Raw genomic sequence first — 72089 nt, 5'->3', positions numbered from 1 at the left:
TCTGTCTCTTATGCAACTTTAAATTCCATATAATAGTGATGTATTCGAAATTATAATTTATGGGAAAATAATAGTTTTGCCTTTCATTAATTTAGTGAAGGGATTTTTTAACTAAATAAAATTGTAACTATTTGGATAGTGTTACTGATTTATAGATAATGTCACATTAAACGACAATAGAAATTCACAATTAAAGTATTAAATTTTATATAATAACCAAAAATATATATATTTTTTCATAGTAAATGTTTTATCAGGCATTATAAATACAGAAGTACATGTTTTGTTCAAATTTACCTGTTTTTGCATTTGAAATAAAAATTTTTTATTAAAAACTTTGCAAATAAAATAGAAGGACCTTCAGGTGTTTTACAATAATAATGAAATGTCTAAGATCTTGTTTATAAAGCTATGGATAAAAAATGCAATGATTGATTCATTTCTAAATGTCATTAGAAAAATAAAATACATATCTATAAATTAGTAATTAGCCAACATTTTACAAATGAATGTAGATTTTGTTCTTGCTTAGAACAGTATATTTTTTTAGCTTGAATTTTAATTTTCGGAAGAACAATGGGTTTAATAGGCTTGATTTATATTTTGAATATTTTTTGTTTATTAATAAAATTAGCCATTTATTACATGAAATAAATAAAATTTGAGGAATTGAATCATACTTTAAAAATACTGCTAATATTCAGATGTATAAATTGATTATATGATTTTAAAAATTTTAAGATTTAAAAAACAAATTGAAGTTATTTGAGTTGCATTAGATTGTGAGAGACTGTAAAGTCTGCTTTTTTCAATTAACTGAAAACATGATTTTATAATTTAGTATTTTATTTAAAGTAGAACATTCTAATTGAAGTAATTTTTTATATAATTAGATCTAAACAGCAATTATATCTGATTTTCAAAAAATTATTTACAAATAGAACACACATTCATATATGTTTTATTTTGTGAGGTAAAAAATTTATAATAAAAGTTAGATAATAATTAGTTTCATTCTAAGAGAAATAATAATAATAAAAATTTCTGTCAATAATTTGTCATTATTATAATTTTATATAAAATTTCTAAAAGATGGACAATAAATTAAAAATAAAACTTAATTTTTATTTGTTTAACTTTTATATATCATTTAATATTAGATTTGGAATGACAAGTTATTATATGTAATGATAAAAAAAGATTGAAATCTACCAAATTACAAATATATAAGAAAAAATGTAGACTACATATGAGAAAAGACTTTTTGTAATAATTATAAGATTAAAAAATTTTACAATCAAAATAAAAATGAACTAAATGTTGATAAATTAATAGTTTTTCCATATATTAGATAGGACATCTGCATTAAGCTGTTGTTAGAATGACAGATGCAGACATTCTGCTTAACACAAATGTGTGATAATTAATAACAAATTTATTTACTATATTTGATTCTTGTGTTCTCTTATTTGTTTTTACAATTACTAAGATTTCTTTTTAATTTTAAATTTATAATTCTATTACAGAATATTGTTATATATACAGTATTTGTATGTAAAATGTTAAACCAAAATTTGTATTTATAACCTTGTAATTTATCATTTAACACTAGTTACATTTAAAATAGAAGTATATATTTGATTTTGGTACAAAAGACTTCCATTTGTAATTAAGATATTCTATTGGTATTGGCTATTGCTCATTACCTGATGAATTTAAGGATGAACTCTCATTAATAATAGATTTTCTTTGTGACAGTTAGTAAATCTTTGGATGTTTAGAACAGCTCCTTATTTTTCAATGATTGAAAAATCAAGGTTAAAGTACCTTCCAATCAAAGTAAAAATAGGCTTCTGGTCAAAATAATGGTCAAAGTACCTTAGTGATATATTTTCTCATAGTAACTTAAAATCAGATCTTTAGATCTCAAGACTGGTTGATTTCTTTTGTCTTTATCATGTCCACTCTGATTTTTATTAGATTAAATATTTTCAAAGGAGATTATTATATTTTATTAACTCTAATTCTTAATATTTATCAGCTTTTTTCATTGAGAATTGAATAGCTTTCTTTATTATAAATTTAAATAAAAGCATTTGTTATATTTATATAGATCTTTCGAAATGACATGCATATACTCTATATAAGAATTCTTTTTAAAGCCTGAGATAACAAAATCTGTTAGATTGAATATAAAGAACTGTATAGATGACTACTTAGTTGCTCACCTGATCTATTTCAGTTGTCAAGCCATTTATAAGCAATATACTATTATCTAAATGTAATGCATTCTTTCTTATGGGAAAATTTTAACTCATTCCTAATTCATCCAAATAATCCCTAACCAGTTTTTCCAAATATCACTAAAATGCTGCAAAATACTTATTTACCATTCAGTCCACAATGTTAGTAAATATTAAACATTATAAATTACACTTACTGTACTAATATACACTTCATAAAATCATTAAGGAATATATCCTCATTTGCAAACCTTCTGTCATGGATATTGGCTTTTTTTGCTCTCTTTGTTTTACATGCAACATTCTAATGCCATATGCTGTTTTCCATCATGCAGAATAATTTTATGACATCCTGATTTCTGAATGTTTGTATTGGAAATTTTCAGTATATGGTCACATTAACTGAAATTTTGTTACATATTCTACACCTACTTTTGTGTATTACAAGAGCATGTCACCCTGTACTTATCCTACAAATGTTTCAATAGATTCCTTGCTTTTTGTGATCCCAAGATTGCTGATAGGTCAAATTACTTTATAACCAATTTGAGGTATACATTAATTGGATAAAAATACTCTGGAATAATGCAACTTCATTTTTCTGCCCTGTTGAATCTTAAATAAATCTCAAAGTTAAATAATATGCATAGCTTCTAATTCCACCAAAAATAGTCTTTTGTAGTCTAATACAGCTATGGTTAATTATTGAACACAAGTTTATTTGGTTATTCCATATTTTGTCTCTTCCAAAATCTTTAAATTTCCAGTACGATACGAATATAGATACAGAACTAATGTTTTCGGTCTTGACCACCAGATAGTTTGAGGGCACCAGGGGTGTCCCAATAAGGGATCACAGGTTCCAAAGTGATCTTGTTTACATTGGATCCACCAAAAGATCTCTTCAAAAAAGGATTGCTGAACATAAATATGACATTGATAAAAAAAAAAAAGACACACCACTGCCCTGTCAACATACACCACGGACCCCAATGTAAGAGCCAACTTAAATAACACCAGTCTCATAAAAAAAATCATTCAAAACAGACCACACCAAGGCCTTAGAAACCCTCAAAGTTTACAAGGCAACCAAATCAGGGAAATGTATAAATTTCAAGGATAGTAACGTAATATCTTATGCTTGGCGTTATGCCTGTGAAAAACATCCGCATTGGTAATTATATATTACTAGCAGGTAGGCCCGGCGTTGCTCGGGCAAAAGTAACGATAGCGAAGATTAAGATTATTACATTATAGTCACAAAAAAAAAGAGTAATTTCATCAATGAACTAAGTTTTTCTAAAGAAAGGTCGAATTTGAAAATCGAATGTTCTAATATTGTTAGATTTTCATGACGTGTTCTGATTACATCCTTCGATTTTCATTGAATATCATAAAGAAGAAAGGTTGAGAAAAACTGAACTAATCTGTTTAAATTTGAAAATCGAATATGTTCCAACATATTACTCTTTTTTTTTTTTCTTTTTTTTTCAAGTGCCCATAAATCTTGCACGTCACTTTCTCTCATCCTCAATTGTTACTTAACACTTCCATTGTTACTTAACACTATCATTGTTACTTAACACTTTGGTACTTAAAGCTGGTACCCTAACTGTGTACCAAATTTCAACTTTCAACTCCTAACCGTTTTAGCGAATATTAAGATTATTACGTTATAGTCAACCTTACCCGTTTTCACAGAATGCGAGAATTGGGTCCTCCCTGTTTCCAGACTAATTACAGAATTTTTAGATAGGTCTAAAAATATGTTCGATTTCCTGCAAAAACGAAAAAAAAACTGCATCTGCATCTTGCCCGTCACTTTCACTTAACACTTCCATTGTTACGTAACACTTCCATCGTTGATTGAAGTGTTAAGACTTAATCCTGTCCTTCTCCCCCGTGGGGAGGAATTTCAAAAAATCCCTTCTTAGTGTGCGTTCTTGTGACATACCTTAACTGTGTACCAAATTTCAACTGTCAACTCCTAACCGTTTGGGCTCTGTGCTGATTATTATTATTATTATTATGTTGGGTTAAGTTAGATATACTCGGTTAACACCGGTGGCCAAGCACTATGCCGGACCAAAGTCAAGGCATAGTAACCAAAACAGAAATTAAAGAAGTGTATCAGTGTGTGTGTCTGTATTCAGGAATTTTCTCACAATATGACATGTATTCAATATAGTGGCCTTCTGTAGAGTGATGTATGTGTTTCTATTCAATTCTAATGTGCCCAGGCTTTTGTGTAGTGTGTGTGGTATGACACCTGTAGAGGAGAGAACTACAGGTACAATAAGCACCCTATCCATCCTCCACAGATGCCTTATTTCCTGGGCGAGTTCTGTGTACTTGCTAATTTTTTCAGTGCATGCGTTTTGTATATTGTGAGTGTTTGGAATGGATATGTCTATAATGTATGTGATTTTATTGTGTTTGTCAATGAGTGTGATGTCTGGTCTGTTCTGGTAAATTGTTTTATCTGTGATTATGGCTCTGTCGTAGTACATTTTGTGCGTGTCGTTTTCCAATACTGTCTGTGGAATGTATTTGTAGTATGGTTCGTGGATGTCTGCTAATTTGTGTTTCTTTGCAAGCTCTTGGTGTATTATATTTGCTACTTGGTTATGTCTGTGTAAATAATCTGTCTGTGCCAAGAGCTTGCAACCAGAGGTGATGTGTTGTATAGTTTCTGGCATGATGTGACATTTTCTGCATGTGTCATTTGTGAGTGTTGCATCTTTGAGTATGTGTTTTCTGTAGTTTTTAGTATTTATGACCTGATCCTGTATGGCAATCATGAATCCTTCCGTCTCCCCAAAGAGGCATCCCCGAGCTAACCAGCTGTTTGACGCAGTTTTGTCAACAAAATCCTGGGCCAGATCGTAAGGATGCCTGCCATGGAGTGCCTTTCGAGCCCACGATTGCTTAATGGTGTCTATGCTTTTTATATGTTGTGTTGTGTCCATATGATGTGAGTGTAAGTTTAATGGTGTGTTATTCGAGTCTGCTAGAGTTACTGCTTTATGTAATTGTGATGTTTCTTGTTTTTTGTAGAAAAACTCTCGCAGTGACTGTATTTGTTTGTAGTGAAGGTTAACTATGTCAATCAGGCCACGTCCGCCATCTTTACGTGGAAGGGTTAATCTTTCTGTGGCGGATTTAGGATGATGTTGTTTATGCTTAGTAAGTGTTGTTCTTGTTTTCCTTTGGAGTTGCTCAAGATCTGTGTGAGTCCAATGTATAACTCCAAAAGAATATGTGAGTACTGGGATGACATATGTGTTTATTGCTTTAACTGTGTGTTTTGCATTTAATTGTGTTCTGAGAATAGCATTTAACCTACTTTGGTATTCTTTAATTAATCTTTGCTTTATTTGTGTATGTTCTGTTAGTTTGGCCTGTTGGAATCCTAAATACTTGTAGAACTCGCCCTCTTCCATGGATTCAATAATGTCTCCATTTCCAAGTGCAAAATCTTCTTTCTTCAGGATTCCTTTTTCTATGTGAAGTGTTTTGCATTTATCTAGGCCAAATTCCATTTGTATGTCCTTGGTGTATGAATGTGTGATTTGTAGGAGTTGATGAAGTTGTTTTTGTGTGGATGCATAAAGTTTTATGTCATCCATGTACATGAGATGTGACAGTGTAAACTGTGTTGTTTTTTCGTGTCTGATATTGTAACCATATTGCGTGTTGTTTAACATGTTGGATAATGGGTTCAGGGCTAAGCAGAACCAGAGAGGACTCAAGGAATCTCCTTGAAATATTCCTCGCCTAATAAAAATTTGGTTTGTTTGTATGGAAGTGTTACTAACCCTGAGATGTAGTGTTGTTCTCCAGTGCTGCATAGTGTTTTGAAAGAATGCAATGAGTGATGGATGTATTTTGTACATGTGTAGGATATGTAGCAGCCAACTGTGTGGAACACTGTCGAATGCTTTTCTGTAGTCTATATATGCCATGTGTATGTTTCTGTGTTGTCTGTGTGCTTGCCGTAGAATGACTGAATCTATGAGTAACTGTTCTTTGCATCCCCTGTGGTTTCTACGACAACCTTTTTGTTGTTCTGTTAGAATGTCGTGTTCTTCAACATGTTTGTATATTTTGTTTGCAATACAGGATGTCAATAATTTGTAGAGTGTTGGAAGACATGTAATTGGTCTGTATTGTGTGGGGTCTGTGGTATTGTTGTTTTTAGGTTTCATGTAGGTGATGCCCTGGGTAAGAAAATTTGGCATGTCTTGTGGATTGATGATGATGTGTGTTAGATGTTTAGCTAGTTCCTGGTGCAGTGATGTAAACTTTTTGTACCAGAAATTGTGAATGTTGTCTACACCAGGTGTCTTCCAGTTGTGTGTTCTGTTAACAGTGTATTGGAAATCATGTATGTTTATTTCAACACAGGGCATAGTTGGTATGTTGTGCAAGTTTCTGTTCTCCTCCTCGATCCAGCCTGCATCAGCATTATGCGTGACAGCACTGGACCAAAGAGAAGACCAATATGTTGTGAGTTCTTCTTCTGTTGGTGTGCCACTGTGCTGTGTAACAGTGTTTGCTTTGTTATTGATTTGTCTGTAAAAGAGTTTTTCATTGTTTGTAAATAATTTATTTTGTTGTTTTCGTAGTGTACATGTTTTGTATCGTTTGAGTCTACGTGCTTTGGCAGCAAGTTTTTGTTTTAGTGTATCAATGTATTCTGTAATGCGTGTGTTGTGATGTTCATGTTTTGTGTGTGTTTTTATTTTCTTGAAAATGTTTTTGAGCTGTTTCCTTAATTTGGGTGTTATGTTGTTTTTAGCGTATTGTGTCAGCTTGCCTAATTGCTGTCTAATGTCATTTATTTGTATTTCTATTCTTCTCTGCCAGGCAGGCTTGTGATAGAATTTTGTTTTCTGTGTGTTTGTCTGTGATTGTACTTTCAGCCCATGGTGTGTCACTACTGTGACTGCTCCAGCATAAACTAATGTATGAATGTCTGCGAGTGTAGAAATTGAATGAATGTAGTGTGGTAGTAAGTGAGTGTTTACGTAATTTAGTGTTTTTCCTACTTCCTTTGACGTGTTGATTTTTGGTATTCGTGGTCGTTGTGTGGGATCTGTGCCTGTATATTTAGTGAGTGTTTCCTGAAATATATGTGAGAGTGTATTAACTAAATCCATGTCTATGTTATCAGTGATGGATGAGGAAATGTCTGTAGTATCATTAGTGGTAATTGTTGTATGTGTGTTATTATCAATGCTTGTTGCTGGATTATCCTGACAGGTTACATGATCTTCATTAATGTTAGATGTTTCTGTCTGTTGATGTATTTGATCAGCAACCTGTTGTTTGATAAGTTCAAGTGTTGTTTGTGGAATAAGGTTGTTGTGTATAATTGTTCTTTTTTGATCAACAACCCTTTGTTCGGTGACAGTGAGGTGAGGATACTGTTGTGTGAATCTATGGTGTAGTTGTTGTCTGTATGCTGTCATGTTTGTTTCGAGTTTTGTGATGGTGTAGTAACTACGGATGATAAACTTGTTCATTTCTACTGTCCATTTCATCCGTTGGCGTGGTTTTCCAGTCTTTGTGGTCTGTGGATGCATTGCCACAGAAACACCAAGGCTGGGTTTGTTCCTCACATCTGTTGAGGGCATTGCAGTAGCCATGCTTGGGCCGGTGCTGCTTTCGCCACCGGTAACCAAGGGAGACTGTGGCCTATTTTTCGAACGTGAGCCTCTGCCTAACCCACGAACGCGGACCTTGTTAACCCGGGCGACGTCCGAGCCGGTATCACACTTTGATCTAGTTATTACCATAATAAATATCTCCACAGAATGTGGGTGTGGTCACTCTTAGCTTCATTTCTCCCCATAGACCTTACTGGCATGGGTGTCCCTACCAGGAGCTTATGCTCCAGCCTGCATTGCCCTATGGATCAGTAAAATTACTGGGCTCTCCCACCACGACCAGGTGGTGACCACGGGAGAGTTATTATTATTATTATTATTAACTTGTCTTGATTATATATACAGATTCCCTGGAGGATAGACCACATCATTAATATGGAGGACTTCTGTCTAGTAAACTAATTTCAAAATCTTTGCTATTTATTACATACTGGGAAAATTAATTTTGTATTAAAAAACATTCTATATGCTTAACATTCCATATTTGGAACGACAACGAACCTGATGAAGATCTTGGTTAAAGATCAAAAACGCAAGTTCTGTATCTGTATTCGTGTTGTACCAGAAATTTAAAGGTTTTGGAAGGGACAATTATATGTACTGGTATTTATCATTGAAAGTTGTTCAATATTTTATTTAGTGCAAATCACTGAGGACACAACTCTTGATTATTATGCTTTATAAAACTAGTAATAGCTTCTTATGTTACATATGATGGCTCATTGCATAATGCCAGCAGAGGGAATTAAAATGTGTTCCCCTTGGCCTATAAAGAAGCATGCAGACACATCCCCTCTATAGTTTACCTGTTGCAGAGGGACACAATATCACTAGAGATGCCTTTACATTGCAGTTGAAGACCATATGAGCAACTAACAAGTTTGAGAGGGGAAGGATCACTGGGTTGAAAGAGCTGGATGGTCATCTTTCCAAATAGTTTACCACCTAGGTCATTCTAACAACATTGTGAGGAGGTGTTGGGACCAATAGATGAGAGACAGTTTACACACACAGTGCCCAGCCCCAGGATTTCCTTGGCAGACCACTAATAAACATGACTACCAGGTCTTCCGACAAGCACGCACACAACTGACTATATTGTCTGCCATCTGGACACAGATGGTGCCATCATTACAGGCCCCTATGTCTGTCCGTACCATTTTGAGGCATCTGGATGAGGAACATTTGGTATTGCAGGAGCCATTACATTTCTGCCATTGACATCATTCACTGTCACCTCTGTTTGGCGTGGTGTCACTCCTGACAAGATTGGACCACAATGGAATGAAACTGGATCATCTACAGTTAGGAATCCAGATTCAGTTCGAAAATTGATGTGGCCATGTTTGTTTTGGAAGCCTGTGGTGAATGCTTCAATCCTGTCTACTCTTTGGAGCAGCACACTGCCTCCACATCTGGTGTGATGGTCTGGGGTGCCATCACATATGACAGTCAGTCACCTCTAGTAGTGATCCAAGGGACCATGACAGCCCAGTGGTGTGTTAGTGACATCCTGCAGCCACATGTGTTGCCTCTGATGGCAGAACTCCCAAGAACCATTTTCCAACAGGACAATGCTCAACCACACACAGCAAGGGTTTCACACGATTGACTTTGTCACATGCCACATTTTTCAGCCTGCCTGTCCCCTGATTTGTCTCCAATCGAATATGTCTGGGATCATCTGGGGTGGCAAGTTGGACAGTCTAGGAGTTTGGCCAAACTATAGGACTGCTTGAAGCAACTGTGAACTAGATGCTGCAAGATGCTATATGGCACCTGTGTGAGGACCCAAACGGGGGTCGACTGGGAGGTCCGAATGGAGGTGTTAACAAGATACTAAAATCTCCCTTTACAACACAAAGGGACAAAATTAAAGATCTAAATTACACAATTGAAGTTTTTTTGGAATATTTAAAACAATGGAAAGGAATAAAGTTGAGGAACACTCGACAAGAGAGGAATCATATTCAGTCGCGACGTTGACCTCTCCTGCGCCCTCCATCGGGTTTTGAATTGGCACCAGGTGACAATAAGAGACCAATGGGGAGGCGACTTGGGGGAAAACATTATAAAACTGTTGTTTTCAAAGACATTTTTGGTTCTTGGATGCGTGAGTTTCCTCTCTTGGTTGTGTGTGCTCCCGAAACATTGGAATAAAGGACCCCTTTCGGACCTGGTGGAAGCATCATTAATTGCTGTCTCCTAGCTACCTCCAGATCGTTGGTTTGCCTGGAGAGAAGCAGCCGAAGGACGTGCTATATGCCCTGGGGCCTAAGGACATTTCGCTGTCCACGTTGAACTACAAGTCACGTAGACACGAACATTTGTTGAACTCTTTTTGGACAATTATTCTCATGCCTTGTGTGGTTCTACCTCATCAAACAAGAGCAAATTGTAAGGAAATTTCTATGTTTATTAAACGGTTAATAATGGTAAACCTGTCTCAGTGAGTCTTGCTGCACCCACACGACAGAATTGACCGCTCGGCTGTCGAGACCACTTCTCACTCCAATCGGCAAACCTCACACCTGTATGCCTCCATTCCTGCCTGTATCACATCATGTATTCATGCTAGAAGTGGCCCAAGAGAGTACTAGAACCTCCTTTCATTTGTAGTTTTTCCTGCAATAAATAATCCTTTTGCTTTCATTTTGTGATCACCTATTATATCACTGTTACACTCACACATGTACAGTTTTGTTCAATTCCAACAACTCCTTGGTGAAAAAGAAAAATGAACATGTTTGGAGAATTGAATCAGGCTTCTGAATCTATAGGGGTCATATTGACCATGATTGGTAACTCTAGGTAGCTAGGTTTATTAGTCTGGATCCAGATAAGCTATAGTAGTGAAAACTGGTCTATTGTGCATGTGGACTAAAACATTGAAAGTCACAATATTTCAGAATTTTTTTAAAAAAAAGAGGTATGTACTATGACAGTTGTATTGGAGTTAAAATAACCTTTTCTGTAATTGTAATGTTTAAAGTTCCAATGGAATAAAATAAAAATACTAATAAAAATATAAATATTCATACACATTACGATGATTATTGATCACAATATTATATAAACTTATAAATGAAAAAATAGGGATGTAACTTGGAAACCTTGAATTAAAAATAATATATAAAAAGTAGTGCAGCATGACATTTTATTGATTTTGGGATGTAAATTTATATTTAAATTCAGCATAGCTGAGTGAAAATAAATGAAAATAAGAGATGAAATAAACTATTTATTGTTGGATTTCTTAATATAAATATAAAGAGTACTTGGTTCATTCTCATAATTGCTAATAGGAAAAAAATTAATTAGAATCTTAGTAGAAGGAATAAAACTGTATTTTTATACTTTAGATATCAAAATCTTGTCTTGAAAATTTGTTTTGAGAATGAAAGTCTGTCAGAACAAAGTTGCATAATACAATATACTTCTGGTATTCATTGCCAGGAGGAACAGTTGTGTAAATCTGAAAACTCACAAAATCTGAAATAGTTGTCTAATTTTAAATGTTTAAAAGTTGTTCTGAAGTTAAAATGTTGTTTGCATAAAGGAAATAAAGTGATTTAGAAAATATCTATAGTAAATTGTTATTTATTTGTTTTTTATTATAAGATTGACTATCAAGAGTATATTTTCTAAAGATTTAATAAATCGTAATGTTTCCCAAATTTGGTATATATTTAAAAGATTTGAAACTCACAATGAAAGGAATTACTAAAAATTACGCAATAATCCTATCATTAAATTAATTGAATAAATTACTACATTTGTATTTTTATCTAATGTTAAAGCTATTATAATTCATAATTAAATTAATCAGAACCAGTATAGATTGTTTTTAATATGTTAAGCTGGAATCTCTCATTGAGAATTGGGACATGCCAATCATATATAATGTTAAAATATCAAGAAAATTATATGAATGTTAAAAGTTTGGGAAACATTGCTTAATGTATTGAGAAATCTTCTGTTGGTTTCTATTTATACTGAAAATTATGTGATGAATATACTTAACTCTTTAACATGAAACATTAAAAAATGAATTGAAGTGTGTGGTTGCATTGTATGAAGATGATTCTTCAACTAAAATGCCACTTATTCAAGTTACATTTAAGAATGAAGCCCTTGCGCAGTAAGTAAATAAAGTCTCTTCTAATTCTTCATTTCAATAAGATCCAAATATAATTAAAATGTTAGATTATTTTTCAGAACTCATATCCATTTTTCAATACAGAATGCTTTTTTAGCCCTAAACACTATTGAAAACTAAATATGTAAATACCAAACACTTTATCATCAACAAAAATTTTACTGTGATTAAGTACTTTTGGTCTAATTTGGATCATTATCTCTATCTTTTGAATACAATATAGAAAATGGTCTAGAAAGTATTTCCTTCATAGTAAAATGTTTGCTGGTAATAAAGTGTTTGGAATTTGTACATTTAAAAACTCAAACCAATATATGTAAAATTTTTGAAAACCTCCATGTATCAAGTACAGTAGAACCTCGATTATCCGGACCTCTATTATCCGGATTGTTCAAAATAAACAAAAATTCTACAAATTTGCTGATTTGCACTTGGCGAATTGCGACACTATTTATGTACGTATGTGATGGAATGCATGAAACAAAATTTTGAAAAGACCATTAGTAAATTCCAGTAACAATAGAAAGCGGTATAGAAGACATTGCTGAAGCAATAGCACAAATTTCAATATGTGTTGAATGTGATGAAGAAGATGTAACCGAGTGGTTAAATTGCGATTCGAACGATCCTGGATTCCAAATTTTGAATGATGAGGAAATAAAGAAATATCTGCCTCAGATGAACAAGATTGAGAAGATGAAGAGATTTTTGAAGTAAGAGATATTGGTCCTACATATTCTGAAGCTTTTCAGTGCTTAGATGTTGCCATGAAGTGGTTTGAGAGCTAAGACGAGTGTAACTCAGGACAACTTATATGTCTTAAAAGTATTCACGATTTAGCAGCTTCAAAAAGAACAGCTAGCTTTAAACAAAAATTGTTAATTGAATTTCTTAATAAAAAATAATTTAATATTGAAGCTATATGTAAATCTAGACAAAAAAAATTATTCATACTATATGCACTGTCAATTATTATTTTTTTCGATTATCTGGAGTTTTCCTTATCCAGACTACCTTCATCCCCAATTAGTCTGGATAATAGAGGTTCTACTGTACTTTCAAGTTTGCATATACATATTCTGAAGTTTGATTGTACTCAAGTAAGTATGGGTGTTTAAACCAACAAATGTTTGAATGCATTAGAATTTTATTTAAAATGCTACAAAAATATTTTGTGTTGGAATGTGAATTTGAGAATATTTTTTGACATCGTTATATTTAATAACTTCAAAATTTTTAAGTTAATTATTTTCTAATTTTTAGAGACAAAATTTATACTCAAAACTAATTTTACTAATAACTTAAGCCAAGAGTGAAGTCAACTTCAGATAAATAAAATTCTTTTATTCAGTAAAACTGAATTGGCCTAAGTTTATTTCAAATCAGTTATCTGCAGAAATGTTTTGATCACAAATAATACTATTTTATTTTAAATATTACAATTTTAAATATATTATTTGAAAACTTATCAAAAATGTTTGTTTTGCAAGTTTATTCCCACTATTATTTTAAATTTATAGAAAAAAAAATATAACAACATTTACTAATAATTTCTATCTTTATAATAATCAGAGATAAAAATATTAAACAAAAGCAAAAGTAATAAAATAGCATAGTAATATATTAAATTATGTTTTCGAATTATGAAAAATGAAAACATATTTTAAAATATACATAAAAATATTTTAGTTTGATATATTTCTTTAAAGATGAATTCAGACTTAAGGAACACAAACTGTTTTATTAGTAATCTTGTGTTTCTGAAAATGTTAATGACAAAGTCAGTAGTATGAAAGAAATTAAATGAAAATGAGATATATTTTTGGTTCATGGCAAATATATATCCCACATTTCTTCAATTCTAAGATGTCATTAATTTTCATACACTGAGTTTGAAATTAAATTTTAAGATTTTAATCTCTAAGACATAATGCTAATAATTTTTAAGGAGTCAGTTTGTGACTTGATAAAACAATTTTCAAGACTACCATATCTCATCGTCGGATCCAAACTTAATAATATTAAAATTTGTTTTAATGTAACTTAATTATTAAGTTTGAAGATATTAAAATCTGTTTTAATGTAACTTAATTATTAAGTTTGAAGATTTGTCTAAATGAATGCATTAACTATAAAGACTGATTCCCTTTCCACTGCCTGGTGGTCTTTCTTTAATAATCCTCAAGACAAGGGACAGCTTTATACGTAGAGAAAATGCAAATTATTAGGACACAGATTGTGTTCTAACAATTTGCGTGATGTGATATATAGAAGATACTTCAGTAAAAATGTTTTAATATTTTTAAATGGTTCCAATTGGTATCATTTTTCAAGTGGTTTTGGATACTTTCAAATGATTAAATGATGTAAAATGATATCTGAAGACAGGAAATATTCACTAGTAACTCAAAAAAGATAAAATCTATATCTTAGTACTGAATAAAAATTTATATTTCAAGCAAACATTTTCAGTCTGTTTAATAATTCATTCTCAGGTTACAATGCACACAAAATTCTAAATTGGATTTGAAATGCATTACAAATAAAACAATATCTCAAAAAATTATATTTGTAACACATTTAGAAGACACCAAGAATCCTCTTTAAAAAAATGTATAGAAAATTGAATGATGTAAACTAATTTTGAAATATTAATTTATTGAAGTATAAATTATCTTAAAAAGTCTGGTTTAAGAAATAATTTATCCACATTAATAGCGAGGTTGACGCCAAAGTTTTTAAATGTGAAAACGTGTACATTGGATGTTCAACGCCGCTTTCCTGTAAGCCTAGAAGTTTAACAATGGTGTTTGGAATGTCGAGCATGATTCCGCTGACTTTCCAAACTCCATTGTCAAACTTCGAGGCTTACAGGAAAGCAGCGCTGAACATCCGACGTACACATTTTAGCATTTAAAACTTCGGCCTCAACCTCGCTAATAAAATATTAATCAGTTATCAATAAAGACATTCAAATGTTTTATGAACCTAAATATTATATAATGATAGTGTGTTCTTATGCATTAAAATTAACTGACTTTTTTATTTTAGCTTGCTTAACAATAGTAAAGATATACTAATTCAAAGTAATTAGTATAATTTTGCTATAATTAAAATTGTTGTAATTATTTATTTATTTATTATTAAAATAATTTGACTAATTAGTGTCAATCTCAGGAGCATGGAAAACAAGAAATCTGTTGGACTTTTTGCAGGATAAGTATAGGATAATGACATGTGCTCACAATACATGAAAATTGAGTTAGAACACTTATCACGGTTATGATTAGTTGTAACCATATGTTGAAAATTTTCAATACATACAGTGGGAATTCACAATGCCACAAAATTTTGCATGACAGAAAACAGCATAAGGCATTGAAATGGTATATGAAGAAAGAAAAACAACACACATAATTGGTGTTTGAACAATGGGAAGCAAGGAAGTCACCTTGTGGCAGAAGACCCATACTACCCATAGTTCATGGCTGAGGCAGCAGCACTGTAGCTGAAGCTTACTGTGATGTCAGCTGAGAAGAAATCAAAGTTCACATTTTCCCATTTTCTGCTTTGGTTACATATTTCACAGAAAAGAAGTTCCACTCTACTGTTGCTTCTTTTCCATGAAATGTGCAACTAATTCATTTTGATGTATTTCAAGCACATGTTACCCTGTACTTATCCTGAAAAAGTTTCAATGATTTCTTTGCTTTTCACATATCTGAGATCACTGCTAATTAATCAAGTTACTTTATAACCACCTTTTATTTATGAAAGTAATGAAATTTTCCAATTTTCCAACTGGAAACTGCTGCTAAAATCCAATTTTAATTTTTATGTTTCATAACAAACATAACTATAGATATCCTATTTAACAGAAATTACAAAGCAGAAGTAGAAACATTCCTTCATAAGTTGTTGGCTAAAGAAAATGATGAAAAATGTTCAGCTCAAGATGATGTAAGCAGTTAAAATTTATAAATTTTTTATACAAAGAACTTTTGCAAATATTTTGATTAATAAATAAACCATTATACATAAGTAAATAAATAAATACCACTAATTTCAGAGAGCAAACTTTTTATTAAAAAAATGTTTTTGATCAAAATTTGACAGCTTAAAATCTTACATTTACAGTTTAGAATAGTGTATCATAGAGTATATAAATTAGTATAGACAAATTCAAAATTCATATTCTAAACAATTACAATTTTTAAATTTGAAACACATGCAATAGAACATGTAAAATAATATAATATAATATAAATTAAATAAAGTATTATACAATAAAGCAAAATAAAGTAGAAATTTTGTACAAACATAATTAGTGAATTTTGTTATTAATCTCTTACAGAAAGAAGAGAAATTGATGAAATTCATCAACCATATCCAAGCATTGCCAATTCCATATAAAGCTTGCATATTAATAATTAGTTTGGCAAAACTCAGCTATTTGAAAATACCAAGCTGAGCTGAGTTCTTGTCAGATGGATTGTGAGCTGAGCTTGAATTAGGACAAGAGCTGAGTTGAACTATGAATTTGGATGAGAGCTGAGCTTAACTGGAGTACATTGCAGCAAAGCTCATTTTTAAAATTGTATCTATAATAATAACATATACACAGTATTTTGGATATGTTTTCATGTATCTGTTATTAAAATAAGAGCATTTAAATAAAAACTGCTTGAGCTTTAACAATTTTTAGATTAAGAGACTTATTGAAAGTAATAAAGGGTAATATTTTAAAATGATACAAATAACAACAATCATTTATAGCAAAACAGGTATAGTAGACTCCAAATAATTCAAAGTGTATAGGACTGAGACTATCTTTACAAAAAAACTCAGCATATAGACCAGAACTGAGTTATGTTGAGCTATGAACTGCAATTCTGGACTCCAGCTTAGAGTTGAACTGATTGTCAAATTTCTGAGCTGTAACTCAGCTTAGCTTATTTGCTAGAACTCTGTTAATAATGTTACAATGATATCTCAAAACATATATAAAATTGCTCTGAAATTCATGATCAATAACCACCATCCCATTCCTTAATACATTTATCTGTCTTTGGAGACAGCTCATATAGACAAGGAAATGGTATTAGTTATAATTGTATTAGAAGCATTAAAATAATGTTCATTCATTCTCTTTGAAATCGACTTACCTAAATTGTAGAATCAATATAATATAAATCTTCTTGCTTAATAAGTTTAATTATGTAAAGGCTAACTTGTTTTTTTATTTCATTTATATTATTTTATTTTACATAATCTAATACATTTGTTTCAAATTCAAAAATTTGTAACTGTTTGGAGTACAGTAATACCTCAGTTTTCATTGACTTCAGATATTGTTGGTTTCGGTTTACGTCAGTTTTTTTTCTGTGAAAAATTTGTCTTGGTTTTAGTTGGTTGCTTCAGAATTTGTTTGCATGCTGACATGACCTAACTGCTAGTTTTGCAAAAACAAAGGGCGACCCACACACTTTCCTGCTCAGTGAGGCATTGTTTCTTGTTGTGTGAGCATTATTACCCTGTGCCTCTAGCCAAACAATTCCATTGCTTTCCTTTTGTTTTTGCTCCATCTTAGGACCAAAGAAAGTTTCCAGAGCCAGCAGTTCTTCAAAGAAGAAGGCCAGAAACATTATTGAGTTGAAGAAGAAAATCATTGAAAATACGAGTGACATTAAGATTGCTGAAATCAGCCTCTTTTATATTCATTTCTTATTGTTTTTAGTATTAAACACTATATTTATTCTCTATAAAGTCTGTTTATGGTATGTATTTTGGAGTGTCTAGAACAAATTAATTGGATTTACGTTGATTCATATAGAAATAATTGCTTCAGTTTTCATCAATTTCGAATTTCGCTGATTGTTTTCGGATGGATTATCAATGAAAACCGAGATATCACTGTATTAATTATGAATTTGCTCTAATTTATTTATTCTATGCTACATTACTTTAAACTATTAAATCTAAGATTAAGCTGAGGATGGTAAGATTTAAATGAAAACTTTTTTAGTTTAATAAGAAGTTGGCTTTCTGAAATTAGTAGTAATTTATTTATTTATTCACAAAGATAATACCAAGTTTCATAACCTTTTATTAAAATTATTATACATTATATACATTATATTTGATTATTATATTGTTTATTACAAATCTAAATACTGGAATAAATAAGATGTTCTGTTTAATATTTTTATGCAAATTGTTACAAAAAAATTAAGTTTCAATGAAATACTCTGATTTTTTTTATTTTATACAATTTTAGATAAATTATTCCTCGTATATTAATCTTATATTTTGTATTATGTTCATTTATGAAATTTTTCTGAAGTTAGAAAAAATTATAAATAATAAACTCTATTGTATATTTTTATCTAGAAAACCTTTCAGCTACAAATCTATCAAGACTTTTGCATTGATAGTGTACCAGACCTTAATGACAATGATTCAGAAGTATGGGATATTCCATTGTATCCTTTCAAAGAAAACTACTTGAAGTAAATTAATAATAACAATTTATTGTAAAAATTTTTAAATTCATTTTTTAAAAAATAAAATATTAATAATTTTTATTTTGATGATGATAAAAGTTTTATTGTTTTATTTATTTTTAATTAAAAATTAATTGTAACTACCATATAACGATATTTGTACAATAAGTATAATATAATGACTATATGAGTACTCCAGCTCTCAGTAGGACTTATCACACACTATTAAAACTGATCAGAATCACAGATACCAATGAACACAACATAAAAATATCAAAATTTATTGCAAAAAAGAGCTAAGTTTATGATAGAGCTGAAAATTTAGCACTCATATATTTAGCAATAGAAGGACATCATCAAGTACAATACAGTGGGTAATTGGTTAACAAACACTGTTATCTGTTCCAAACGGTTATCTGTTCCAAGACTTTGTTCATTGTCCGAATTGTTTGTTAACTGATTATTGATTTACCACAGGTTTTTATGGGAATTTGAATAATTTGTTCTGGGAACTCCAAAAAAATAAAAAATATATACTTTCTTACTACATTTATTTATATGTAATAATAAAAATACATATATACACAGTCTTGCATTTTTATTAGTCATGTTTTTTCCATTTGTGAAGGTTAAAGAATCTGTCTAATGTTGATTGCTTTTCTCTCTTCAGGATTTTTCAGAAGTAATTAATAACATTGTAATTGTAGAGATCTTTAAGGCTATTAACCTCAATCTGGTTTGGATGCCATTCTACAACTGTTGTTCTGACATCCTCCCACTTTTTCAAAAGATGTTTAAGAGCAGATATTGACATTGATCCTCTTTTTCAGAAGAAAACATATCTTGCTGAGTTTCTTGGTGTTCTTCATTCAAGTATACATATCAAACGAAACCTGATAATGACAATGAATGTATATTTGTATATATATATACCTTGCCAGGGTTGCAATGGCCAACTGAGTGCCTTGAGTGGATGTTTCTGGCCATGGGCACTGATGTGTCCCCAGTCGGCACTATGATAACTGTCGATGGTTATATCTTAGACTTATATATGCTGGAAGAGGAGATCGGACCAAAGGTCCATGTAGTGTAACTGGCAATGCGTCCGCATGGTAAGCGGGAGTTGTGGGTTTGAGTCCCACTTCGGGCCTATTCTTTTCTTCCAGTTTATTTTAAATTAATTAATTAAATATTATAATTATTAATTTTAATAAGAGATGGCACCTAATGCCTAACTCTAGTGCCAAATTCATTTCTAATCTATAATCATATATCCAAAATTTAGCCCAATCATTTACAGCAGTTGTTGGTGTATTTGTTCCTCATTCAAAAGTTCTTGGCGTACTTCTGTTGTCAGATCAGTTTCAGATTCCATTATGAGCTTTTCAATGTTTTTTATTTTTCAGATGTGATTTTTGTTACTCCTTAAGCTGCTTGAGTCTTCTTGATAATGCAGTATCTTTCTTAGATAAGATTGAACTGCACCCTACTGTAGACCTGTTCAAGCCATACTGCCCAGCAACATCAGACATCTGCCCATTCTCTACCTTTGCTATTATACTCTCACCTTTTGAAAATAAAAACCAATGCAAAACATAATGAGTGCGTGCTCGACAATCTCACAAATACTGTAAAAGAATTATTTCTGTCAGAAAAATAAAAGGCTGGAATTATAAGGGAGAGTTTTAAAATTTGGATGAATACTATCCGATGAGTAATATACCAGGTTGAGCGTCAATGTCGATGTCTCCCATGCACCGAAAAGTTTCGAGTTGTTGCCTGAAGACAAGGGAAGACCAATTGGTATTCATTATTTTACGTCGCTTCTTCTTGTGTTTGTTCTGTCAGGTGTTTGTGATCCAAACAAAAATCTTTCATGAAAGTGTTTGTTATCTGATATTTTTTGTTAACCGATCACCCACTGTATAATATAAATTATATTTGTTAAATATCAAAATAAAGAAAAAGATATTATTTCAGTAAAATTAGTTTGAATTCTTGAATACTTGAATTTTTATTTTATTATAGGTTGAATTGAAAATGTAATAAAATGTAATCTTGGCCATATATATATATATATATATATTCTATAATGGAATATTGAAAGAACAGCTGCAAAATTTGAATTGTAAACATCTGCTCATTAAGTAGTAAATTGAAAACAAAATGTTTAGAGAACCACTAAAAATTGAATGAGCTTTTGTTGAACTGGGATTTAAAATTTAAAGCATTACCAGAAATTATGGACAATAAATAGATGATCACGTTGTTAAAGTGAAGAATCATAGCAGACTTTAAAGCGTGACCTTTCTTCTGTACTGTTGATGCAAGTAGCTCTCATATTTGCCTTAAAAGTTTTAAGGGATTCCAGATTTCTTAGATTTTCTTCCCAGATGATCCTTCTTAAAATAATCATTTGTAGCAAAGGTGCATTTTATCATTCGATGCATAGATGGAAAAGATGGTAGTGATTTTCCTCTGCTCTCTCTCATACTTGTTCTCTTTCTGTCATTTGCATAAGGAACCATTTAGTTGAGCCTATGTAGATCAATTCCCGTATTAAATCTATTGTCATGAAGTGGAATTACATACACCCCTGGAGCCCTTTGTATGTTATGTGGGTCTTTCCCATTTCTTAGGATTTGAAAAAAAATTTTTTTTGACAACCTAAGAAATGTTTGTGTGTTATTTTCTCCTATAAGATATTTCTAAAATTAAAAAAGGTTATAAATATTTTAAATTTGCTTTCTTTGAATGTACTAATAAAAAGTAGTAGTAATTTTGTATGTACTAGTACATTAGCATTAAATTACGAAACAAATATTTATAAAGTAAGAAATTAATAAATTTATAATGAAAAAGATACTGAAAAAGTATTTCTTTTATATCAATAATCAAATTTTTAATTTTTTTGTGAGTCTATTATGGTTTTATTTTTAGTGTAATTAATATTAGTTTAATGTTACAAAAATTGAAAATTTGGCATAAACACCGCACTTGAGATATGTGCATTTGTGTCTTCATTAAGATATTAATGATTAGGTCAAGCAACTTACTTTTGGAAGAGTTTGGTTGAGTTTTTTTGAACATAAGTTTGAAAGAAAAAATTATTAGGCCAATTGTTCATTCATGGCAATCTTAAATTTAAAAAACAAAAACCTTAAATTTCCAGCAATAAAAAACATTTAATAATAACGTTTTCGACTGTTTTAAACAGCCATCATCAGTTAAAAACGAACTTAAACAAAAGAATGCAGAAAAAAGAACTCAAGCAATACAAATATTTAAAAATTCAAAAAAATTCCAAAGCAAAAACGCCGTCGTATATTAGAAACTAACAAACAGCGCATGCGCTAAATATCGTAGTAAGAATAAAAATAAAATAACAAAAAATACTGCCACAAAAATATTTCTATTACAAGAAAAAACGTTATGCATTTCGGTAAAACGACTTCCATGCCGTGGATAAACCGTCTGCGTCTCTATGGTTAATGCATCCCGTGTTAACGTGGGCTTTGTAGATTTCAAGCTTTTCTAGATGTTTCAGCATTTGTTTGTTGGTCGTGGCCCTAATAATAGACGCTTTGTCCCAATGAACGTCGACTTCCTGATGCTTAGCGAAAGCTGCTAGCACAGTAGTATCTAAGCTCTTATTGATGGAGTATCTATGTTCCTTAAGCCTCTGCTTTAAATGTCTCATAGTTGCACCGACGTATACCAGATCTGTATTAAATCGACGATCCTTTAAAGGTATAGAATATATCCCTGTCTTAAAACTCTGGTTCTCTTTTTTCTTGTCGTTTCTCAATAGTCGATATATTGTAGGATTACGCCGATACAACAGGCTTATGTTGTTGTTTCTGGCTACTTTCTTAACCATCGTGTGCAAGAAAGGAAAATAATTGAGAATCACTTTTCTTCCTTGATTCATAGGAGGAAGCTGCCGATTTTTTGTCTTCCGATATTTGTCGATAAGCCTATCAATCTCCTTACTCCGATAACCGTGTTGTAACGCTGCAGTGCGAATGTAACTTAATTCTTTATCGGTGTCAATAACACTGGTGCAATGTGTGTAAGCACGCTTGATCCAAGCATGAAAAGCTGCATATTTAAAATTCATCGGATCGAAAGAATTTTTCGGTATAATTATGGGCTGATAGCTGGGTTTTCTATAAATGTCCGTCCATATCTGACCCTCCTTACATGTGATTGAAAGATCAAGGAAAATTTACATTAGAAGCACTTTCTTGGTCAAGCCCTAAAGTCAAACCATATGGGTTTTTGTTGATTTCTTGAAGGAAATGCGGAGCGCTAGTAACATTCTTCCAAAGGATGAAAACATCATCCACATATCTTGTATATAAAACGATTTGATGTTGAAAGATGGGTGTGATCTTCTTTTCCAACTGACGTAATACCAGTTCACATAAAATAGAAGGCATAGGGCTCCCCATAGGCACCCCTCTTTCTTGCAAATATGTTTCATCTTCAAATTCGAAAAACGATGTGTAACATATTAAATTTGCAAGCTCCAAAATGCTGGTATGGTATTTCGCTGCATTATCTATATTAGCAAAAAGAAAGTCTCTCAGCTCACAAAAACAGGGCGGCAGCTTTATAGATGGAAACAAGGACTTAAAATCCATTACTGTCATATATTCCTTATCCTTGAGTGTAATGTTGTTGAGCTTTTCCACAAGTTGTACTGCGTTTTTTATAGCATAGGGGTATTCTTGAATCTTTGGTTGGATAAACTTGACAAGCTGCTTCTCAATGGCAAACGTAGGGGATCCGCACTTCTCTATTACCGGGCGTATTTGGCAACCAGGCTTGTGGGTTTTACCAAAGGCGAAAATTCTAGGCGTTTTTGGAGCTTGTAAAACTGAGTTATGCATACGTAAAATACGAGCCAACGGGGTTAAAGAGAATTTCTTGACTCTCTGTTGCAGCGATTCCATGTATTTGTCGAGAGCACGTTGACATTCGGTGGTTCTGATGTATTCATGTAATTTACAGTTATATGTGTCACGGTTAGTAAGGACAACACCTTTAGACTTATCCGCTTTAATAAGTACTACATCGTACCTACACTTACTAACCGTGACACATATAACTGTAAATTACATGAATACATCAGAACCACCGAATGTCAACGTGCTCTCGACAAATACATGGAATCGCTGCAACAGAGAGTCAAGAAATTCTCTTTAACCCCGTTGGCTCGTATTTTACGTATGCATAACTCAGTTTTACAAGCTCCAAAAACGCCTAGAATTTTCGCCTTTGGTAAAACCCACAAGCCTGGTTGCCAAATACGCCCGGTAATAGAGAAGTGCGGATCCCCTACGTTTGCCATTGAGAAGCAGCTTGTCAAGTTTATCCAACCAAAGATTCAAGAATACCCCTATGCTATAAAAAACGCAGTACAACTTGTGGAAAAGCTCAACAACATTACACTCAAGGATAAGGAATATATGACAGTAATGGATTTTAAGTCCTTGTTTCCATCTATAAAGCTGCCGCCCTGTTTTTGTGAGCTGAGAGACTTTCTTTTTGCTAATATAGATAATGCAGCGAAATACCATACCAGCATTTTGGAGCTTGCAAATTTAATATGTTACACATCGTTTTTCGAATTTGAAGATGAAACATATTTGCAAGAAAGAGGGGTGCCTATGGGGAGCCCTATGCCTTCTATTTTATGTGAACTGGTATTACGTCGGTTGGAAAAGAAGATCACACCCATCTTTCAACATCAAATCGTTTTATATACAAGATATGTGGATGATGTTTTCATCCTTTGGAAGAATGTTACTAGCGCTCCGCATTTCCTTCAAGAAATCAACAAAAACCCATATGGTTTGACTTTAGGGCTTGACCAAGAAAGTGCTTCTAATGTAAATTTTCCTTGATCTTTCAATCACATGTAAGGAGGGTCAGATATGGACGGACATTTATAGAAAACCCAGCTATCAGCCCATAATTATACCGAAAAATTCTTTCGATCCGATGAATTTTAAATATGCAGCTTTTCATGCTTGGATCAAGCGTGCTTACACACATTGCACCAGTGTTATTGACACCGATAAAGAATTAAGTTACATTCGCACTGCAGCGTTACAACACGGTTATCGGAGTAAGGAGATTGATAGGCTTATCGACAAATATCGGAAGACAAAAAATCGGCAGCTTCCTCCTATGAATCAAGGAAGAAAAGTGATTCTCAATTATTTTCCTTTCTTGCACACGATGGTTAAGAAAGTAGCCAGAAACAACAACATAAGCCTGTTGTATCGGCGTAATCCTACAATATATCGACTATTGAGAAACGACAAGAAAAAAGAGAACCAGAGTTTTAAGACAGGGATATATTCTATACCTTTAAAGGATCGTCGATTTAATACAGATCTGGTATACGTCGGTGCAACTATGAGACATTTAAAGCAGAGGCTTAAGGAACATAGATACTCCATCAATAAGAGCTTAGATACTACTGTGCTAGCAGCTTTCGCTAAGCATCAGGAAGTCGACGTTCATTGGGACAAAGCGTCTATTATTAGGGCCACGACCAACAAACAAATGCTGAAACATCTAGAAAAGCTTGAAATCTACAAAGCCCACGTTAACACGGGATGCATTAACCATAGAGACGCAGACGGTTTATCCACGGCATGGAAGTCGTTTTACCGAAATGCATAACGTTTTTTCTTGTAATAGAAATATTTTTGTGGCAGTATTTTTTGTTATTTTATTTTTATTTTTATTCTTACTACGATATTTAGCGCATGCGCTGTTTGTTAGTTTCTAATATACGACGGCGTTTTTGCTTTGGAATTTTTTTGAATTTTTAAATATTTGTATTGCTTGAGTTCTTTTTTCTGCATTCTTTTGTTTAAGTTCGTTTTAACTGATGATGGCTGTTTAAAACAGTCGAAAACGTTATTATTAAATGTTTTTTATTGCTGGAAATTTAAGGTTTTTGTTTTTTAATAGTTTATTTTCCAGTAGCTAGTTTACGTAATCTTAAATTTATACATCTGCCATTTTTGAAGCTTTTTGTTAAAATGAAGACATATTCATATTTTATTCTTTTATTTAAATTGAAAGGTTTTTAAGAAAAAATAAGTAGATTTATCATAAAACTTTGTTATTTTTATATATTTGAAAGCAATGTTTTTTTTATAAAAATGTGTAATACTTCTTAAGTGTTTATTACATTTTTCATCCTGATCCATTACAGGAGCTTCTCAATATGGTGACCTCCAATGTCTATGCAAACATTGTATCTGCGAAGCATACAATATTTTTGAGCACTTTCTAAAAAATATCTGGTATGTGTTAAATTTCTTGTGTCACAACCATAATTAATGCAAACAGATCTTCCTTCTACTTTATGACATACATTTTCAGTGTTTGTGTATTTTATTGTTTTATACTTATAATAATTTACTTTATTCACTTAAAAAATGTTTTAATGAAAATGAAAAATTGCATATATTTTTTTCATTATATACTTTTTAATCTTTTCATATGCATCAAATTTTGGAAGTGTAATATTGTAACAGGAATTTCAAAACACCCTGTGTGTGTATATATATATACAGGGTGGGCCAGCGAAAACGAAACGGCAGAGTGTTCGTGTTCGTCCAAGCAAAGCGCTCGGACAGGTCGATTTTACTCTCGAGGGGACATCTTTTGCAATAAAGTTTTTGCGATTCTGAATATTAACTAAACAAACATTTATTTCGAAAAAAATGTTTGTTTAGTTAATACAAAATAAATGAGTTTTTAAAATTTTTTGTTGTCTTTTGTATTCAGAATCGCAAAAACTTTATTGCAAAAGATGTCCCCTCGAGCAAAAGATCGACCTGTCCGAGCGCTTTGCTTGGACGAACACGAACACTCTGCCGTTTCGTTTTCGCTGGCCCACCCTGTATATATATATATGTGTGTGTGTGTGTGTGTGTTTGTGTGTTATAATAAGTTTTAATATAATAAAAGGTAAAAATTAACATATATAAAATGGCATGTGTCTTCAAAAATAAATTAAGAAAGTAAATTTTCAAATATTAAAAGCAGCTGTTTTTTTAACAAACTAGTTATATAATTCTTTTACCTACTAATAAATAATAATAGACTATGTTACATTAATGCCATTAGAAAAATATTTATTTAAATAAATAATTTTTTCAATTCTCAATTCAAAATATTTTAAAATTCAAATCCTTAATTTTAAATTGATATAATCATGCATATAAAGATATTCTTGATCAAAATGGAAATTCAGAAAAATTAACTTTTATTCGGTAAGTTGTTTATGAAATTTTCCAAACATTTTTATTTTAAAATTTAAATTATTCACAAGATCTATCATCATATTTTGTTTTTTAATTATTTAAACAAATACTTAATTTATTAATTTTTTAATTATTTGTTTAGTCTTTTGTTAATCTCTTTTGCTAAAGATTAACATAACTTTCTGTTAATGTATCTTCAAGACAGGTCAAATCATAAAATATAATTTTACAAATTTTATAGAAAATTATAGTTTCTTCTGTTTTTTCATTTGCAGAAATAGGTACATGTAATGTATTTGGTGTTTGTTTATTTTTATCATTGAATTGATTTGATATACAGTAGAGTCCTGTACAATGTGCAAATGAAGCAAGCAACAACCCTCGAATTTTGTCGATCAGAGGTATACGTTTTTTTTCAACTTATAGGCCAAGGTTTAAACTTTCATAAATTGTGTGATGATGCAGGTTTCGATAACGCAATTTCCTATAATTCGTAATGAATCCCCCACGTTGTACAGGGCTCTACAGTATTCTTAAAATACTGACATGATTGTTTTATAATTCTGAATATATTCCTATTTACATTTTATATTTATTTTTTTGTGAAAATTTTAAAGTACCAGTATAAAAATATAATGCCAAATGATGTACTGTATTACCAGTCAATAGTAAGGCTATATAATAATTAGTTATAAAGTAATTTGACTAAAGGTAGATGGTTAGGCTGCCATTTTGTGATAATTTTAATAATTATAATAAATTAATTTTTAAATTAGCTTTATTAAAGCTCAATAATATGGCAGATTGTTTTTGCATTACTTAAATATCAAACTGTGGATGAATTGTTTATACATAAAAAGGATATATTTTTTAATCATTGTTTTATATTTAGAGTTGTTTTTTGCTGTTGACTCCCATTTTTTGTATAAATAATTTAATTACATTTTATTACCAAAAGTTCTTAGAGTTGATATTTGAATAAAATATTATAAAATTGTATTACTAATAGTTTGAAAAATTTTAAGCTCAAAAATTCATAATGATTATCAAATTTTTTAAACAAATTAATTATGGGATTTGGTCAATTTTAAAATTCAGTTTATTGAGAATTTGACAGTTTTCAGGATCAGTTTTTAATGACTATCAGATATATAAGAGGATCTTTATATATGTCTATCAAATTTTCAACTGACTTACAGTGAAGGGACCTGATCGTACATTTGAACCTTAGTCCCTCATGGAGGTTGGCAACATAATTAGTTGTCTCAGTTATTTGGCCATCTTGTCATTATTTAATTATTAGCCAATAGTTTTAAATCAAATTTTAAATAAAACTATAAATGAGTTTGAATCTTAAACTCCTCTGTTTTCACAAATAGGTTCTTCCACTTTATGCCATTATGTTCTTTTTTAGTACTTTCTTTGTATAGATGCTTTAAACAAGGAAAGGCAAGGTTTTTCAAATCGTATGAAAGTCACTAATGAATTAAGTGTCAAAAAATTTTTCTATAAGGAAGAAAAATAATTTTTTCAGTGACAAGGAGAGGTCATTATATGATCTTCACAGATTTCAATAGTACTATGTGTAAGGATAAGCCTTAATACAAGCCTTTATTGAGCAAAGAGAAAAAGTGCACTTCTCAAATGTTTTCAAGAAGATTGAGGTTAAAAAATCCTGAATGACTTATGAATAAATTTTGCAGAATCTTTTATTGAAGACTGTTTGTGGACAATGAGTAAGGTGCACTTTTATTGAAGTGTGCCTTACTCATTGTGAGATTGCTGGTTTGAGTCTCAGTGAATGAAAATTTTTTAAAAGTCAATGTAATTTTTACATAAAATAATTGTAAATTATGTGGGTTTATATATTTTGTTTGTTTTCTATTAAAAATGTGCATTTTTTATTTCTTGAAAATTTGTTTTGGGGATTGTTTAAATTTAAAATTTGTTTTTAAAACTTGAATAATTAATTATTTTATGGTTTATGATTTTATTATTATATTATAACTTTAATTTATTTTACTGTCTGTTTGTTTTATTAGCTATAAAAATGGAATAAACTTAGGATAAATGTAGTTGTGAATTCACACCAGACTGTAACTTCAGGTGATGGCTGTGAAAAATAGGGTTTTTTATGGCCAAAATATAACAATTATGAATACCCATTATTCCCACTGACTTATGTGAAAATGTGTCTTGTTGCTTTACAAGATTTTTCATGGGCCATGACACATCCACTTCTGTGCTAACAAGAAAGATCCAATGCAAAAGTCAGTTGGGTTTTCTGTCAGCAGCAAGCAACTGCTGGTTATGATAGCAGCTGCTTGTTGACACCGACTATCTCAGTACCTTCCAATTTGTTTTATAGGATACATCCAGTTGCCGAGACATTGCCCGTGCACTTTCCGAGCCTGTGATATTATTCATTGATTGTTCAGTAACAGCTGTGGTAACATTATTAACAACCTGTGAAATGATAGGTTTACACCCTTGACCCAGCTTTCTTGAATCAACTGATTCTTCTGAGAGCTTGTGAATTCAAAAGTCTTCAGCATAAATTCTTTACAATAAATGAAAGCAATGAAAGAAACAGCTTTACAATAAATGCATGTTTCATCAAGATGGTGGCCATGTAGCTGATAAGAATGACATTTAAAATTGTAGCCTCTTTTAATACCCAGAACTTAACTGCAAAACATGTACTTATGCAAAGGAAACTGCATTTTTGTTGCTTGCAGCAGCAAAAGTACTATAGTAGTGAATTTTTGTACTAATATATTTATAGAAATGTCTTTTGCATGTCCTGAAATGTCACCATATCATACATTTAAACTACTAAATATCTTTCTAGACAGCATTGAAAGACATTTTAATTATGATCATCCAGTACTTTAAAAATTTAGATTTTTAAAGTACTGAATGATCATAATTTTTTACTCTAAAAAAAGATTAATTTTTAGAACATAAAACTTCTACTAATCTGATTCTCAAGTATTATTTTTCATTTTCATTATTTTGTAAACACTATATTTTTTTGTTGTCTTTCATATAATAAACCTATTCCTGATAAAAGTTTTTATACAATACTTGATATATTTACATTATCAAGTATTACATTTCTGTAAAGTTTGTTAAACTTACATATAATCAAATAAGCTAATAATTAATATGTCTATTTTTTAATTGAATTTTTAACATTACTTTTATTAATTCATTTGAATATATTTTCTTTTTATTTTATATCTGTTTATCTTGTTTTGTTTAAAATATTAATAGATTTTGATTTTGTCATAATATTTTTTGACAAGTTTATAATAATAATAAGTTTTTATAAAAATCTTTATAATTATAAATATTTCAGTTGTTTTAATTGCCTTGGAAATCACTTTTTGGACAAATGCCCAGAAGTTTTAGATAGACAACGTATTGCATATAACAGAAAATTTTTCTTTGGAATTAATAATAGGTAAGTTTTTGTTTTTAAAAAGTGGCTACTGAATATACAGTAGATATGAAAAGAACTATATCCAGTAAGAAACTTTTAATCTTATAAAATACTGTGTGACAATGTTTAAACTAAAAAGAAATTGAATTGTGTGCACAGAAGTTGTATGGTGGCACTGGTAGAATGCCAATGAGATCGTGATAAAAAAAATAAACAATTGAAGGAGTTTGGCATTATTTTAAGTATGATATGCAAACAGTATTAGTCCATGAAAGACCAGATTTTTCTCATAAAAACTTATAAAGTGCACAAAAACATCACATAATTGCTCTGCAAGTGGTCCACAACAATCAAGAACTGCCTGAAATCATCTCAGTGTACAATCATGAACTTAATACAGAAATTTTAAGAAACTGGTTCTGTCCTTGATGCCTGTAAGGGAAAGGTTGGCTGAAAAGTTGCTTCAAGGACAGAACTTTGGGGATCTATCGCAAGGCTCCAAAATCAACTGATGACCTCAAAACAGGCTTTATTAATGCTTTTGATAGCCTCCATAGTGATATTTTGCCAAAGGTCATCCATAACTATTTCATGTATTTGACATGTCATTGTATATGGAAAGTCACTTTGAAAACCTCACCAGTTGATTGACTTTTATTTCAAGTAGACACTTGAGCAGTTTTACCTTTGTATTTGTTACCATTCTCTTTAAATAAATTTTTTTGTTTGTTTAAACTTTAATTATCATTCAGTATTTGTCACAATATAGAAGATTCACATTATTCAATTAATAATGTGAATCATCTGTATGGCAATCAGTCAAAAAATGACCCCCCAGATTTTTACATTTTTGGACACCTTAAAATGTCAAGAAATGCAAAAAATTTGGTGGTTTTTTTTTTTCTTAGATGTTTGGGTGTGTGTGGGCCATGATTTTGTTCACCCACTTTAAAGCTTAATAACTCTTGTGCTTTTTGTTGAGAATTTCTGAAATTTTGCAAGGAGGTTTGTTTATTAGGGGGATTGATGCTATTAAGTTATAGTGGTTAAAGGTTGATGGGGTGGGGAGCTAAAGGGGGTCACGTGTATCTCCAGTAGGGTCATACTTCATGATGATTTTACTCATTATTAGCATTTAAACTTTTTTATAAAATCTGTCTTTACCTCAAAATTAAGCTTTTTGCCATAATAGTTAAAAATATAAAAAAATTTTTAATAAAATATGATAACAGAAGGTGCCACCAAATGTTGCCTGGAAAGTTAAGCAACTCGTTGCTGAATTTTTTTGAAACTTCTTTATAAAGGATATAAGGATGATAATGAATATCAGATTTTATGAAACTTAAATTAACTTTATTATGCATTTCTTTAGGATGTAATATAAATAAAATATGACTCTTGCAAGTAAAAGCAGATTATAGAAGATAATTTAATTTATTTTGTAAACAGGTTTAATTATTATAATTACCTTGAATTAAGTTGTTATATTTATAGAAATGTTTCAGAATGAATACTATGCATTACATATATTATACAGTGGTGTCTCGTATAACGTACGCCTCGAATAACGGACGCTGCGAACAACGGACTTTCTGTTTGGCCGTTACGTGACTCGAGCAACGGACTGGCTGCGAACAACGGACTTTCCGGCATAATTGGCGACTGCTCCATGGGTGCGTTAGTGTTTTCCTAACATACTAAACAAACGTAACCGGAGACGTAGTAGCGGAGCTCTGCGTCTCCGCTACTACGGGAGTGCGCTGCTGTTTGTAGGCATTTAGGAACGACAGTGAAAGAAAGATGGCAGCGCTCGCACTATCGATAGTATCGTGATGGAGGAATCTATAATTCTAAAATATGAGTTTCTAAAGGCAAAAGAAGAGTCCCAATTGTAAAATTTAACCATAAAATGGATTATTTGTTGAAAGAGCATTCAAAATAGCCACGAAAAAAATTCATAAAGACACTTACATCACCGCGTGCGCTAACTCGCGCTTTCACAATTTCCAAATTCTCATTCATAAAACCATATAATGGACCCGGAAACGAAACTATCTTAGCCATGGAGGACGCCATGTTGCTTTCCACCGTAAACTACTGCTACAAGCGGCCGCTTTTGCCGTTAGACGGCGTGCACTCCCACCGGAATTTAGGAACGCGTTCCGCAGGAATTTTTTAACGGACATCGCTCGCACAGAGTTACGCGGAGGAATAAAAGAACGCACCCCATGTTCATTTTTTTATGATACAGTACGGTTATTTTATGCTGCGGAACAAATTAGATGTTTTAACATGTATTTCTATGGGAAAATGCGTTTCGTGTAACGGACGTTTCACTTAACGGACGTGCACCTGGAACAGATTAAGTACGTTATATGAGGCACCACTGTATTCTTGAATATGTTTATACTGATATATATATATATATAAATAAATATTACAAGAGTTAATACCATATAATTATAACTGTTAAATCTGTTTACAGAATAAAGCATCTATAATCTGCTTTTTCTTACAAGTTTGGTTCCAGCAACTTAACAAATTATATGGCTTATTAGATCAACACAATACACATAATAACAATTAACATGAATCTCTAGCCTGATTGTACTCATCCCATGTCTCTAAAACATAAGTCATTGCTATAAACATCTTCTGTTGTAAAAATTTGAAGGAAAAAACTTGAAATTAAATATTTCTCTCATCTTCTGTTATATACTATATTTATTCTAATAAACTGCATAGATACAGACACACAAAAGTTACAGACACTACTCTCTAATAAGTGCATTATCTATTGGAGGAAGATAAATTTTATTTTTAAATTGAAAAATTGCAGTTTATTCAGAATTGTCAGTTACTGTATTTTGAAATAAAGTGTGAGTGTGATGAGTATTGTACTTTTGCTTCAATAATAATAGTGAAAAAATTTACTTGGTTTATTTTATCAATATTCATTCTTGAATAATAGTCACACCCAATAGAATAGAAATATAATAAAGAATAGAAATAATATGCTTAGTTGCTTTCTAATAGTAAGTGTTCTCTAATAAACAATGCAGTTGCAAAATGAAAAAGTTATAGACAGCACATTGCTTATTAGAATGAATATGGTAAATTTTTCAAGAATATTGAAAAATTTAGGTCTACTAGTTTAATGTTTATCTACTTAATAAAGTAGCCTATCCTGAGAAATATAATTCTGTGTAATGCCATCTATGGACATTTAATAGTTAGCCTAGTCATTGAAAGAATTTCAAGTGCAATTGTATAATGATGATTATGTTAAAGATGCTGTATCATACTTGCCAGATTATCTGTTATGAGTATTTATTAACTAATCATTATTGTATGTATATAAATCCAGACCACACAGCGGGGTGTATAACAAAATAATTAACTTTACACGAACCTTTAACCCCTTCTGGGTTCTTCCTCAGGAGAATGAGCTGGATCTTCTAATACAAATACGAATGCAAAAAATTTTTGAACCTAATCGAACAATGTAAATTTTGAATGTCCAGTTTCCTCGGCACATCCATTCACATGCCATGTTCAAAAATGTTCTAAATTAACGATGCATGTGCTAAAATGGATTGTAAATCACAATTCAGAACTTTTACATAAAAATGCACAATGTTTGAGATCGTATAATCATAACATATGTTCGTGTGTTCCCATAGCATCTGTAAATAATTCTATAAAGTTAACTTTCATTGTGTAGTATAAACTGCCACTATTTGGCTACATGATGAATGATAATCCTTTTGGGCTATGCTTGGACATAAAACAACACACCCAAACCAGGGTCCATTTCTTGGACTTAGATATCAGAATTGAATTGAGGGTCTAACATCATCACATCAGTCTATCGTAAACCATGAGCAGTATCCACCTACATACCAATTGACTCGTGTGATCCCATTCAGTACAAGATGGCTGCCATATAATAAACTACATACTGGAAATGGAATACGTAAAAAAACCACATCTTTTTAAATCCAGCAAAAATTTTAATACAATACAAACGTTTTCAATTGTTTTAAATGATCTTCATCAGTTACAGAAAAATCGAACATAACATGAATTTAAAATAAATATAAAAATTAACAGAAAAATGCCCTTGTCGACGAAGTATAGATAAATAAATAAACAACTTAAATGAGGTCAAAATACAGTGAAAAAGAATAAATATAAGATATAACATTGAAATTAGCATTATCATTAATTATTGTAAAATGATCTCCAAGGGATTGACAATGCATCTGCATCTCTATGGTTTATACATCCAGTTCCCATGTGCACCTTGAAGATTTCTAATTTCTCAGGATGCTTAACCACTTGCCTATTCGATGTTATTCTGATGATTGCCGCCTGATCCCATTGGACACTAACATCTTGTTGTCTTGCATATGCTGCTAGAATAGTGCTGTCCAGTTTTTATTGATTGTACATTTGTGTTCCTTGAGCCTTTGTTTTAAAGTGTGCATTGTTGCCCCCACATAAACAAGCTTGGAATCGAAACGTTGGTTGTGTAAAGGTAGCGAATAACTACCTGTCACAAAAAATGAACTTTACATTTCTGTGTGCATATGTTTGTGTTATTTAACATATATTATTATGCAAATTAATATAAAAATAACTTAAAATTAAAGTAAAATTTGTTTATTAAATTCCTGCTATTAGTTCACACTCTCCCTATAACTTGTTCATTCAAATTTTCAATCGTTAATAAAATACTTTCTATTCATCCACTCAAGTTCAAATACATTTTTTTAAACTTGTAGTGGATGACACTTGATGTTAATGCAGTTTTTTCAAATATTAATTGGTAATTATTGGGTAAATATTACCCAATGGTTACCCAATAATAATTAACCAACTGGGGTAATTATTACACCCAGAATGATGGTATTAGTATGGGATCAGTTATAGGACCTAAACTTGCTGAATTAGTAATGATTGATATAGATGAAATAATTAATAAAATTCAAGGTATAAAATTTTACAAGCGATATGTTGACGATATTCTGATTATATACAATACTTCTGAAATTACAATCAACCGATAGAAGTCCTTATAAATAATTTAAATAAACGAATTCAGTTTAAAACAGAAGAAGAAGACAGTATTAATAATAGCATTAATACTTGGACGTTAGGATTACAAGGAATAGAAATAGTGTCGAATTTGAACCTTTTAAAAAGCCTTGCACTATCAGTACGACTATTAAATATAACTCTAATATACCTTTATATATCAAATATAACATCTTTGCAATGGAATATGAAAAAATTAAAAATAGAACCAGTAAGTTAAGTAATGTGTGTAAATATATAAAAGAATTAAAAAATAAATTTGTATTAAATGGATACCCGAACTATATAATTACAAAATGGGAAAAAGAAATAAATGATAAAATAAATAGAAACGACAAACAAAGAATAGAAAAACAAGGCTCAGGAATAAGATATATTAGTTTTCCATAGTAAAAGGATTATATGAAGAAATTAATAAAGAATTAAGAAAGGTAGACATAAAACTTGCACCTAAATATGAGAAACTTAAATCCCGGCTAAAAAATAAAAACAGTATACAGCAAGCTAGAACAGAAGCGAAAGAAACAAAGAATGTCGTTTACGAAATTTCGTGTACTTGTAAGAATAATAGTATTTATATTGGAGAAACGAAACGTAAGTTAAATATCAGATTAAAGGAACACGTCGCCGACTTAAGATACAATCGAGTAAACTCTGTTTTTCATGATCATTGCCTACTTAATAATTGTAATATAGATCAAGATGGTACAAAAATTTTATATAAAGAAAAATACGCTTATAATAGAAAATTTAAAGAGAGTGTGGCTATCATAAAGTCCAGTAATTCTATAAATAAAAATTTAAGCATAAATATAAACAAGAACTGGTTAAGAATATTATAGTCATATAAAAAATAAAAAACAGATCCAGCCTAACTTGGCTACTTTTGGCTATACAGTTAATTATGTAAATTCAGAACGTCATAACCAGCAGAATATGCAAATGGTCAACAAACAACTGCGTAATAACGAGCTAGTGCTGGATGAAAAGTGAGTTTTTTAGTTAACACCAGGTCCAAACGTTTATTGCTTTATATCAAGATAAAACAACAATGAAGAAGAGAAAAAAGTTAGTAAAAAGAAGATTAAAGATTTATTGCGTTCGATTTTAAAAAGTAAGATACCGAATATGCTTAATATACCGATATGTATAAAATAGGCCTGTATGTTTATATATTTTAAAAGAAATTTTACAATTTAATTAGCCGTACATAGAACATGTACATTTGCTGCTGTAACTTTGAGGTCCAAATTGTACTGTGCACGTGCACCCTTAAGTTCAAGGAATTAATGTTGACTGAAGAGGGGCGAAATGCCCGAAACGAGTGAAATAGAATCTCGTCTCAACTAATAGAAGTGGAAAAGTGCCAAGTGTTTAATAAATAACACGGTCTTGTGTTTGATGCTTAAAATATTAATTCATTAATTAATGAAATTTAAACTGTGGCACCCGTCAGCAATATGTCGATTCAGACCGATAAGGGCGCGAGGAGAAAAAAGCGAACTTTGAACTACTCGTTCACTTTTCGAACCAACGATGACAGGAGACGGACAAAAATTTCTCTTATATAACATATTTATGTATATACATATTTATACTAATTGTAATTATTTAATAAAAAGTAACTAAGATAAAATTTTTCTTTGTTGACCTAAGTAGGAATTTACTTTAAAAAATTTATTTTTATATTACTTGTTTTTGGTTGCATGTTCCCCTATCCCTATTAATTGTATGTTAAAATGACCTCGTTTAATGCTGTTTCGTTTAGTGCTTTGTTGTTTAGGAATACATCCGCTGCATTAAGCAGGGTCTTACTGTAATAATAATAAAGATTTTAATTGTAAAACATTGTCAAAAAAATTAAATGTTTTATCTCTAAGTTTCTAAATTAAAACATATTTGTTAATACAGTATCATGCTTCATTATGATAATTTTTGAACATTTTATTTTTAAACATTTTCATTTGTATATATATTTTTTTGTATTCATTTGTCTGAGATAAAAAATTTTTTTGCATATTATAAATATTATTGTAATTTTATTTCTTATTTAAAATATTTAGTTTTTTTTAGATATAATTTGAAAGGACCAATGCAACAAATCAAACAATTTCAACCAGGTGCTATTAGGTAAAATAATATTATTATGATAATTGTATCTTAATTAATTGGATAACTTTATATAATTTTTACAAAATATATTTATTCAATACACTGATATATATAATAAAAAAATTTGCTTATATAAAGTAAATTTACACTATTTAGATAAATTTTAAATTGATAGGTAATAATCTTGTAGGTAATCAGAGCTTTTTCAAATAATATAAATTACACTTTCCATCAAAAGTTAAGCACAGACCACAAAAAAGACAATATTTTCAAAACCATTTAAACAAATTTATAAAACTTTCATAGGGTTATATACATACATATTTTAGGTATACACTGCATGCATTTCAGAAAAATGAGTGAAAGTGAACAGAAAAAAGAAAAGGTGGATGCAAGTAACAATAAATGTGAATACGAAAAAAGAGGTTTGAATACAAATGTTGAGATCAATATGGAATGTGACAGCCTCTTGCATTAATGCAAGCTTGACAGCAACAATGCATACCTTCAATAAGAAATTGCAAAAAGTGAGAAGGCAGCAATTGTAATTTATGGAAAAAAGTGGTTTGGCGGCCATTGAGGTTTGTGGAGGCAGCTGAAAGACATCTGTCTAGAGCATTCCATAGATGTTCTATGGGATTGAGATCTGGAGAATATGCAGATCAATCTATTCATTCTATTCCTTCTTCATAAATATATTGGTCAATCAGTCTTGCTTGATATGGATGAGCATTATTGTTCATTGAAATGAAATTTCCGATTGCACTAGCATAAGGTTTGACATAGTGGTCCAGTATCTCATCTTGATACCTATGAGAAGCAATTGTACCTCTTTCAAACGTATGGAGGCTGGTGCATCCACCTAAGGAAAACCTAGCCCAGTCTGTCTTCCTACCACCACTAAAAGCATGTCTACCTCACTTCTGATCAATATACACCTGTTGTCAGATTCCAAGGAGAACCTAGACTCATCTATGAACAGGGCATGAGTCCATTGTTCTCAAGTCTAGCCTACATGTTCTTGACACCACTTCAGATATGTGAGGTTAGCCGATTGGGTGAAAAGATGTCACGACAATCGAGCGGTCAGCACTGCCGTGTGGGAGTGGAGGAATTTCACGGAGACAGGTTTTCCATTTCAAAACCGTTTAATAAAATAAAAATTTCTTACAACTATTTTTATAACAAGGTGTAATGCCTATCTAAGGATGGGGAAACCAGTCTGTACAAAAGTTCAAATGTTCCGATGATCGTTTCTCTTCCAGCGGAGGTAATATGGACAGCACAACTTGAAGAGATGACTTCCGGCAGCTGGATGTACAGTACGTGGGAGAAACTTGGCGGGACGGGAGAACGAAGCCAATTCCTGGACGTCGAACAAGCTTTCCTTGTTGAATCTCAGCAGCAACAATCCAGGAGAGGAGCACTACCAACCAAGAACTTCTCCTCTTTTTCTTAGGGTTTTATAACTTTCCTTTGAGTCTCAGATCGAACATTCCGATAGGTCGACGTCGACTTGCCTCCGTCTTCCAATTGGTCCCCCCCCCTCGTTACGCATTGTAACGAGATCAGAACCCAGGTCGTTGGATGAGTCAACGTCGATGGACAATTTGATTCCTATTGAAGATGTTCAATCCAAGTACTCAAATTCATCTATTGTTTTAATCTGAGAAGTCTGATTTTCTTGGAAATCTCTACAGACATGCCCTTTTATGGACATAAAACATTCATTTTTCGTTTTTCCCTTTTTTCTTGTTGATGGTTTTTTTCAACATAAATTTATTATAATAATAATTATTATTATCGGCTTCTATTCCAAAACCGTGAGAAAAAAAATTTCTTTTTCCCTTTTTGCACTAATTTTAGACCTATTTCCGAAGCTTCACAGATAGGCTTGTTTATGTGTGGTGGTTAAAGACACACCTACTGTCATTCGACAGACTTAGAGTCTAGCCTAGTGAAGCCTTCTGGTAACAGTTGAGACAGGTACCTGCGTTCCTGTGGATGATACAATTCTAGCACGCAGAGAAGATGCAGAGCCCTACTGTTTCTTTTGGTAGGAGTTGTATATAATGATCATCCTGAGATGTTACCACTGTTGACGTCCTGAAACAGGTCTTCTGACAATGGTTCCTGTTGTTTGGAATTGTCTCCAAAGCTTTGAGACAACAGAATGATGGACATTAAACAACCTTGCCACTTTGGTAATTGATTGACCAGCCTCCAATTTTCCAGCAGCTATCCGTCTTTCTGAATCCTGTAAACATCTTCTTTGTAACATGATTATTTACTGTTTGCACCATAACAATTCTGTTTTCTATTCTTTATTGTCTATAGTACCCTTTCAACAAAAACAGCACTTTCTGGAAAGGTGCTGGTATTTTCCCTGATGTTCTTTATTTGCATATTTATATACATTTTGCATAATTTTGAGGGGCAAATGTTAGTTGTCATACTAAATTATATCTATACAATAATTTTCATTTAAGTTTTCATGCTATTTAGGCTTCTATTTAGCTTTTTGTGATCCATGCTTAACTTTTGACAAGCGGTGTATATTTTATTCAAAAAGTAACCACACAAATGTTGAAATTTATTTTTTTCAAATGTTCTAAAAGATACTTATTCTATTGTCAAATATATGTTGTAGATATATTTTTTAATTAAAACTTTTCATATAAAGATAAACTAAAAGCTATCTAGTAATTAAGATAATTATATGTTTATAAATTTATTGTTAAGATAACAAGTATTTTATGAATATCACAGAATTATAAGTCTGTATAGAGATATACTACTTTATGTTATAAATAAATAGCAAGTTAAATTTCTTTAAATTTGCATGTTTATTTTTATGTATGAGTTATATAACATACTGAGTTCTATAAAAGTAGTTAGTTTTTCTCTGATTTATAAATAGTATAACCAAAAAATAAAATTAATTTATTTAACTGAAAAAGTATATTTAAGTAGTTTTAATGTAATATAATTAAAAGTTGGTATGATAATATAGTCAATATAAAATTAAACACTATAAATGGATTATAATTAAAATACTTCATAAATTTATACTATAAAACAAACCATATTATTTTTAATAAAATCCAGTAAGTTGAGTTAGCTATTATTTTATATCAAAAATAGTAAATATGTATATAAATATATATATAATCAATTTTTCCTGTAGCAAGGAACTGAGAGATGCCTTAGCTTTAAAAGATGATCAATTACCTCAGTATATATACAAGATGAGAATCTTGGGTTATCCTCCAGGTTGGTTGAAAGAAGCTGAGATTTATAATTCAGAATTAGCAATGTATGACTGTCAGGGAAAAGGTAATTACATGAACATTTTTATAAATAAAATTTGAATTGTTACATAAAACAATAGTGTTTGGATTTAAATTATTCAGGTATATTTTTTATACCTGTGCAGTTATCATCAAGTAATTTCTAATTAATCTTCATTATAAAATTCTCAAAATTTTAGTTGTGATATCCATAAAATTTTGGCAAAAAAATATTAAAGAATAAATTAATATAACAATAGTTCAAATATGACCATTTTATTTATAATCTTATATGTAATTGTCTTAACAGATACATGTCAGATTCACATATTAATTAGACTCATGTACAAAAAAATACATTTGTAATATCATGAACAGAATATTAATCTGTGCATTTTTTTACAATAGTGTCTTGTTTTACATGGGATTGATATATGTGGATTTGTGTTTTCATAGATGGATGGTGAATGGTTAGGTTAATCCTTGGATAAACAAGGATAACTATGATTATTGATGTACATGCTGACTATTTTTATTATAAAATTTATTGTGAGCAAACTTAATGATATAAAAATTAGAAGAAATTTTTTATAGCTTTGAGAAAAAAAAATCATTAAGTTGAAACAAAAATAGAAGGTTCTCATGAAGAAAGCAGTAAAAATTTAGTATGTATAATATGCAAGTTGTGTAAAAGTACTGTAAAACTAAAACTTTTGATACTACATAATAAAAACAAAACAATAATGGGAGGATTGTGTCAAACACATTTTGACATTTTTATATTTATTGTAAATGTTACTTAAGGCACTTATGCAACCATTTACAGTTCTGTGACTTCTTGGGTTGGAGCACAAATTTATGCAATACCTGCTGATGCATAATTCTGTATAAAAGAAGACCATACTGTATATATGTAAAATTATTATTGATATATTCCATTTTGACACAATTAAAATATTGAAAATTATTATAATTGTTTCATGAAAATTTATTTATGACATCTTATGATTGATATATTTACAGTTAAATTATATGAAGAAAATATTCAAAATGGAAGTGACTCTGAAAATTATGAAGGTAAATATTATATATATATATATATATATATAAACCTCAAATATATATATTTGAGGTTTTTATATTATTTATTACAAAAATTTATTATAAATATTTTATTAAAATAAAATAAAATAACCAATTGAATACTTAAAAATCAGCTGCAAATTGTAAAATTATAATAATAATTTAAAATTCACTAAATAACTGAGTGATGACATTATGCTCATTTTTAACTTTAAACTTATACGTGGTATGATCCAAAAGTTTGGGGAATGCAGTAATCTATGACAACAAAAGCATGTATTTGAAGTTACAGCGTATGAAATGGATTCTACCAAACCACCTCTACGTGTTCAGGTTAATTTCACCCATGTCATGCGATTAAACCGTGAGCGCTGCTGTTTTTTCCAGAGATAGTTACCTTTGTCTTGCGACGTAATCAAAGTGGAATTTCAAGAACAATCTCCAACATTTCGACTTCACCGTGACCTTTCATCGTAGAATCACCGTACACCTTTCTTAGCAATTTTAAAATCTCCGTAGGTGTTTTACCTAAACACTGACAAAATTTAATGTTGGAGGTTGTTCTTGAAACTCCACTTTGATTATGTCGCAGGACAAAGGTAACTGTCTCCTGAAAAAAACAGCAGCGCTCTCGGTTTAATCACATGACATGGGTGAAATTAACCTGAACACGTAGAGGTGGTTTGGTAGAATCCATTTCATAAGCTGTAACTTCAAATACATGCTTTTGTTGTCGTAGATTACTGCATTCCCTGAACTTTTGGATCGTCACACGTATGTTGGAGTATTCCACAAGAACTAAAACTCTATATACATATGATAATATATTTTTTAATGAATCTTAATATTAGTTATTATAATTGAGTTATCAAATAATAAATAAATGAAGTACAAATTATATATATGATATATTAAATATTAATAAAAATATTTAAAATGTTCATTTCTAAAAGTTAATTATGAAGAAAAAGAAATGAAACATTTTAAAAATTTATTCTATGAGGGTGGTTTTTTTCAAGCTCCAATGGTCCATAAAACAAAGACCAAGTGTAAATAACAAAATGAATTTATTACCAAAAGTTAGGTACAAACATGATTACTTTTCAATATAATCACTGTGAAGATTGAAGCATTTGTCATATCTGTGGATGAGCTTTTTCATTTCCTTGTCATAGAATGTTGCTGCTGGTGAATTGAGATGGCCTTAATAATGTTGTTTTGAAGATCATCATTAGTCTTGAACCTCTGCCCTGCCTAGCCATGTTTTCAGTTCAGGAAAGAGGTGGAAGTCTTCACACATTAAAAAGTTCCAAGCTGGATGGAAGTCTTCACCACCTTTAAATATCTAGCATAAAGCACTGATTTAGTGCCAAGCAACTTCCATCAGAGGTTCAAGACTAATGATGATCTACAAAACAACATTGTTAAGGCCATCTCAATTTACAGGCAGCAACATTCTATGAAGAGGGGATGGAAAAGCTTGTCCACAGATATGACAAATGCCTCAATCTTCATGGTGATTATGTCGAAAAGTAACCATGTTTGTACCTAATTTTTGGTAATAAATTCACTTTGTTATTTATGTTTATTTTTTTTTTTTTATGGACCATCATAGGTTGAAAAAAAACAACCTATGTATATTTATAAATTTATTAACACACATGTATAAGAACACAATTTTTCATTAATTTCAACAACATATGCTTTTCCGAGGAATCTCTATTATCGTTATTCTTACAAATGCAGTTTGGATTTAGCATTTTTATAAGCCCTGTTCCTCTTCAGTGCTTTTGTAATTGATTTTATAAAAATTCAAAATAATACTTTTCATCTTAATCTTTCCAATACCTGACACATGGTGTTTTTTTACAGTACTGTGCAAAGGCATGTGCTGTATGTACACAGCACACAAATACCTGTTCTTTAGCAGGTACAAAATCACTGATTATTACTACTAAAAATATATTAACTTCTCTTTATTGTGAAATATGTAAATACTGTACCTGATTACAATTTTTTATACAAATAAAAATATTTAGGAAAAAATTTAATATTACTAAATTAACATATTTTCTGCTAAAATATGATAAGGAAAGTCGTATTACAGGGGTTGTTCTGGAAAATTTAAAAATATCGCCAACCATTTCGCAAGTTTTAAATTATTTTTTTGTCACTTCAAATTATTTGTTCCCATCAGCTTTAATTACTAATTAATGCAGGTGCTTGGTTTAGTGTCTGCAAAGCAAAAGTGACATATTAAGCTGTCACTTACAAGGAGATGTTTAGATGTTTAGGTCTTCGATTCAAACAAAACTTGGTGAGCATGTAGCCTTAAACACAAATATCTCTGTCCAAATAATGCAACCCATTTCTCAAGCAATTTCGAAAAACGCTTGAGACATGGGAAATTATTATGTTGAAAATTGAGTGTTTAGTTTATAAATCTTTGGTTTGGAAGTTCTATGTCTCTGAGTGGATATATATATTCTTATTGCCACTTTAATAAAAATATCATCAAATAACGATTTTGGCACTATGCAGCACTATCTGTGTTATTATTTATATAGTTCATTAAAAATAAATAATAACTATACAGTGGAGCATCGATTATCCGACTCAATTGGGGACTGGGGTTGGTCGGATAACTGAGAAAATGGATAACCGAAAAGTATGAAAAAATACATTATTAGTATAGTATAGTAGTATATTAGTATATCACTATTAACCTACTTTGCATTGAATTTTCAACGATGATAAGCCTAACAAAATTTTTAAAAAATAATAACGTCGTTATTGTTTTGTTAAAAATTATTTCTTTATTTTGCACAAAATAAATACAAAAATAAAGAAAAAATAGAAAATTAAGCCTGGTTTAAATACTGGCCTCCCTTTAATGGTTGAGTCAGTGTTGCCAGCTAAAACATGCAGAAATTTAACAAAATAATAATAAAGTAGCCAAGACATAGACAAATATTGTAGTGCCACATCACTAGCGGACATTTGAATTTGCCGACTAGAATGCGGTCGGTTAACCGATGTGTCGGTTGATTGGGGGTCGGATAATCGATGCTCTACTGTATTTTTATTTAAAAGAAAAATCTTAAACCCTTTCCATGCTGGTGATCTACAGAACAATTTTGAGTGGAATTTGTCATGCAGCGCATTTTTTGCAATTTTTCGATAATTTAAATTGCGATATTTTGCTTCAAAATCGTGCTATGTTTAGTCTGTTTTTTGTGTTTGATTAAAAGCATATTACAGTTTATGATTGTTTAATTTATAGTTTAATACAAATTTAAAATAATATTAAAATTTGAAATTTAGGAACAAAATAAAAAATAATTAATTTACAGAGAATCGCTGAACTTTGTGCATCTATTAGGTAAACACATCTGTCTTCTTTTAAACAAAACAAACCCCATCTCTAGCTAGAATGGGGGAGAAGTTATTGCCATTATTTACACTATGACTAATTACTAAGCAGGAAGAAGAGTCCATTGTTATTGTAAAGCGACAAGTTCAAGTTTATCATCATATATTTCTGCTTAAAATAGTGAATATTTGACACTTTTTATATATTTTTTCGATGCTTTATACTATAATACACTAAAATAAGCGATTAGTTAATTTTTTCCTGCAATTACGCAATATCCGGAAGTAATGAGTTTCCTGGTAAATTTTTCAGCTAGATGCTTTTGATAAGAAATCTTCTTGTCTAAGTGAAGTCAAATAACATGAGAACTAGTAGAATTATGGCTCTAAAATGAAGAATATAGCTATTTTTTAATGTTTGTTTACATTCTGACTTTAATCACATGGACTGGTTCTTTACGGGAAAATCCTGACCAGATGGGTCTAAAAAATACTCTCATTCATTGAAGTTGATTCAGTCATAATATAAATTACCAATTAGAGCATAATAGGCATAGAAACAAAAAGTTTAAAGCCAATTAACAGCAAGATCTTCCATAGACTTACTATAGGGAAGTCGAGTTTCCTGGCAATATTTATTGCTAGATAGTTTTAAAAATATATTTATTCGCTTAAATATTGTCGAATTAGCTAATTTAATGTCTAAGTGCATTAATTTAGTTAATTAGAGCTAAAAAACGATTTAAAAAGCAAATTTATTGCTATTATTTACATTTTACTTGGAAGGTTGGAGGCGGAGCTTTTCATGGCAATTTTTTCCTTTCACAAGTCTGTGATTAGTTAAAGTAATGTCAACAAAGACAGAAGATACCCAAAAAAACTGTAGAAGGAGTTTCCCTTTGATTGTTTTTAGTCAACTGTGTAGTTAACTGCGAAGATTTGCTGTAGAATGGTAGGGGTCTTTTTTACCGAAATATTTATGGCCCAGGGGTGGTAACAAAACATTTATTGGCTTAAACAAAGTCAATCGACCTACAGAAGAGCAAATCAAAGCTAAGATTACGGAAAACTCGAATATAATGCAAATTAATTGAATTTTTTGATTAATTACGCCTAAAGGCGTATCTCGCATCACCAATTAACGGCAAGTCACATGACATATGCCTAAGGGCGAATACCAGCATGGAAAGGGTTAAGCAATGAAATAGGTAGAATGTCAATGTATGTATCTATTGCATATGTAAACTGAATTGACAAACATGATAGGAATATTATAACAATATGTAGTTCTAATTTTATACCCCAGATAATGTTACTTTCAAGTTTGGAATTTCATATAATTCATTGATATGTTTAAAAAATAAAGACCATTTAATGAATTGCTGCAAAGATTTAGTTAGAATTAAGAAACAATGGTAACAGTGACATAAATTCAATCTAATTATTTATGAATCCAAATGTATCTATTCAAGAAATAGATATACATGTTCTTTTAACAGTAATTTACAATTATAAAAATATGACAGTATGTATAATGCATACAAATTTACTTTTACAGTAAAATATGATTCTGAAAAAATTTTTGAATATCCTGGATTCAATGTTCCTGTTCCTCCTGGATTTAAAGATGTAAGTTTAAATTTAAAATATACAAGATTAAAATTTTGTGATGTTTGAAAAATTAGTTTAAATTAAAGAACAAATTTTTGAAGCAGTAGGCATAAAAGTTTTGAAACAATACATAAGCAGTTTGTGAAACATATAAACTTTTAATATTTAAAATATATTAGCTATTTATATATAAATAAACAACAACTAACCCGTTACATATAAAGATCAACAACTGCCGAATTATCGGGCTAGCAAATGGCTATAGTAATATTAATAATTAGAGTTAATTTGCTACTAGAGTTAGGCGTTAGGCACCATCTCTTGCTAAATTTAATAATTAGAATTTTAATTAAATAATTTAAATAAATTTAGGCCTAACTGGAAGAATCCCGCTTCGGGCCGATTCTTTTCTTCCAGTTAGGCCTAAATTTATTTAAATTATTTAATTAAAATTCTAATTATTAAATTTAGCAAGAGATGGCGCCTAACGCCTAACTCTAGTAGCAAATTAACTTTAATTATTAATATTACTATAGCCATTTGCTAGCCCGATAATTCGGCAGTTGTTGATCTTTATATTAGCTATTTGTCACAAATATTATTTAGCATTATATTTTAAAAATGCCAAAGTAAATAAATATAATTTAAACAATAATAAATATTTATAAAAATATTACAAAAATATATTTCTAAGTAAAGATAAATGATAAGCTGCATCATCATTACTATTCTTTACATGTAAAAAATATAGATGATCATATTTTGCTGTCTTAACTGTTGCAAGATAACTATAAAAAATATAATATCTATTGATAACTTTATTTCTTTTTTTAAGAGCATTTTAAATTAAATAAACCAAACTATATTTGAATACATTTTCTGAATTCTTTACTGAATTGCTACATTAACTTATTTGTATGGGAAGAGATTATATTAGTGTCAGATTCTCAGCAGAAATGCTTAATTTTCAACTGTGATGTACATTTCTTTATTATCTTTTGCATCTCTTGTAATAGATTTAAATGACATTTATAAGCCAAATCTAATTTTAAAAATTAGTATTTAGCTTATGATTAGTTTATAATCTCAGAAATGCAATGAATATTTATGTACAGAGTGATTCAGGTCCTCTGTAACAAACGTTGGCACAATAGATCTCAGAGAGGAACATTTTATTTACAACAATCCATGTTCCCTGATATGTTGTTTAGGAGCTATTTGACTATGTGGACAGGTCATAGGTGACAGGTAATGCCATAATGAAATGGAAATAATGACATCAAATATGCATTTATTACAAGTACACTTGCAGATGGTTCACAAAAGGTGTTGAAAGTGTCCACCCTAAACCCATTTCTCAAAGGTGTTGTTGCAATTGAGCAAACGTTGTGTGATATGGGTGCTGTTTGTTTGGAAACTGCTGTTGGTAAATGTAGAGAGCTTGTCCATTTCCTGTAGTCTCCCTACAGAATATTAATATGTCAGTGAGCTCAGCCAAATTGTGAGAGCCGAACTTGACAAAATTTTTGAGAGAAAGAAATTTCATCTTTTGAATGTTAAATTAGTTCAAATCCCAGCGAAAACAAAATTTTCAATTTAATTATCAGAGGATGATTGCATTTTTCGCCCCAGAGTCACTTCCTTTCCCAGGGAAGTCATTGAATGTGTCACCAGGAACTAACTAGGCAGATTCACCATTGATTGAAAATAGTAACATGGCTAAAAAGAGGGCATCAGAACTCAAGAGGCAGGACCCCTGATATAAAAGGGTTGAATCGAGGACAAGAAAGTGGTTGGGAGTTCACCAACCTCCTCTTTTTTATGTGAGTACTCCATCGCTGATCTCTTTGACCGCTCTTTCACCAGTCCTTCAACTGCCTTTTGCCATAGACGCTTTAGCAACGACCATGTGATAGTGAACTGTACCATCAAGGAGCCTAACTCTATCCAACCTAGCTGAAACCCCTCTATCCCGTCGTCAGGACATTTTGCGACCTCAAGACTTCAATCAAGGGCATTGCTCATAATAATGTAAGCTCTCTCTCTCTGCTAGGAACCCATTAACTTAGTATAAAACTTAACCAATTATGTTATGCTGTATCAGCCCTATCCTATATGTTACGCTACATAAGCTTTAACCCTTTTATCTATAACAGAACTCTCTGTTATCTTTTGTATATGTGTAAATAGCTTACATAAATAAATGGGTATTATTTCTTTGTAATTGAGTAGTAGTGTGCACTTCTTTCGGCCACATTGTCTCTCAGGCTATCTCCATCCCAGACCACTAGTGTCTACATACATGACCGCTTGCACAAAACCAACGAGGTTTCTGCAGCCAACAAGGTTTCTGTGTCTGCCTTAAAAGACACAGTGGTGTCAGTCCTGACATAGGCATCACCAGTCTGGTGCCAACCCTCTGGTCACAAAATCATAGATATCCATCCTTGATTACTTTTCGAAGCAACCTCTAAAATGTAAGGCAAAAAAATGGAACACCTATCACACTTACTATGCACAGTATGCTTCTGACAGGTGTGTTGACTACAGCTATATCGAATGTAGCCAGTCTGTTTGTTGGGTAATGTGATTGAGGACTTTACAATTAAAGACACGTGTTGGACAATGAAATAAATTTAATAATAAAAAAAAAACTTTTAAAATGACAAACAACTTGCAGACTTAAACACTATTCTTATAAATATACAAAACACTTGTTGTCTTGCAGACTTAACCACTATTCTAAACTTGCAGACTTAAACACTATCCTTACAAATATACAAAACACTATTCTTACAAATATACAAAACATCAGGTTGTCGTATTCTATCGATATGCTTAGTTGATAAAATTGGCATTCTTTGTCGACAACACTTGATCGAAAATGAAATAACAACGAAATGATTAAAGCTCCGAGCGTGAACTAGTTGTCCCAGTAAGTAGGCCTAATCCTCACGTGTAGTTTTACGTAAAATATTCGTCAGTTGGGATCAATTCCTGGACGATGTGGTTGGATTTTCCTTTATGTACGGAACGGTTCAATCTTCATTCGTTACTGTCCGATTCTTACCTCACCTTCTCCCTTCATCGTTCAAATGGGAGCTTCCAAGTCTATTCCGATCCTCTGGAATTCTCGAAGGAACAAAAAAAAGTCTCTAACCAGTGTGACACGTGCTTTTATAGTTCCCGCCATCCGGGTACTTGCTACACACGTAATCCTCTCCAGGCCAATCAATTTCACCGCTGTGATGACCACAAATGTGATTCGCGTAACAAGAGAACAAAGAAAACCCGACACGATTTCCGTTAATGATGGAAGGTTATTACACACAAATATGAATACATATATATTAATTAAAAACAAAAAACAGTAGTTGCGGAGCACTACACAGGTATCACCTACTTCCTAAAGAACATGACAGGGAACATGGGTTGTTGTTGCATATAAAATGTTCCTCTTTGTGAGATCTATTGTGCCACAGAATTTGTTGCAGAAATTATGAATTACCCTGTACACTCAAACTTGTTTTTGTGCGATTTTTTATTTGTGCGATTTGTTTTGTGTGATTTTTTGTGTGCGGTATATGAATTTCAATCAAATTGATATACTGCACAAAAATAATTGCACAAAACACATTGCACGTATAAAAAATCGCACAAAAAAGACCGCCCAAAAACAGGTTTGAGTGTATAAGTCAATGCTCATGAACAATACTTATGACTCTTCAAATATATCATTTTTGTACCCTGCAAAAATACAAATAATTCAATCTGTTTCTAATTACAAACAATGTTAGTAATGTAAATAATAATATAATTTTTTCATTCTTATATAAATTAACTTTCCCATCTGCTTGGAAATTTTTCAACTTTACACACACTGTCTTGTATTTTCAGAGATTCTGGGCATGACTTCAGTACAAATATGAAATTTTATGAATAGATAGATCATTACTTCCTTATGAAATAGACAAAGCTTTAAAAAATTAGAACAATAAAATGACAAATCATTAACTAATAATTGCATTTATCTCCAATTTAGTTTAGAAGTAAAATAGGTGTTAAACATAAAATATAATAAATGAAAAGAAAATTCTTGTTCTCATTTTTGTTTCAAATGCCAACTGTGAAATGATGTATGTAGCTATGCAAGCACTCATAGTGAGTAACGATGCAGATAACATATGCAATTCAAAAAGCTTTACAGATGTGATCAAATAGGAAATAAATTATTTATTTTAAAATTTTTTAAAAATATATAAATCTATTTTTTATCATCTAGAAAGTAAACATAAAAGTTGCATGCATAAAAGTAAGCACTGCATTAAAACAATTTTAAACATAGAGGATTAAATGCAAGTGTTAAAGATAATTACTTAAGATAAAGTGTTAAGATAAAAAATTACTTCCTTACTAAATCAGTTTTCTTTCCTTTAGGAATGTGTAGAAATTGGTATGCCATCTATTCAACCTTATCACCTAATGGATATTAATGCTACAAATTCTGTATGTAATATTTATCATTATTATTATATGTCTAGTTTCATTTTTATTTACTATTTCAGATTTAATAATATGCTTCAATTTATATATTGTATATTATTATTAAATTTTTCTCTTCATTTTTTTCTAACAAATAGCTATTGCTGAGTATTATGTATTACACTCTCCAGTAGTGCCTCATACTTCAAATTTAATTCATTCCAGGAGGCTATTTGAACTATGAATTGTTCAAAGTTTGAATCAGTTTTTCCCACTATAAATATTGGAAAATGAATTAATCCATTCCCAGACCCTAAACAATACCCATTTCAATAAATAAGTTGAACAAGTACACATAATGGAAGATAAAAATATCAATAACATAATTAAATGCCCTTAATAATAAATTAAATCATGAAAACAATAAGTAAGATATGCAAATACCTATGTATCATAATAAAATGAAAATTACATTTACTGTACCTTAAGGAATGATGATGTCCTGTTTCTTAAAGTCACTAAAAGCTTATTTGGCTTTTAGTTTAAGCATTTTACATGAAACAGCATAATTTGCTACTTATATAGAGATAATTTATTGTAGTTTAATTATGCTTTAAGAAACCAATGGGAGTTTTGCAGAATGTTTGAATTTCAGGTACCCTGATATTAAGCAAGGGATGTCTGTATTCAAACTTTTATTCAAATATTCTATAAATTTTATAGCTTTGCTTTAAAAACTAATTTCACAATAAATTTAGAATTTTATAGTTAACAAATTTTTCTAGTAGTAGTAATCTAGTTAGTTGAATAATTAATTAAGTTAATTGAGAAGTAGTTAATCTAGTTAAAACAGTTGATAATTATAAATAACGCAATATTAGATTTCAATGTAAAATACAAAGAGAACATATGTTAAAATAAGTTATTTGAGATGATAAAAAGATAAAGAATTCTTCTGGAATTATATTTGTTTGAAGTACATTTAATGTAGGGATTGCAATCCAGCAGTGTTTTGAATCCAGCTGGATTTTTGCTGGATTGAAATCATTCCAGCTGGATCCAGCGCGGATCCAGCATGGATGTATTTTTGGTGCAATAAAGTGTTATCTGTCTATCTATCCATCCTGCAATTTATGTTTTTTAATAAAATAAAACATTTTTTAAAAATACTTAAAAAGCTTTTATTATTTAGACTGGTATAAATCAGTAAAACTTCTTACACATTTAGGTAGTAAACTTAACTTTGGTTCGGTTTAACATTTGAGATAGAGATAATTAACTTTAAATGTTTAGTTAGATTATAATTATAATGTAATCTTTAAGTTAAATAATAGCAAAGGTAATTCTACTGATTAATTTATATTAATATATTATAATAATGTAAGGACGGATAATCAGTGGCTAAGTGGCTATCAGTCTTACCAGTTTTCATATATAGGCTCTACATATTAGTCTGTAGTTATTTATAGGTATATAAAACTATGTACTGGAAGTAGAATAAGTTAAATAAACTACACCTTTATCAATCCAGCAAAATTTAATAAAATAATAACGTTTTCAATCGTTTTTAACGATCTTCCTCGGTTACAAAAAAAAAAATAGAACATTAAATATAGAACATAAAATGTGTTCGGAATAAATATGAAAATTAACGAAAAACGCCCAAACAGACAAAATATAGATAAATAAACAAAATAAATAGCGGAAAAAATATATACAGGGTGTTTTTTTTAAACTGACGGTACTCAGAAACATCTGTAGAGCAATCTAGCAGCTGGACTGTCGCCAAATTTTGTAGAGTGACTAAAGATGACATGGAAAAGAGATTCCGCGAAGAAAAAAGTAGTACCTAAATTTTCTGGTAGGGGTGGATTTGGCGCTGTTGTAACGAAAAAGCTACCAGCACTTCACTGAAGAAAGGATCATCAGTCGCTTTTTTCCACTTGCATGGGCCGCCTTGCTCCCCGGAAATAACCCCATGTTACTTTTTCCTGTGGGGTTACTTAAAGTCCAAGGTCTATCTTGTTAGTGTCCCAAACTTGATGACTTTGAAGGACAACATTTCTCTGTTTGGATGTTACATGTCTCACAGGAATGTTCACTGTGATGAACATTCCTGCGGACATGTTACGTTCAGCCATAGAGAACACAGTGTTCAGGATGCAATGAGTTGTCCAGCAGGACGGTGATCACATTGAAGAAGGGAGAAGGTTATTTGCTGATTAATTAAACTTTCGTTATTACACTGAAACCTCTGTCTGATTATTCATTCGTGTGTTTGTTAATTGCAGCTGGATTTTATGCAGATTTTTAGCTGTTTTGCTACAACAGCACCAAATCCACCCCTACCGGAAAATTTAAGTACTACTTTTTTTTCACGGAATCTCTTTCCCATGTCGTCCTTAGTCACTCTTCCAAATTTGGCGACAGTTCGGCTGTTAGATTGCTCTACAGATGTCTCTGAGTACCGTCAGTTTAAAAAAAACACCCTGTATATAAGATCCAATGAAACCAGCATTGTCCGTTTATAACATTAATTAATGTAAAAGGATCTCCACATGGTAGACAATGAGTCCGCATCTCTATGGTTTATACAACCAGTTGTCATGTGCGCCTTGCAGATTTCCAATCTCTCAAGATGTTTGACCGTTTGCCTATTCGTCGTCGTTTTTATAATTGCCGCTTGATCTCATTGAACGTTAACATCCTTCTTTCTTGCGTATGATGGCAGCGCAGTGTTGTCAAGGTTCTTACTGATTGTATATTTGTGCTCTTGAGCCTTTGTTTTAAACTGTGCATCGTTGCATCCACATAAACGAGCTTGGAATTGAAACGTTGGTCGTGTAAAGGCACCAAATATATACCCGTTGTTGAATTCCGATCCTCTTTCTTTTTATTGTTTCTTAAAAGTTTGAAAACAGTGGGATTACGTCGGTATACAATACGAAAATTATTAGACCTGGCAGTACATCTATGTAACTTGTTTAAAAATGGAATGTAATTAAGCACTATTCTTTTTACATTTATTCCAAACACATTTTATGTTCTATAGTTAATGTTGTATTTTTTTGTAACTGAGGAAGATCGTTAAAAGCGATTGAATACGTTATTATTTTATTAAATTTTGTTGAATTGATTAAGGTATAGTTTATTTATAAGTAATTTAATTATTAGTGTTAGTAAAGTAGTGAGTAAGTAATTAGTAGCAGTCTAGTAGTTAGCAAAGCGGCAACGCAACGACGTAGACTTTTGCGCAATTATTTAGAAAGTTAATTGAGTATTTGCGGATCCGCAGCGCTGGATCCAGCACGAAGTGCTGGATCCAGCAGGCCGAAGAATGCGCTGGATCCAGCTGGATTGCTGGATGAGGGATCCAGCAATTGCAATCCCTAATTTAATGTTATCTTAATCTTCTATTTAGTTTGTTTTATTTTAAAATTGAACTATTTAAATTAATTATTATTATACACAGATTGTCTAAAAAGAAACCAAACTTTTGCTCTAGAAAGAAAAAACTTCAAAAAATATTTTTATAAATATGTTTATTTATTTGAAATAGATCCCTCTGCAGCAATAGAATGATCAGAATGAGTAATGAGCATTTCAAAGGACTTTTTCAGCTCCTGTTTTAGCACTTGGTTCAATACTGCAGTCACAGCAGCCTCAATCTCAGGAATGTCCTTGTAATGAGTCCCTTTCATTGGAATTTTAAGTTTTTGGAACAGAAATAGTCACAGGGAACCAGATTGGGAGAATATGATAGATGATTTAGGGTTACTATACCTTTTCAAGCCAAAAATTTGTGAACTTGTGCAAGGGTGCATTGTTATGCAGCTGTGTCCAGCTTCCTTGAGTATGATACTCTGGCCATATGTGTAAAATTTGGTTTCAAAAATGTTCCAAAATACCCAAATAATATTCTCCAATAACATATTGGCCATTTGGGACAAATTCTTTGTTGTATGATACCTTTGGAATCATAAAAACAGATGAGCATGGTCTTGGCCCTCCAATTTTTGGAAACAAAGTTTTTTGGTGTAGGCTCATATGATGATTTCCACATGGCACTTTGATGTTTCATCAACAGGTCATATTGGTAGCACCAAGTCTCATCACCCATGACAATATTTTTGAGAAAATTTGGATTGCAGCAAGCCATTTTGATGAGGTCCTGAACATGATGAATGCTTGTCTGTTTTTGTTCCTCAGTGAGTGAATGTGGTACAAAGTTGGAACAGATCTTAGGCTTGTTCAAATGATTATGTAAAATTATGTGGACAAAGTCTTTTGACACTCCAAACTCCTCTAACAACATTCTACAGGTCACATTTGGATCCTTTCCTAATTTTGTTGCACTTTATCAATGTTACTGTTTGTAGTTCTTCATAAGACCACTTTTCAGATTGTTTTCAATTGACTCCCAGCAATCTTTGAATTGATTAAATCAGTCATAAATGTGTTTGGCTTAGACAATCATCCCCATATATTTGTTTCAGTAATTTAAACCTTTCAATAAAAATTTTCTTTAGTTTTATGCAGAACGTAATGTTGGCACATTGCTCCATAGCAATTTTCTGATGAGGGTCACAAGATAACCCTTATGTTTCACACCACACAAAGGATTGTTATGAACCAGTTCAAATGTAATTGCACACGATTGATAACATCATTCAAAATTTTGAATTTGACTATTAAAACTAGTTGTGCCATCTAGTTATATTTCTAGAGCAAAAATTCAGTTTTTTTTAGACAACCTGTGTAGTAAAAGTTTATTAATTTGGCACCTATGAGACCAGAGTTGTGTATGATTATTAATAATGCTGGCTTATCAGGTGATTTTTGTATTTTTGCAAAATTTGATAAGTTAAATGCAATCTGAATATTGCAGATATTGCTGTATGTTTTGCACTAGTGAGTATAAAACATAAATAACATGCAGTTGTATGTTTCCAATTTGTTTACTCACACTCTTTAATCAGTCTGAAGATGACACAGTACATTACTAAACATTGCTAAGATTAAAAAACTTTCAAAAAATGCAATGAACATGTTACTGTACAAAACTACCATTCACAATGATTCATGTACTTATAATAATTATTTTTTAGACATGTACTGTATTCTGCTTGGATCTTTAATTCAAAGCAAGTCCAAACAAATTCTGATACTATCATGCTGATTATTATTAGACAATTCCAGAGTATCAGCTACTGAACACCAGACATTTTGAACTACGGGTGCCAGATTAACAAATGTTTACTATTGTTTATTTTATATAAATGAGGGCATAGTATAGCATTGCTCAATTATTTAATTTGGCACTGGGTTGATGCAAAAGCAGATAGTCAAATATTAAAAATATAAATTTCTGTAAATGTAAGTAAATAATAATAAATTAAATATATGAATTATATAAAGAATATAACAATAAATTTCCTCAAAAGTATATCATTCAGATTTTAATATGCAAATTAGTGCATCAGCTTTGTGTTCACCTAACATAGTATCTCCAAATAAAGGTGTGTGCATGCATATATATAATTTATATTAAGTTTTTTTGAAAATTACTTTAAAATACTGCTTACTCCATTTAATGTAATTTCTTTGTAAAAACTTTGGGAGCCGTAAAAAATTATAACAATATCTGAATGACAACATTGAGAGCTAAGTTAATGAAGAAAATAATTAGGTTTCATTGACTTTAACATTAAAAAGGTCAAGTTAAAATAATTTATTCTTAAAGTAACCTTTAAGAATTATTAAATATAAAAAATAATTAGTATTATTAATTAATATGTAATTCACCCAGTATTGTCTGCACCAACATCAACAACAGCTAGTGTAATGTCACTATTTAAATTATTGTACTGCCAGAAAATAATGATTAAACGATTAATATCTAATGTTTAGTGCACTGGTTAAGACTGATAATAATTGCATGTTATAAACTACATGTTAAGGCAGGGGCGGACTGGCCTTAAAATTTTTGAGTGGAAAAAATTATTACCGACCCAGCCCATAAATAAAAAAAATGTCTTTTTTCTATTTATATTTAAATATATTCAAAATACAACATTGACAAAAATTGCAATAAGCACAAGTCTAGAACATTAAATTTTATTTAGAAGTTTGCTTTGTTGAGCAATAATATTAATGATAATCATCAGAATCTATTTCATTTAAAATAGCCTTCTCCACTGACATTAACACGAAGGCTTCTAGATTTTCTTGCGAGATACTTGATCTTAATGAATTTTAACGTAGAAAAGCTCCGTTCATAGGACACTTGTGTTACAGACATAGACAGTCAATATTTGTATTTGTGATATATTAATAAATGTCTTTTAAATAAATTATTTTTTTCAGGTATTAGATTCATTTTTTCTTTTAATATATTTTTAACTCTTTCAAATATTTTAGGTATATATATATATATTAAATTTACACATTTTTTATCTTTTTCAAACTTCTATTTTTATTAACATTACTCTTAATCCAATTTAACCATTTTCCTAATATTTTTTTAGGATAACTATTAAGTGAAAACATTTTTATCACTTGTTCTATTTCTATTTCTCGATTTGGTAATTGACTCGTTCTATTTTTATTTTTATCTATGTACATTTTAAAAATATTAAATTTCATAGCTTGTGGAACCCTGGATTTATAATTAAGTACAGTACCTTTGGTATTTGCATAGGTTTTACATATTTTTTATATTCTAAGTTATTGTTAGTTCTAATAATGGTTACATCTAAAAAATTTATACAATTATTAATTTACTGGAAGAAATCATCTATATTACTGTAATGCGGCTTTATGAAAAATGTATTAGACTCATTGCCCTCTAGAATTGGAATACTGACTTGCATTGCTTGCAAAATTTCTTTATTTTTCTCTTTCTCAAATTTGTTTTGATTAATTTGAGCATTATCGACATTAGCTACATCAGTTGAAGTTGCAGATGTGTTATTTTCACTTTCTTGAATACTAATATCTTTATTTATATTTCCCCACTGATTCGCATCGTCATTGTTAGACATATTTCAGACTGGCATTTTAAGTTTTGTTAAACATTTGTTGTATACTGTAGCACTGTTCAGCTACTAACTCCAAATCACGTTTTCTTTTTCAATTCCTACTATTAGTTCACACTCTCCCTATATATATATAATATATATATATATCTTGTTCAAATTTTCAATTGTTAATAAAATAATTTTTATTCATCCACTCAAGTTCAAATACATTTTTTTAAACTTGTAGTGGATGACACTTGATGTTAATACAGTTTTTTTCAAATAATAATTCATTAATTAATTAAATTTAAACTGTGGCACCCGTCAGCAATATGCCGATTCCGACCAATAGAGGGCACAAGGAGAAAAAAGCGAACTTTGAACTACTCATTCACTTTTCGGACGTTAGAACAAGTGGTCAGCACAAGCAACCTCCGACCTTCGATCGATGTCGGGTAGTAAACATATTGTATTGTATATTACTGTATATACTTGTGAAGAACCCTTTATTTATTTATAAAACTTTTTTGTTTAATTTTATTCCTAAAACTCTGAGGGATCCAACACCCAAATCATAATTACTCCATAAGATTTAATACTACAACACTTTGGATTTATTATTATTATTATTATTATTATTATTATTTCCTTGAGAAACGAAAGAGATGCATAAATCACAGGAAAAAGTAAAAGTAACAAGTAATATAAAAAAAAAAAAATTCTCTTATATAAGATATTTATGTATATACATATTTATATTAATTGTAATCTATATATATGTTACCGGCAAAACCCGATTTTATGCCAAACTAGTTTGGCGTAAAATCGGGTTTTGCCGGTAACGCAAAACGTCATGCTTACGCCAAACTAGTTTGGTGTAAGCATGTCAGGCCAAACTAGTGTAGAATTATTATTCAAGTATATTAATGGTTAATTTAAGTTCATCATAAAACACAAATAAGTTCATTTTTTAATTTTAGTTTGATTTTAAAAGTTATTTTTATTATTTTGTTTGAATTTTTGAAAATATTTTTGAAAGGTAATTTAAACTTTTAAAAGTGCATGGCTTAATAAAAAAATACAAATTGATAAGTACTGATTACCTTATTTTTCTTTTATAGTTTTGTACAAATGTTGTGTCACTTCTAATCAATGTCGTTTTTCGTTAATGTTACCCTAGGTATCGAAGATGACGGTTCGTCTCTGATTCCAGCGATCAGAAGACAGGGAACAATGAGGACGCATGTCCTAACCTAAACCTATTCTAATAATTTGGTTGCTAATAATTATGGTAATTTATTAGAATAGGTTAGGTTAGGTTAGAATGTGCGTCCCCACTGTTCCCTCTGTCTTCTGATTGCTGAAATTGGAGACGAGCCGCCACCTTCGATATCTAGGGTAACATCAACCCCGTTTTTTATAATTAAGTAGACTATGTTTGAATAAATATTGTTTATGTAATTGATTGCCTTTTAATTTTATTTTAACTATTAATATATTTAACCATTAATATATTTCAATAATAATTCTAAACTAGTTCGGCCTGACACGCTTACGCCAAACTAGTTTGGCAAAACTAGTTTGGCGTAAAATCGGGTTTTGCCGGTAACATATATAATCAAGACGAGTTGATAATAATAATAATGATGATAATAATAATCAGTGCAGAGCCCAAACGGTAAGGAGTTGAAAGTTGAAATTTGGTACACAGTTAAGGTACGTCACAAAGATGCACACTAAAAAGGTATTTTTTGAAATTCCTCTCCACGGGGGACAGGAACAGGATTAAGTCTTAACACTTCCATCAACAATGGAAATGTCAACAATGGAAGCGTTATGTAACAGTGGAATTGTGAAGAGAAAGCGATGTGCAAAAACACAGATGCAGTTTTTTTTCGTTTTTGTGGGAAGTCAAACATATTTTTAGATCCATCTAACAATTCTCTAATTAGTCTAGAAACAGGGGGACCCAATTCTTGCATTCTGTGAAAACGGGTAAGGTTAACTATAACGTAATAATCTTAATCTTCACTACCGTTACTTTTGCCCGAGCAACGCCGGGCCTACCTGCTAGTTATTTAATAAAGAGTAACTAAAATAAAATTGTTTTTTGTTGACTGAAGTAGGAATTGACTTTAAAATTTTTTTTTATATATTACTTGTTTTTCTCTTAGGATGCTTTGTGTTTGGGCCAAGTAGGGCCAATGTAGTGTTGGACTCGGGTCAGCGAACTAATTTAACTTAAGACTAGGGCTGGGTAAAATGATAAAGGCTTACACATATATCTATATTACAAAAATTGAAATTTATCTTACTCGACAAAAAAATAAATGAATGAAATTTTTTAAAAATAAAACCGAACAAAACGGTATATTATGTACATATTTAGAAAAATCAGACCAAATTGTATATGGCCCGTATGGAATTTTCCACATTTTCCACGTGGCCAGTCTGCCCCTGTGTTAGAGCCAATAGCAAGAAAGTAGTGTGTAAAAAGGCCTATACACCGTCAGATAATGATAACAGCAATCAAATTCTGCTTACATTAAAACAGAGTCTATTGTATTTTTGTATAAAGCTTTTTATAGTAATTTTTAAAAAAGAAGGAAACATAAAATTTATGATAATACAACAAATTTATAATATACAATATATACATAATATACATTATTAATTTTAAAATGTATTATTAATTTTTAAAATGCCAATACACTTTCAATAAACTAGTCTGATGTCTGATGTGTCTAATGTATAAATATTTGATAATTTTGAATGATAGGAATCAATGCCTTATATTAAAAGAAAATTTCCAAATCAGTATGAGAAAAATAAAAGGTTAAAAAATGATGAGATAGAAGAAGTTGATATGGATATAGAAAGTATTGATCAAGGTAATTTATGGTTTTGATTATCATAAAATTTTTAAATAATAAATATATATTTTTAAAAATAATATAAAAATATCATGAATATGCAAAGAAAAAGTTCTTGCTTTCGTTTTCTTTGCATATTTGTGATATTTTTGTATTATTTTTTAAAAATTAAATGCTGTCAGTCAAGGTTTTAAATATTTACTTTAATAAATTTATATTTATATTATCAATCATTTTAAGGTAACTGATATTTAGAATGAGAGTTTAACAAAGCAGATTTTTGTTATATTTCATTTTCTTCTGTTAAATGCAGAAAATTTTAGCATTTCAAGGTTTTAAAACTTCTTTTTAATTTTGAACATATTAACTTTTAGTTCTTAATTAAGATGCAGTAATCATTCTTAGGTTGTAATTTCTTATAAATAATCCATAGAGGCATATAACAAACATTGTTAAAAATCCATTAAAGCATGACACATATTGATAGACATTTTTCTAATTCAGAAAAGTTTGTATTATATTATAATTTACTAATATTACTATTTATAATCAGTTCTTTCTCTTTTAATATATGAAAAATTGCAATTATTTTCTTCAGTCATTGCTGTTTACATGTAACAACAAAATGACAATGAACTTAAGCACTGTTTCTCAATGACCATGATATCCATGCACAGTTACTGCCTGGGCGAAGCCCAGGCTTCTGGTGTAACTTTTGCACTTTCCTGTCCAATTTAAAAAACAAATTCTCACGTTAGATTTTGATAATTTTGGCATCAAAATGCTCGGTAGAACCCAGACATGTGCATAAATTATTTTTTGGAAAATATAATTAACTCTGAGAAAAGATATATTCAAAAAATGAAAGTGTCGACTTTCACCTCTCTGACACTTAATAACAAACAAGTATTTTGACATTTTTGGGTACTGTTTTTTGGAATATAAAGCCAGACAGTTGCTTCATATTTTTGCAGAGTTTGGTGAATTTCGGTTGAACTATGGAAAAGTTATCCAAGTTCAAAGAAAAAGGAACCAGACTTACATCTCTCATCCCTGCTAGATGGCGCCACATTACCTAGTTCTTCTATTTCCTCTGCTGTAACTGCATGCCCGGGCCTGTACCGATTTAAAGGAATGTCATTTCCATTCCATAGGAATTTTTTATGGGAAGTCCAATTCATTGAACTTTTCTCGCTTAAATGCAAACTGATTTTATTTTATTATTCCTTTATTTCTTAATTTTTAGTTTAGTTTACTTTATTTATTTACTTTACTTTAGTTAAATTTAATTTCTTTGTTACACTTTTTTTTATCTGTACTTTTCATCATTTTTTTTTCTCAACAATAAATCACTTATAATTTTTCATTTGTGATATATTACTGCTCAAACTGCTCATCCACGCTAACTACATCGATAAACATCATCATGAGTTTCTTGATGTGATCCATCTAGTAGTAACAAAAGATTGTGATTTCCTTGATTATGGTTAAAAATTCTAATAATTGTTATATACTCTATTAGAATAATACAAAAAGTGTATGAAGCCCTATATAAATTAATTTTTTCCAAATAAGAACAGAATCTTATTCCTTAACATTTTTCCAGACACAAATGAGAATTTTCTCTATAGTAATAAAATTTTATAGTATCTTATCACTTTAATCCTTTATATTTGAAGTGATATATTCTAACATTATTTTAAGTTTATAACATTATTACATCATTTACATTTTGAAGATAAAAATGATTAATTGTGATTTAATAAGGCCATTGGCTAACAAGAGAGAAATTTTTGGATACATAAATATAATTTTTAATAACTTTTTCCTTCATCTATCTTGTAATATTTCAATAATAGGAAGGATAATATATTCTGATGATGAGGAAGCTCGTTTATGCAAGTTCATTCCGCCTTTACCTCATGATACTCCCATACAAGTTCCAGCACCGCCGCCGCCACCACCACCAATTCCTTTATCTGATGATGCACCTGCATTTGTTGAAGAAACTCAGATATGTGCAAATCTTTTATCTCCTACATTAACTGAATTAGAAGAAGAAAAACAAAGATTAATGAATGAATTACAATTGGAATTGGAAGAGAACAAAAAAGATACATCCGATGAAACTGAAAATATCAACAATTGTGATAAGGTAATATAATATTTGATAAAATATTATTTGCTTATTAACTGTTATATAATTTAAGATTTAAATATTTGAAATATTCCAAATTTGAATGAGCATACAATGTTAGCTTCTATTAGATTTTGGATTTATTTCTATCTTCATTAATAAGTTTTCTTTTAAAACATTGCCTATCACAGAAGTAACAAACTGTTAGTTATTCCAAAAAAAAGATTCATTCCAATTTGGGTCATTTATTAATTTGTTTTCATCATCTATTTTCAGAGGGGTATATTTTTACTCATTTTTGATTGAGAATTTATTAAATTATGAGCTTGAAATCATAATTGTTTCCTTATCATAAAATTATGTTAAATAGTCATTTTTAAAATTCTACATTTCAATATTTAAATAATAAGGTCATTGGGCTTTCATACATTGTCTTAGTTAGTTCCGATTTACAAGTAATAATTCATTTTCTAGTAAACTGTCAATTGTGTCTGCCCATCGTATGTGGAATTTGTGTAAATGAAGATATCCATGGGATATATAAGAAAAAGTTGGAATATATATAGGTTTAAAAAATAAAATCAAGTATTGAGAAAAAACAATATAAGAGTGATTGAATTAAAGGAAAAAATAACAAATTCCTAAAAAATATTAATTCATAACATTTTACAACAACAAGATGACAAAGATATAATAAAAAAAAATACAATGTAGCTAATTAATATCAAATGAAAAATTTGAACCAGAACAAAATGAAGTCAAAGTTATTGTAGAGAACCCGATCTGAATTACAGATTCCATTTCGCCAGTTTGTCACACAGAACTAAAACAACCAAATGTCGTAACACAAAAAAACTTTAATCTTTAATTTCACTTTCGGACTCACCACTTCACCACTTCTCTCTACCGTCCTCCTATCTACTCTGATTGCCCCTTTTTCCCACCTTTACTCCCTTCCTTTTTATGGCCCCTTTGTCTACATTTCTTATTAGTCTTTATGACTGCATGCAAATGGACTGCACATGGACTGACAAAAACCACAGTTGAGAGAGGACGAGGAGGACCGATATCACTACAGTTATGTTTCTTGTTGTGTAATGCTAAGACTTTATTTTGTCAAAAACTGTTTTAACAGAAACTATTTTGTCAGAAGTTGTTTTAACTAAATTAAGGAAATCTTGTAATTTGCTAGCATTACAATTATCAGTATCTGGAATTATATTTTTGAAAAATAATTTGCTAAAGATTTTTAAAAGAAACTATATTTGCATAATCTTATAAATTTTATGCACTTTCTTATTTCAAATTTAAATGTGTCTGAATGCATTATTCTACCTTTGAATTTCATTATATGATCTGAAGATGCTTTAAATAATAAAATTGAAAGTATTTATTAATTTTTGATATGTATAAAAAATTTTAAGAGAAAGTATTATTACTGAATTTAAGTACATAATTTTTAAGTATATAATTTTTAAGTACATATTACATTTATTATGTACATATATTTTTAAGTACATGATTTTTAAGTACATAATTTTGATATTATTCAGCAATTTAACAACTTAAAAATGTAAAAGAATATATAATAATTTTTAAAACACTTTCTATGATCTTTGAAATTGTTCGTGGAAAGTAACTGTATAATTCAAAGAACTGTATAATTTTCATTTGTTCGGTCATAATAAATAAGCAGCCATCTGGACAATAGTTATTTATTTTATTTTTATTTTTATTTTTATTTTAAATAAAGATGGGTGAAAACTCAGGACTACTCATGGGTATTGCCTGAGTGGAAAATGAAGGAAAGTTGAGTAAAGACGAAGATGAAGGGGAAAGAAAGGGGATAGGAAAGTGGGTGAAAAGGGGAGGTTACATGGGCGCCTTGCCGATTTTATAAAAGAAACATAAATTATGTACATGTGGCACTGGGCCGTTTGAACAAATCCTAAAAATACACAAAATATAACCCTACAAACTTATGCCTGCAGTAAATATGATACAGATATTTACAGTCATTTGCAGTCATAGATCACACAGCAATTACATACAAAGCAAGGATAAACGACTGCTTGCCGTTACACGTTGCAGATACACTCTAAGAGAAACAATAATAAATTGTACATACAGTGTTGTATACAAAAGAAAACAAAGCACCGCTTAACTCTTACTAGGAGTTATTGAAAATGAACAGTACACGATACAATTATAATGTGTGCACGAAGGTTGAAGCACAAAACAGTACTTAAAACACAACGAAAGTTGAAGCAGTTCTTTCATGTGAAGCTTGGCTCCAATGCTCTTGTTTCTGTAATGAATGTAGTAAGTTCCTTAAATAGTTCACCATTAGATACTAGGCACCTTAAAGGGCATGGCCAATTATGACCATGTTTCAGAGTCTTGTAGATGAGCCTTGTTCTGTTCCTGTCGTACATATTGCACTGAAAAATGAAATGTTCCACGTTTTGAACAGAGGATCCATCGCACTCACAAATGTCATCCTCGCTGTGCTCGAACCTATGTAAATAGTATTTAAAGTTTCCATGGCCGGTGAGTGTTTGCGTTATGGCACTATTTAACTCTAAGTGTTTCGTGCGAAGTCTCTCCAGAACATTAGGAAGAAATTCAAACGTGACTCTTCCTGTTTCACCCTTGCACCATTCGGCCTGCCAAAGAAGCGTAGCAGTGTTCTCAATCAAAGTCCTGATATTGTTGTAAGTAAGCTGAGGATAGATGATCTCCCCTGTTTTCTTGGCATGTTGTTTTGCTATTCTATCGGCCTGTTCGTTCCCTTGCACTCCGCTATGTCCTCTAATCCAAGAGAAGCTTACCTTGAAGTTCCTCACATCTTGTAAGACTTCATGTATAAGATTGGTCGTATGGCACTGTTTCTTATACCCAATAATCTTTTGTAATGCAGTTTGACTATCGGTGCAAATTCGTACGTGTCCCTTATGATTTTTAAGGTCTCGAATATATACCAGCGCCCGATATATGGCAAACAACTCTGCTTCGGGCACGGTACAATAGTTGGCCAATTTAAAACCAGCTGTGTACTTAAAGTCGGCATTGCCATGAATTGAGTGGACAAAGGAAGCTCCAACATTCTCCCCACTCTTCGACCCGTCTGTGAAAATAAAGTGCATAGGGAATGGATTATCATACATATCTGTGATAAACACATTCTTGTTCCTTGCAGGGTGAGCATAATTGGTCTTTTCTTTGAAATTTCCTTCTTGCTCGAAGGTATTGAGGAGATCCCAATCAAGGTTGGGCAGGCAACCAATGTCGGCATATTTAGTCAGTTTGTTAAGATTTTCTGTTGTGATCAAAATGTTGTCTAAAGTCCAGGTCCATGTCAGTATTTTGACTTTGAGATGTAAGGGCATGATACCCGCTAAAACTTGCAGTGCTGCATTTGAAGTGGTCCTATACGCTCTGCAGAGCCGAAGCAATAATGGTCTATGCATTGCCTGTAACTTACGTTTAATATTTATTATGTCTACTCTCTCCCCCCAGAACGGGGCACCATATAAAATGACAGGCTCAATACAGGCCTTGTTAAGCATCCTTATTGCCCTCTCGTTAAAGCCCCAATCTCTGTGGGCCAAACTAAGCAAAGCATTAGTGGTTTTTCTAACTTTGCCTGCAACATAGTCAATATGTTTCGTCCAAGTGAGGCTTTGATCGATCATTAGTCCTAGGTACTTTATAACTTTTACATTTTTAATTCTGTTACCATTCATAGTAATATTAAAGGCTTTTTGCAGCTGTTTCCCTTTTGTGAGGACCATGTTCTCGCATTTATCGTAGTTTATTTCGAGTTTGTTTTCTTTACTCCATGCATATATCTTGTTTAGTATTGCATTGGCCTTTTCTTGGAGTCTTTTGCCGTTCTTATTTGAGATCATAAGCACCGTATCATCGGCATAACCCTGTAACTTCCATTGATTGCAGTTATTCTCATTCAACTTAAGTAAGTCATTATAAACTATGTTCCACAGGCCCGGGCCTGACTTCGAGCCCTGTGGACATCCTCTATTAATTGAACGGATAATATCTGCCCTTTTGTGATACACACCCGCAGTTCTTTCCGACAAATAGCTCTGAAGAGTTACATAAAGATTTCTAGGGCATTTAGCTTCTTTTAACTGATTGAAAATCGATGGCCACCATATGGTGTTAAATGCATTGCGGTAGTCTATTGAAATGATGAGAGCATGTTCGTTGCGACTCCAGGCCTGTTTGATGAAATGTATAAGAGAGTGGATTGCATGATAGGTAGAGCGGCCCTTGACAAATCCAAATTGACCATTATGCATCCATTTATTTTGGTATAGGTAATAATTAATTCTATCCATAAGTAACCCATCCAGAACCTTTCCGGGTACAGACAAAAGACTTATGGGCCTATAATGGTTCGGTTTAAAATGCGAGTCAGAACCCGGTTTGGGTATGAATTTAATAGACGCTTGTTTCCATATTTTCGGGAAGTGTCCCTTTTCCAGACACTTGTTGAATGTGTACACAAATGCCATTGGCACAGAGTTGAATGCATGCTTAAGCATCTCTGGGGTCACCCCATCAATCCCAGGTGCCTTCTTCTTTTTAATAGTCTTGATTGCCCTCTGAACTTCGTTAAAAGTGAATCGTCAATCCTCGTCCGTGGTAGGAGGGTTAGAGGTTTCATTCCTAATCCTTTCTTGGTTACTATTGTCCTCTTCCTCACAATCAATAGGGAAGTGTGTGTCTAACATATAGTTCATAGTTTCATTGTAGTCTTGTGTGTAAGTACCATCCGTTTTCACTATGTTGGCCGGTATTTCGTTGCCAGATTTCTGTTTGCGTGCAACATAATAGGGCTCTCTCCACACATTTTGTTTACTGACTCTGGTGCAGAAATCTTGCCATGCTTTGGTGCGTGCTTTATTTATATCCGTTTTATACTTGTTAAAGCTACTTAGGTATTCTTGTCTTTTTTGCGCTTTCCTGTCTGGGTCTGTCTCTATCCGGAACCTCTTTTGTAATTTACGTGTTTTCCGTCTCTGTTCGGCGAGGTCCTCATTCCACCAATGAGCCCCTTTCCTGTTAATCTGCTTAAATTTCGTAGATAAGTGGTACGCTTCGATAATGGAAGTATTAAGGTGCTCGGCCAAAGAATCAATGTCCGTAATGTCATAAATCTCTTGAGATGCCCACAGATCGCTAAACCAATTTTTGAATACATCCCAGTCAGTGTGACCTTTAATATACTTTTCAGATCTCTTTCCCGTTTCGAAGTTAAGACAATGAAGAAAATATACATTTTCAAGTCTATGTTTTAATCCATTTTTCACCAACCACAGAAGTAACAGCTAAAAATACATGAAGATAAACTTCACGAAAAGACAAACAGTAAGTAGAAAATTCACATGGTTAAAAACGATATCAACGTCAGCCTTTCTATGGAGGATCTGACGTTTTCACATTAAAAACGGAAGTATAATCTTCTTACCACACCATCAAGTCCTTAACATATTTATAACTGGTCTGGCCCTCTAGTAGTGGTTCTGAGTATTCCAATCATTTACATGTCGTTACATAACTCTGGATTTCTTCTATTTCGAAGTTAAGACAATGAAGAAAATATACATTTTCAAGTGTAACGACATGTAAATGATTGGAATACTCAGAACCACCACTAGAGGGCCAGACCAGTTATAAATATGTTAAGGACTTGATGGTGTGGTAAGAAGATTATACTTCCGTTTTTAATGTGAAAACGTCAGATCCTCCATAGAAAGGCTGACGTTGATATCGTTTTTAACCATGTGAATTTTCTACTTACTGTTTGTCTTTTCGTGAAGTTTATCTTCATGTATTTTTAGCTGTTACTTCTGTGGTTGGTGAAAAATGGATTAAAACATAGACTTGAAAATGTATATTTTCTTCATTGTCTTAACTTCGAAATAGAAGAAATCCAGAGTTATGTAACGACATGTAACGATACTTTTCAGATCTTAATAGTGGGGTGTTGACAAGTTTCCACACAATGTAGCGATGATCGCTAGCACTAACTTCCTCAAGAGTTTCGCAGCTGTTCATGTGGCTGAGAGCAAGTCTATTAGCCGCACAAATGTCCACCCAACTCTCTCCTCTGTCTGTGAAGAAAGTTGGCAGGTCGCTCGAGTTACATGAAACCATGTCATGGCTTGATAGGAAATCTATTAGAATTCTGCCTCTTATATCTTCAATCGGACTGAACCACGTAGGCAACTTAGCATTGAAGTCTCCCGCAAGAATTCAAGGAGAGTTATTAATTTTGTGACTAATGTTGTCTAGTTTTTGCAGAATGCCTTGAATATCTTCATAAGGAGAGCTGTAAGCTGAAGTAATGAATAAGTGTCTATTCATATAAGTTATCTGAACAGTCGTAATAGTCAGTGCTGAATAATGGGCAGAAGTCCATATTTATATCTTTGTTCGGGGATAAAATCCCAGTTTTAGGCCTATCATACAAATTGTTAGGAGGGAAGACTTTCCAGCCTCCAAAGCGAACAATGCAGCCAGATATTGTGTACGGTTCTTGTAGAACTATTATATCTGCCCTTTTACAATAGTTATTTAGAAAATCAGAAGTGAATTTACACAGGTGTCCAAAATTAAAGTAATAAATACAAATGTACATGGCAAAAACATAGAAATGAACAGCCCTCCATTGCAATGAATCATCCAAATGCCTTCTTTGAGATGTGTCTCATAAGATACCGATTTATCAGGAACATTTCCTCACTGTTAACAGTCCTAGCATATGATTTTTTGTCAGAAACAATTTCCCTTTATTTAAGTGAATTATGTTTACATAAGTCTTGTAACATATATATACAGTCAAACCTGTTTTTATGCGCTCTTTTTATGTGCGATTTTTATTTGTGTGATTTTTTTAATGCGAATTTTTAATTTGTGCGGTATAGTTGGCGACTAGTCTCGTGCGATTCGTCATGTCTTACGTTGACTTATTATAGCTAAATAAACTTATTATAGCATAAATGCACTTATTATAGTAATATTATTGCATGAATATGCGAAAAATGAAATAATTTACTTTTTAAGTCAACAAAACACCACCTGGACAAAAATATGTAAAACAGACGATAGACCAGACGATGCAGTCAAGTGCTGACATCTGTTGTCAATAAATTCTATTTCGTACGGTTTTGAGTTATTTTCTATGTGAGACTTTTTTTATGCGGTCCCTGTTGACCGCATAAAAAAAATATTTTTTAATTGTGTTGCGAAAACTATTATTTACAGCCATTCGTGAAGTTTCGTGAGATTTTTTTTGTGCGTTTTTTTTAATGCGGTCCCTATCCCCCGCATAAAAACAGGTTTGACTGTATATATATAGCACTCTACATTTTGTTACATGGGTACATTGCTATTATGCCTCATTTGCATGATACTTGCATAATAAGAAGGCATTTTCTGATTTTATATACGATGTAAGTTTCAGCTATTTCACATTTCATAATGTTGATTTTACACAGGTTTTGTGTTTTTTGATTTAATTTTGGACATCATATTATGTATAAATGAAAACTTTTATGATTTAAGAATCTACAAAAACTTGAAGATTTTAAGAGAAATGTAGACATTTCTTCTTGAATTAGAGAAATGCCTTTACATTTCTTTTATTCAAAGAGAAAATCAAAGAATATCTCTTGCTTGTCATTATCCTATGTTATTTAGTTAATTTTCAGCTTTTTACCAATATACTGATATTTAAATTTTGAAATATTTCATATTACATTCATTAATTTTTTAATCTTTTTAAACAATTTACCAATATAAATGAAAATAAAATAGGTTTGTTCTTTTTATCAATTCAAAAAATAAAAAATAAAATTAGTATGAAAATTTATTAACATTTTTTTAATACAACACTATTATAATAATAAATGTGCAAAAAAAATAATTTTAGTTTTTAATTATAACTTTTAAGAAATCAATGTTTTTGTAAGAAATCAAGTTTATCTTATGCACAAACAATATGAATATTAAGGATAATTATATTACCATAATTTCATGCAGATAATCTGCAAACAATTTCTACAATGGATAAGAAATAGTCTAGCAGATTGTTATTTCATTCCTTACAAAAAAAAATTACCTTTTTGATATGCTGCACGACTATCACTGGTCCAGTGGCATATGGTGAGAAATTTGTTGGTAACCAAACTTCTATAGTATCAGTCAACAAACTTGAAATAACTGGAATAGCAGATGAGTTTTTAAAGCTGCATAACTAGTTATTGCCAATCTAATCCTTTGTTTAAAAATAACATTTTTGCTTCAAAAGTGGGAATTGGAGAGTATAAAGATTCATTATTAAAGAAGTGATATTTTCAAAATAACAATTGTCTGATAATTCTTGCAATCTGCTTTTAGCATTATTTCATGATGTAATATCAGGATACAACTGGATACAATTTGTCCATTTTTGTTTGTAGGAATTCTAATGTTTCTCAAACCAGTATGTGGAATTTTTTTTGTTGACTGAAATTCTCACTGGCTGGAGTCATATTTGTGCTTTGGCTTAAAAAAGCAATTGAAGACAGATTGTTGTAGATATGGTCTCAAAGATTGATGAAATTATTTAGGTATTCCGCAAGTTTGGAAGACCTTGGAAGATGCCAATGAATGTCAATAGAG

The 72089-nt window shown here is 31.1% G+C and overlaps 1 protein-coding gene across 1 annotated transcript; it reads left to right on the top strand.

Moving 5' to 3' along the window:
• Positions 1–11691: 11691 nt before the first annotated feature.
• On the top strand, positions 11692–63425 carry LOC136985034 (zinc finger CCHC domain-containing protein 8-like). The gene is made up of 13 exons (XM_067282228.1): positions 11692–12056; positions 15953–16034; positions 18465–18556; positions 26818–26883; positions 30236–30340; positions 37493–37549; positions 40719–40867; positions 41845–41898; positions 46835–46905; positions 51170–51199; positions 51325–51393; positions 61168–61279; positions 63121–63425. Exons 1-13 carry the CDS (start codon positions 12013–12015, stop codon positions 63423–63425), a joined length of 1236 nt encoding a protein of 411 aa, XP_067138329.1. The 5' UTR covers positions 11692–12012.
• Positions 63426–72089: the final 8664 nt, after the last annotated feature.

This window comes from Centruroides vittatus, unplaced genomic scaffold, assembly GCF_030686945.1.
Source record: "Centruroides vittatus isolate TY-2023 unplaced genomic scaffold, ASM3068694v2 contig_943, whole genome shotgun sequence".
In the NCBI taxonomy this organism is placed as follows: Eukaryota; Metazoa; Arthropoda; class Arachnida; order Scorpiones; family Buthidae; genus Centruroides; species Centruroides vittatus.
The sequence above is the reverse complement of the archived record's forward strand: the minus strand, read 5'-3'. Positions and strand labels throughout refer to the sequence as shown.

Excerpts from the sequence above, each read along its gene's own strand:
- LOC136985034 (XM_067282228.1), top strand. The coding sequence starts at position 12,013 with ATGCCACTTATTCAAGTTACATTTAAGAATGAAGCCCTTGCGCA. Across the intron at positions 18,557-26,817 it reads GAAGTATGGGATATTCCATT|ATATAATCATGCATATAAAG; the intron begins GTATCCTTTCAA and ends AATTTTAAATTG. Across the intron at positions 51,394-61,167 it reads ATATTAATGCTACAAATTCT|GAATCAATGCCTTATATTAA; the intron begins GTATGTAATATT and ends TTTGAATGATAG.